The sequence below is a fragment of the Lactuca serriola genome, chromosome 1, assembly GCF_051521515.1.
Source record: "Lactuca serriola cultivar US96UC23 chromosome 1, Lser_US96UC23_V15, whole genome shotgun sequence".
Classification (NCBI taxonomy): Eukaryota; Viridiplantae; Streptophyta; class Magnoliopsida; order Asterales; family Asteraceae; genus Lactuca; species Lactuca serriola.
The window spans coordinates 44563663-44635751 of record NC_136408.1 but is presented as its reverse complement, the minus strand read 5'-3'; the positions used below and the strand labels follow the sequence as shown (position 1 = coordinate 44635751).

Here is a 72089-nt window from a genome sequence, read left to right as displayed (position 1 = left end):
GTTGCAAGGAAGGGAATAAGAAGGAGCTTATAGATTTGGCTTTTAGGACTCATTTTCAGCTTGATGAAGGTATAAAGCTTTGAACTTGATCATTAATCTCTTAGGTCTACCATTTTTTGGGTTTTGGTTTCTTTTTGGTCCCAAGGTTGAAGCTTTATGGTTCCAAATCCATTTTTAGGCTTGGGGTTGCCACCCTTGATGCTATTTGAGTCCCTAAGGCAGAAAGTTGCCATCTTGATGGTCTTAATGGGTTCATGCTTGAGTTAGGGTCACTTTTATGGAAGTAGAATGCCATTTTTTGGAGTTTGGGTTTGTTTGGGCCATGCAAAGTCACCAAGTCAATGACTTTATGGGTTTAGACGTTAAGTATAGCTTAGATTTGTGATTTGGACTTATTGGATCAAGTATTAAGCACTTAATGGATGTTGTGCATGAGCTGTTTGTACGTTGGGCGTACTATGTAGTACACAGCACGTACAGTCCATTTGCTTAGTACGCTAAGCGTAAAGAAGAGGTACGTTGGGCGTACGCTCTCAGGAGGACTTGGGCCTTTGTGGACTTTGGACCTTTAGGCCCTAATGGTTTTGGGCCTGGATTTGCTGATAGTTGGGTCTGAATGCATCTTTTTGCCAATAATGGAATAGTTGGGCTTATTGGGCCTTATGGCCCAATATAGAAATGAACTTTGCATAATGGGCCTCGGGTTGGACCAATTCTTGGACTAGGTTGTTGTGGGCCTTCGTGGGCCAAATGGGTCGGGATTAATAACTAAGGAGAATATTGGGCTTTAGTATAAGGTCCATTAGAAAGGTCTGGGCCCAATTTGGAAAATTGGGCCAATGATAGATTTATGGACATTATAGTGTTGGGCTTTTGGTTTGCGTTTGGGCCTTAGTTTTGAATCACACAGGGCCATGGGTAGAATGGTCATTTCACCCAACGCATGTATTAAGGATTATGTAATGGACCCAATTGCTAATTGGGTATATTGATTGGTAGTGACAGCTCAGGAAGCTGGCGAGGCAACAACTAATGAATTCATGCGGGAAGCTTCTGTAGTGCGAGGTGAGTCTCCTCACCATACCAATGGGTCTAAGGCACCAAGGCCGGCCCATTATGTGTTACGATATATGTGTTGGCCATTATGTGAATTTATATGCTTTTTGATTGTGCTTGCATGAAAGACCTCGGGGGGTTCCCGAGGCACTTAGCTGTAAGACCTTGGAGAGTTTCCTTGACATCCTATGTCAAAGACCTCAGGGGGGGGGGTGTTTCCCGAGGCACTTAGGTTTAAGACCTTAGAGGGTTTCCTTGGCATCCTTAGGTCGAAGACCTCGGGGGGTTCCCGAGGCATTGGGCTAAGACCATGTGGGGGTTCCCATGGCACCCGGAGTAAGACCCTGGAGGGTTTCCAGGGCTTCCCTATGTGTTGGCTTGCATGGTTTATGCGTTCTGTATAGCTGATCAGCTATTATGATATGTTATACATGATTGTGCGTGGGTATGCTCTGGGGAACACACTAAGCTTCGTGCTTACAGTTTTGTTTATTGTTTCAGGAATCATCGATTTGGAAAAGAAGGGATCAGATTGATCGCAGCGCACACACCCATGATTTCCGCAATGATAGATTTTGGGAGGAACTCTGATAAATGTTTTTAATTAACGATGTTTTGGAATGATTGAAATAAATGATATAAATGTTTGGCTATAATAAAAATGAAATTTTTACCTTTGATTTTTGGGTTGTTACACCTTAATGGGAAGTTGGCTGAATATGTTTACATGAGTCAACCTGAGGATTTTGTTGATGCAAAGTTTCCCAATAGAGTGTGTAAGCTTAAGAAATCCATTTATGGATTGAAACAGGTGTCTCGCATCTGGAATCTTTGCTTTCATGAAAGAGTCATAGGATTTGGTTTTTATAGAAGTAAGGATGAGTCATGTGTGTATGTCAAAGCTAGTTGGAATGTAATGAATTTTTTAGTATTGTATGTCGATGACATACTATTCATGGGAAACGACATTCCAACTTTGCAATAAGTGAAATCTTGTCTTGGAAAATGTTTCGCTATGAATGATCTAGGAAAGGCAACCTATATTCTCGGGATAAGAATATTGAGAGATAGAAAGTACAGACTATTTGGACTTAGTCAAAGTACATACTTGGACAAGGTACTAAAACGCTTTTAGTATGGAAAATTCCAAGAAATGAGAGCTACCTATTTAGAGCAATGTCAAATTGAGTAATACTTAAAGCCCCAGTAGAAATAAAGATATAGTTGATATGAATCAAGTACCTTATGCTTCGGCTATAGGATTGATCATGTACACTATGACGTGTATCTCGCCATGATGTGTCCTTTGCTTTAAGCATGGTCAGTCGCTATCAAGGAAATCCTGGCAGAGCTCATTGAACAACAGTTAAGAGCATTCTCAAGTATTTGCGGAGGATAAAAGATATGATGCTAGTCTTTGGAGGCAGTGGTACGTTGAGAGTAATTGGGTATAGTGACGCCAACTTTTAGCAAACAATGACAACTTTCGTTCACAGTCGGGGTTGGGTGTTTCTATTGAATGATGGAGCAATTACTTGGAAAAAGTTCCAAGCAAGACACAGTGGCTGATTCTACTTGTGAATCAGAGTACATAGAGGCAAGTGAAGCATCAAAGGAAGCAACTTGGTTAAAGAACTTCATCGGAGATCTTGGAGTAGTCCCAACCGTTCAGGAACCAATGGAACTTTTTTGCGATAATGGAGGTGCGGTCGCTTTTACTAAAGAACCGAGAGATCATGGCAAATCAAGACATATCGAAAAAAGTACCATTATATCAGACATAGAGTAGAATAAGGTCACCTCATTTTGAAGAGGGTATCATCAGAAGAGAATCATGCATATCCATTGACAAAGGCTCTGAGTAAAGTTAAGCACAATCAACATGCTAGGAGCATTAGATTAAGAGATGATATTAGTTTTAGTAGTAAGATGATTAGTTTGAAACTTGTATCAAAATAAATGTACTTGATTTTTGGTGATTAAATAATAGAGATTATTTAAGAGGTCTTTATTGCTTTTGTCGATTACTTATTCTTTTGTTTCGTTTTGCATGTTTTACTTCCTGAATAATTTTAATTATTCAAACTCCACAATCACTCACACTTTAGGAAGTAAGTAGTGAATTAAGACTGTCATAAATTGGATTGTAGATTGTTGAAGGGAGTTATATATAACAATTGTATTGCTACAACATTCATGAGTACTTAGAAATGGAGATTTACGTATTGGATAAGCCCACGCTCATAACATAACTTCATGGATTATATCACGAGTAATTTTTAGATGATAATATCCTATGATTATATTCTTAAAACAAATATATATATATATATATATATATATATATATACACATGAGTTGTAATTTACAAGTCGTTTGTGCATTGGTACTGTGAAAATGCATCAGTAACATGATGTTATAAAACACAGTGTCATGTATGATTTGGTGAGTAAATGATACAAGCATATAAGTCAAAGTTTTTTTGTTCCTTTTGCCCTAATAGGAAAAGCGATATCGTTGGTCCCCTCGATGATTTGGTGCTGACTTATAGTGTTGGGCCCAACCAGGACTCAATCGATGTGTTCAATTTGAAGGTCTTATGTCGTCATCACAAATCAAAAATCGAGAGAAAAAAAACTTGGACAATGAGATTGATTATAATCCAAGTCTCATGCGTGTATGATATCTAGCAGAACGGATGAATATTTGATCACTTATCTAAGGACCAAATTTTGTTTAGATTATAGTTCAGTGGTTGCTTCGGAAAGCACACTTTGCTGTTTAATTTGGAAGTTGTAGTTTAGTTAAGGGTATAAGCCAACAAACTTTGGATGGTTGGGTTGAGGTGTAACACTCCAAATCAGTTTTCCTTTGCGAGTGTGATTTTGGAGCATAGAAGGATGGTGCGACCTTGTTCCTGCTCTGAGTAGATTTCGGCAACAGTTCCTGAGTTGCTCCTACAAGATCACAGAGAAAAGAGGTCGTCAGTTGTTTCCCGGGAGAGTGCTCCCGGAAAGACACTCTGACGGTCAAGTCAACAGGTTTTAGAGAGTGTGTATGAGTATATCTCGGAGAAGGCTACTTACTTGTCGGGGCCATGAGCCTTTCCTTTTATACCCAGCGATCCTGCTTGTCTGTACGAGATAGGATCTCCTGAGCCGATAGGATTCGGGGCGCTAATTGGGGGATCGTGCTCCTCTATTTGTCAGAGCGCTGTCATTGGTCCTGTCGGTAATGCTCTAGAGCCTTGCTTTGTTGTCTAACCATATCTTTTGTCGTGGAGCTTTGGGGCGCCCTTGGCGGGCGCGAGCCTCTTGCGAGGGTGCCTTTGGTGGGTGCTTCCTTTTGCTAGAACGGCCTGCCCTCAAGGGCACTAGCGGGCGCTGAGCCCGCCGGGTCTGGTCTGCCGGGCGCACCAGCCTTCGAGCTGGGCGCGACCATTTCGTGTTGGCTAGGGCACGTTATCAAGTTCCCCAGTCCGGTAGACATAGCGTTGTTACGCTAGCTATGGCGTTATGGACTTAATCACTCTCATACGACCCTTTCATGCTGCCTGGGGCACGTTATCAAGTCATCCAGTCCGGTAGACATAGCGTTGTTGCTCTAGCTATGATGTTCTGGACTTAATCGCTCTCATACATGCCTATTTTCTATTCGCCCGCCATTCCGGTTTTTAATGACGACGTGACCGCTCATCATGGCTAGCAGCTACGTCACGTGTTAGGGATTTTGAATATCTCGCTTTTCCTTTTCTCATATAAGAATACTTATAGTCATGTGTCAGGGATTTTGAATATCCTACTTTTCCTTTTCTCATATAAGAATACTAATGGACTCTACTGTTAGCCTCCATTTCATGAACCAAGAGTTTGCCAAACTTGAGCAATCTGATGGTCAAAACTATACCCGTTGGCTGAAAAGGTCAAGTTCATGCTTTAAGTTTTGAAGCTCCCCTTTGTGTGTGGACCCAGATTTGGCACCAATTCCTGCTAATCCAATTCCTGAGGAAGGGAAAATTATGGATCCAACGGTCATCACAGAACTCTAAAAGCAAAGGAATCTGTGTAGAGAGTCTGAGGAACTGTGTGTGGGTCACATCAAGAACTTTTTATCTGATTAGCTCTATGATATTTGAGCGCCGGTCAAAGATCCAAAAGAGCTATGGCTTGCGTTGGAACTTAAGTACAAGGAGCACGTGGAAGGTACTAACAAATACCTTGTGTCTAAGTACTTATAGTTTCAAATGGCTAATGATAAATCAATCATGGAGCAAGTGCATGAACTCCAAGTCATGGTCAACAAGTTGAACGCACTCTCCATCTCTATTCCAGAACTCTTTCAGGTTGGTGCGATCATCGCAAAACTGCCACCCTTGTGGAAAGATCTTTCTAAGAGAATGATGCATAAATATGAGGACTACTCCTTGGATGATCTGATGAAACACCTCCACATTGAGGAGGAAACTCGCATCAGGGACAAGCATGGTAAAGTCGGATCGAGTGTGCATCACGTGTCAGTTGGGGGTTCTAGTCACAAACGTAAGTCTGGGAGACATAATAAGAACTTTGGAACCAATAAACAAATATTCAAAAAACCAAGTCATCATAATCCTAACTCAAAGCCAAAGAGGACCGGACCTTGCCACGCCTACGGAGAGATTGGTCATTATGCGAGAGAATGAAAAGATCGCAAATCAGGACCGGTTGCACATGCAGTCGAGAAGGTTACTGACATGGTGGCAAGTGTGAACCTTGGAGAGATTTTCATGATCTCCTCCCTTACCCGAGCAAACTATGCTCGAGGATGGTTCGTGGACACTGGTGCCACTGTGCATGTACGTGGCAATGAGAGAGCTTCCACACTTACCCCCCAATGCCACATGGGACGGTCGTCATCTATGCTGATGGCCACAGAACTAAAGTTCAAGGAAGAGGTGATGTTCATTTGAAGTTCACACGTGGTGAATGGTAACCATTCGAGATGTTCTTCATGTTCCTACTATCTCAAAGGGGTTAGTTTCTGCGGACAAGTTTGACAAGGGTGGCTTCAAGATGGTGCTTGAGAAAGGCAAGATTGTAATCACTAAAGGCAGAAGATATGTTGGGAGGGTCGACAATTGTTCGGGGATGTATAGTTTGTGCCTTAGTGATGAGGGTAGTGTGAGTGATCCTAGTGTTGAGAGTAATGGTGCTAATGTTGCAAGTGTGTCTAATGTTGCTAGTAATGATGTATTTGGTGGATTGGTTGCAAATGTGAATGAATTAAACTTTTCTGGTTATTTTGTTTGTTCAATTTCTTTATGGCATAAACGTTTAGCACACATTAATGTTAAAAATATTGAAAAAAATGCAAACTAAAGGAATGTTAAAATATGACACAAAAGATAATGAGGATAGATTATATGAATAATTTAATTGTTTTAAAATTTGATCTAGAAGTTTTAAATAGTTTCAAAACTTGCCCTCAAGTTTTGGAATTTAAAATTTGATTAAAAGTTTTAATGTTGAAATATTAAATTCTAAAACCCAAGTGTTTTAAAAAGTTTAAAATACAACCCTTATACTATTATAATATTAAAAGTTTAATATATATGTATAAGATAAGTCAGTCTTACTGTTAGTAGGCCTCATTCACGAAGCTGATCTCTAAGGGGGTATAAGGAAACTGCCTATAATGGCGATTGAATGGGTGTCCACTCTCGCCCACCGCTTCCTTAATTGGTGGAGGGTCGTTAGCCGAACAGGTAAGATAGGACATTAATTCCTCATTAATAAGTATAATGAATATTATAAAGTAACTAAATGTTTTATAAATTCTCAATCTTAGTTACTTTAGGAAAATGTGAAAATGATGATAGTCCATGAAATTACCCTTTGCACCTTGTCAAGTCATTAGTGGAGCGTGTGTGGTTAACCAACACACTAACTTGGACTAACAAGGGTGACGAAGGGTAGCTCGAGAGTTATCATATATCAATGGAGCGTGTGTGGTTAACCAACACATTTATTAGGTGGTAAATGACTCGAGAGTGCCAAGTTAATTTGCATGGCTATTCACACCATATTGTGATCCTCGGTATCCCAGTCACAAACTTGAAAGGCATAATCTAGATTCAACATGCCATTGAAAAGTTAAATGAATCTCAAAATAATCTAGGAATTTCATTTCATTTAAAACCTAATTGTTCGTTTCGTTTTTCGTGGTGGAATTGGTAAATCGCCATTTACCTACCTTCATATAATTTGCAATTGGATTACAACATCCTCTTCCGAATTGTGAATTATAGTGTGGGGTCCTAGCCTTAATATTTCATTTGGGTGTTATATTAAGGAATTCTTATCTAATCTAAACTTGGTTCCTTTTCTTTTTCAGATGTCTGGCTCAAACAACGCTTATAGCTCGAACTCCTCAAGCTCCTTTTCTCTTATGAACATTCGTGGGAGGGTCACCTTCGATGGGTCCAATTTCAATGATTAGATCCACAACATTCTCATGGCCCTTCGATACGAGGAGAAAGAATACGTCCTCGACGAAAAGCTCAAAGAGATAGATGAAACCAAAGCTTCTGCTGAAGAGATAGCTGAGTATAGGGCTCACGAAAAACACGCGACAAAGGTGTCGTGTATAATGGTAGCCACTATGACTCCTGATCTCCAGCGACTCTACGAGGTCTACTGGCATTACGAGATGTGCCAAGATTTGATGGAAAAGTACCATCAAAGTGCGCGTCAAGAAATGTACGAGATTGTCGCCTCATTGATAACGTCTACAATGAAAGATGGAGAGTCCATCACGATCCACTTGCAAATGATGCAAAGGTATGTGGATCGTCTGCTCAAGTTGAATGTCAACTTTGACGAAGAGTTGGCGATTGATATCATTATCCACTCTTTGCCTCCTTGTTATGATCAGTTCAAGACGACTTATCATATGAAAAAGGAGGAAGTCACATTGAGCAGACTTCAAGGTCTGTTAAGAACTGCTAAAAGTGGACTGAAAGGCAAAGTCGTCGAGTCTACCCCTACTGCTGCTGCCCCCGTCCTCATTATAGGACATGGAATAGGGAAGAAGAGGAAAGCTCCCTCTAAGAGTCACAAGGGAAATTCCCATGATGGGTCCTTCGGATCCAAAGGTAAAGTCGGTTCTGCTACTCCTTCATCCAATCCTAAAGAAGAAACATGCTTCTACTGTCATGAGAATGGGCATTGGAAACGAAGTTGCCCGAAATACTTGCAGGACATCAAGGATGGGAAGATAAAGCCCTCTTTCGCAAATATTTATACTATTCAATCTAATAACTCATCACATGCTAGTTCTTGGGTCCTTGATAATTGCCAAATAATCTTAAATAGTCCATATTTATCATATAAATAATCAATATTCAAAAGATTTGAAATTATCTATTGTTATGTCAAGGATAATCATTAAATTAGGTTAAAATTCGGATTTTAACATAATAAAACGATTTAGGTATCAATCCAAGACAAAACAGCAACAAAATCCCGAATTATCCTCTGTCTGACGCTCGGACTCGCCGAGTCAAGCTTTGGACTCGCCGAGTAGGGCCAACTCGCCGAGTCCAAACACTGACTCGCAGAGTTAGGTCGGACAGAGGTGAAGAAAAACGATTTTCAGCAAGCAAAACAGTTAAGCATCACATTCAATTGAAACCAATCAAGGCTCTAATACCACTGATGGGTTTGAGCAATAAGAACTTTCCTATGTGCACATGCAAACCCTATAGCTTGGATCTAGGTTTCTCTAATTGAACATGCAATATATCCAAGACTTTCATGGCTAGATCTAATGTAACCTAACAATCAAAACATATGAAAACAGATCTAGAATAATACCTTGAGTTACTTGCTTGAAAACCTTCTTCTTCTTGGAGCTTAGAACCACAAATGTCACTCCTCTAATGGCTTACAAACACCAACTAGCAAGAAGATGATTTGAGAGAAGGAGAGGGGTGAGAAATCGGCTCCAAGGTTTCTTCAAACATATAGTAGCCGATTTCTCCAACCCTATGGGTCTATTTATAATGTGAGCTCCTAGGGTTTCACCTTAAACCCTAATGGGATAACTTAGCCTCAAAGCAATCCAAAGATCATTCTAGATAAGCCTTTGGACGATTTCTAGGTGATCCATATCCCTAAAATTGTCCACCCCATATCCATAAGGATTCTTAGCTCAAAATACAACTATCACACATTTGACAGTTTATGCCTCTTTATTCAATTAATCTCTTTAAGTCACCAAATTAATTCTTAATTAATTTATGAATTATATTAATCAAATAATAATATTATTACTTTAACATGTTATTCTTATAATATATTAATAATATCTCTTCTCTCTCTATATATAAATCACCCTGTCAAGTTGCTATGATGAAGGCAACCCAAAAGGACCATGCACAATCGAGTCAAGTACTTACCAAATATAGTCACAGCCTTAGACACTAATCCAATAGTCTCCCACTTGGATAAGTCTAGTAACTATAAATGCAAACACAATCTGATTAGCAATCGTAGCTCTCAAAGACGCTATCAACTCTGATCTTATCAATATCCTGTCCTTTAGATAAGGGATCGTACAGTCCTCTGTTTTTGATATCGTGCAGACAATTTCATGAAACATTGTCATTCTTATTGTCCAGCAACTATTTTCTCGATCTCAGATTTATTTAACATAGAACTTAATTGAACACATCAATTTAATCTTGACCGACATAAGTCAAATCAAATCATCGAGCGGCCGTGATATCACTTTTACCCTCTTAGGATAAAATTAACAGATAAACTTCGACTTATATGCATTTACTTATCGATTAATCAATTATACACAACAATGCGTTTTATGACATCAATTTACTGATGCGGTTTCGCATTATCAATGTACAACTAATTAATAAATAATAAACCATATATCTAGGTTTTAAAACCATATGATATTATCGTCTTGCTATCACTTTAAAGTGATTCCAGCAAGCGCGGGTTTATTCCAATGCTCAAAACTTGTTCATAAGCACTCATGAACGTTGCAGCAAACCTTTGCTATGTCTAATACCATTTAGACAATCTACACACCAATTCATGACAATCTTCATTCATATCTACTTCCAACATATGAACGATTGTGGACTGTTTGAATAATTCGATTATTCTTAATAAACTCAATTATTCTGGAAGTCAAAACATGCAAAGTGAAACAATAGTTAAACAATTAACATAAGACAGTAACTTTACTTATAAATAATACTCCTTTATTTAATCATCAAATGTCAATTACATTTATCTATTACATGTTTCTAAAACCACTACTAGAAAAACAGCCTTTTACGACGCGCAAAACACGACGCTCTTTGATTTATGTTACGCATTAGAGAGTGACATTAAAAAAGTGTCATCTCTTCAAAAATTTTAAGGATTTATGTCGCGCATTACTGAGTGCCTTTAAATTAGTGTCTGATGTAAAAATATTAAAAACACGGAAGGCACTTGTGCGTCATCTGTGAATGTCGTTTTATATTTTTTTTAAGAAACGCGCGTGTCCGAGGGAAAATGAAATCCCCCAAAATTTTGAACACCCGCCATCCTCCCTGTGTACTCTCTACACCCGCCAAATCGATTTCATTCTCTCCCTTCCTTCTCTCTGCAACCCCTTCCTCTGCGATCGACTTTCACTTCCTTCTCTGTGTAAACCCTAATCAAACATAACGCATTTGCAATGGTAATGTCTTCTTTCACAAAATAGACGATTGAGCGAAGAACTAGGGCTTCTGATGAATCGAACATCACCAACAATGATAGCTACCCATCATAATTTGTTTTTTCTCTCGGACTCCACCTTTCCAACATCGCACCACAACAGCGCTTGCATCTGCTGCATCTTCTCCAACATTGGATTCTGGTTCTGGAAAGCGCTTGCATCCACCTTCTCGTCTCTCCCCCTCCACCGTGTTTTCTCTCATCTCTCTCCTCCATAGATGGAGATTGTCGGAGACATGAAGGGAGTAACCGAAGGAAACCCTAAAACTACTCTGATTGCATAAACACTTCTTCTCCTGCGACTTTAGCTAAGTCTCTCCTCCATAGAGTATAATTTCTGCTTTCATGTTTTTTCATCTTTAATCTTTCAAACCCCTTTCTTGTTCTTCTTTTAGTGTTAGAATTTATCTGGATTTAGCTCTTTGATTTTATAAGATCTTCATAAATTGTTCGGGTTTCTTGATTTTTGGAACCTGCATGTTTATTTTCCTTCCCAATCTGGGCATTTTTATCTGTGATTAGTAAACAAATTAGGGTTATGATTCTTAAACATCCAATCCTTTTGCCTTTGTTCTTGTTCTTAATGTTTTTCTTTTTTAGAAAATTCCATCGTCTTTAGTTCTTGATCTTGACTTTGAAGACACCCATGTGTTGTTTAGTTGAAATTCAGTTTCAAGATCATGATTCTTCATTAACTAAATCAACTTGTCAATCTTACCCTGAAGTTGCTAGTGCTGGAGAAAATTACCATTTAGCGTTTGAGAGTTGGAATTGAAGATATGGAATGGAATTGAAGCTCATTTAGTTGCAATAATGGTCACATCTGTGATCTGTTATTGCTAGGCAAAATGGGTCCCAATCATCAATTACAACAGCAAGGGTAGTGCCCTATGCTTCTTCAGTTCCAATTGAAGGTTTAGTAAATTAAAGCTTTAACCAAGGTAATCATCTGGGGTATCAAAGTTACTGGGATGCAACATATGCACATGAATTGACAAATTTTCGTGAACATGGGGATGCTGGTGAAGTTTGGTATGCATATCTAATTGACTATGACATATACCTTCTTTGACAAGATGCTTTTTTGTATGACTTTTTAAATTCTTTCTAAAGGTTTGGGGCAGATGTCATGGAAATGGTTGCTTCATGGAAAAAAGGACTATGTGCTGACATTTCACAAAGACATTTACAAATTCAACATAAAATTGATGACTCTGAGTCTGTTAGTCAAGAGGATAAAGATTTAGCAAGATGGAGTGTTCTTGATGTTGGAACAGGCAATGGGCTACTTCTTCAAGAGCTTGCTAAACAGGGGTATAGTATTATACATAATAACACTTATTCCTCCTTTTGGTACGATGATAATTGATAAATCATTCTTTATTACTTTTGATGTTAGTATAAATAGGTTCTCTGATCTCACTGGAATAGATTATAGTGAATGAGCAATTAGCCTTGCTAGAAGCCTTTCTAATCGTGATGAATTTATTGGTATCAAACTATTGGTTGATGATGTTCTTGATTTTTTATTTACTCATATTTAATGTCTATTGGTAAGTTACAATTTGCATTTACTCATATTTAATGTTTTTTATTTTTGATTTTACAGCTCCTGATATACATCGATCCAACAGCACAAAGTTCCAGGGATATGCTTGGTATTGACACTCGAGGTTGAAAACTTCAACGTCATGTCAGGGATAAATATAAATTTATTTCAAGTTTGGTCCATTATACCCTTGGTTGACATTTATAAAAAACTTCCTGGAAGTTACTAAAGAAACAGTCGTTGCCACCTTTGTGCTATTCATCAGGTGTTAAATGGCTTCTACCAACCTTGGACATGGCGGAGTTGGCAGTTCCAGAGTTGTTACCGGCTTGAATTATTTATCTAGTTCAGTTGACTGGCTCGGGAGAGAGATGCTTGAGATGCGACAAGGTAGAACATGATGATGAAAGAGTGAGTGCAAGTTCCTTTTCCCTTATCATAACTTTTCTTATATATCATTCATAAAATTCTTATATATCATCAGTTGTTATTGATAATCTGTTCATGTTGGATTTATATTGCAGGAAAGTGAACTAGAGATAGTACATGGTGTGGGTTCTGAAGCAAGGCATGTTATAAGAACAACAACACACCCGGTCTTCTTTCTGACTCTGTCATGTAGAAATCGATTGCATCACTTATTCCCTTATTCTCTTGTGAGTATAAAAAATTAGCTACATCATTAACCTAATTTGTGAATTATTGATTTTATTAATTGTTGGAACAGGGGAAACTTGGGGAAACTTGTGATTTCTTTCTTAGGTATCTAATTGCTAATTTTATAGCTACATCATTAACCTGCTACGGTTGCTATTTGAACTTTGAAGTGTTTTCTGCCTTTTTGACCATTTTACCCCTGCTCTGTGTTTTGCTTAGTTGTTGTGTTTGTTGGTCTCAAATTTTTTCCCATGCTTTTGGAGCTGTGTGGAGCTTGCTGCCACCTTTTGGAGCTGTGTGGAGCATTCTAGGTGGTTGTAATGATCAGTCTAAACAGGTTTGGAGTAATGAATTTTCAAGAATTAGCATTTTTCATGGGTTTCAACTACAATCTGTTATTTAATTTTTATATGATATAAAGGCTTAACATGGGTTTCAATGTTTCATGCAATTTAAAAAACAAATTAAAACAGAGCTTTGAGAATTTAATATATGTACATATGGTGGTCAAATGAAGTTGTGTAAAAAATGTTATATGAAATGGATGTGGGAGTATTATGTGGATGCTACAACAGGTAGGTAAGCTTCAATTTCTACCTTTTAATTTCTCTCATAAGTTGAAAATTTGATTTCTAGTTTCCATGGATCCAACCTTAATGTTTTTCATCCTCAAAGGTAATACATGTTTGCTGAAGTACCAGACGACTACGAATAGATATAGACTCTACAAATGTTCAGGTGGGTATTTTTTTCTGAAATTCACATAACTATATCTTTGATAGTCATGTTTGTTTGTTCGGTTGTGCAAGGACAATTAGATGGAGTTTGATAGCACATGCAGCTAGGGAAGTGGATTGGAGTGGGATAGAAAATAGAACAAATGTAGCTAGGGTAATTGTTTTTTGAATTTGGTGTAACTATATCTTTGATTTTGTTTTTCATCTTACCTTTTATGATTTGAGTATGAAATTTTATTTTATATTATGCAATGGATTGTATTTTTTGTATATGCTATTTTATTTCTATTATGAGAAATTAAATGCAAATTTAATTTGAAAATTAATAAATATATAAATTTATTTTTTTTAAACATTTAAATTTACGATACGCAAAAATGTGTGTCATCTTCATTTATGACATGGCCTTTCTTGACAGGGGCTTTCTTGATACGCATTGCGTGTCATTAACACGCGCGTCGTAAGGTTACGACACGCGAATGCGTGTCATCTTCCTTTATGACAGGGCCTTCCTTGATACGCATTGCGTGTCGTAAACGCGCGTCGTAATTGCGCGTCGTAAATGAGCGTCGTAAATGCGCGTCGTCTATAGACGACGCGCAAAAGCGCGTCGTCTCTCTTTATGACAGGGCCTTCCTTGACACGCATTTGCGCGTCGTCTGAGCCTTTTACGACGCGCAATGAGCGTCGTAAAAGGCTGTTTTTCTAGTAGTGAACTATCTAATCTAAACTAATATCATCCTTCAGCCCAATACTCCTAGCATGCTGCAAGTGCTTAACACTACTCAGTCCCTTCGTAAGCAGATCTACTAGGTTATCTTCAGATGATATCCTCTTAACCACGAGATGTCCTTCTTCTACTCGATGTCTAATAAAGTGATATTTTATGTTGATATTCTAAGATCTACCATGATCCCTCGTTTCCTTGGTCAAGGCAACCGCTCCTTCATTATCACAGAAAATTTCCATGGGCTCCTTTATGGTAGGCACAACTCCAAGGTCACCAATGAAGTTCTTCAACCATATTGCCTCCTTTGACGCTTCGCTCGCTGCAATGTACTCTGATTCGCACGTTGAATCAGCTACAGTTTCCTGCTTGGAACTTTTCCAAGTCACTACTCCTCCATTAAGGGTAAAGACTCATCCTAACTGCGAATGGTAGTTGTCCATGTCGGTCTGGAAACTGGCGTCACTATACCCTCGCACCTTTAAGTCATCACTCCCTCCGAGGACTAGAAACCATTCCTTGGTCCTCCGAAGGTACTTAAGGATGTTCTTGACCGCAATCCAATGCGCTTTTCCAGGGTTCCCTTGATATCTACTGACCATGCTCAAAGCAAAGGCCACATCAGGGCGAGTACAAGTCATAGCATACATGATCGAGCCAATTGCGGAAGCGTAAGGTACTCGGCTCATCTCAGCTATCTCGGCTTCGGTACTCGGACTTTGAGTCTTACTCAATTTGGTATTACTTTGTATCGGTAGTTCTCCCTTCTTTGAGTTTTCCAAACTAAAACGTTTTAGTACTTTATCTAAGTAAGTATTCTGACTAAGTCCTATTACTCTCTTACTTCTTTCTCTCACTATCCTTATTCCCAAAATATAGGAAGCCTCTCCGAGGTCCTTCATAGCGAAACACTTCCCGATCCAGGACTTAACTTCCTGCAGAGTCGGGACGTCGTTTCCCATGAGTATTATGTCATCGACATACAAAACGAGGAAGCTAACTATACTCCCATTGGCTTTGACATATACACATGATTCATCTTCGCTTCGTACACATCCAAACTCTTTGACTTTCTCATCAAAGCAAAGATTCCATCTGCGAGATGCTTTCTTAAGTCCATAAATGGACTTCTCAAGCTTGCACACTCTATTAGGATGCTTGGCATCGACAAAACCCTCTGACTGAGCCATGTAAACATCCTCAGCCAACTTCCCATTTAGGAAAGCGGTCTTGACATCCATTTGCCATATCTCATAATCATGAAATGCGGCAATAGCTAGCATCACCCTTATAGACTTTATTTTCGCAACTGGTGAGAAGGTCTCATCATAGTCAACTCCGGGAGTTTGAGTAAAGCCCTTCGCAACCAATCGTGCCTTATAAGTGTGTACATTCCCATCCACGTCGGTATTCTTCTTGAAGATCCATTCGTACCCAACCGTCTTACGTCCGGGCACATTGTCAACCAGATTCCAAACTTGGTTGTCATACATGGACTGAATCTCGCTGTCCATCGCCTCTTTCCATTTCACAGACTCTGGGCCTGCCATAGCTTCCTTATAGCTATTAGGTTCATCTAGATTTATTAGTGTACCATCACTAATATACGTGTCCCCTTCAGTAGTAATATGAAAACCATAAAACTGGGGTTGAACTCTAACTCTTTCGGATCGTCTAAGAGATAATGACTCATCAATTGGTTCAACCGGAGTTTCCTCCTCGGGTTGAGCGTCAGCGGTAGAGGTTCCTTCATCACTCGACTCTTGAATCTCTTCAAGATCGATTTGCCTCCCACTGTCTCCTTGGTTTATGAGTTCTCGCTCTCGGAAAACCCCTCTTCTCGCAACGAAGACAACATTGTCACTCGGTCTATAAAAGAGATATCCAAAGGATGTCTGCGGGTAGCCGATGAAAATACATCGCTCATTATGAGTTTCGAGCTTGTCGTGAGTCTCTCGTCTTACGAAAACTTCACAACCCCAAACCTTGATATGTGCCAACGAGGGAGCTTTCCCTGTCCACATCTCGTGAGATGTTTTGGCAACCTTCTTTGTTGGGACTCATTTAAGGATATGGGCGGCAGTCTCTAAGGCATACCCCCAAAATGAGATAGGTAGTGAAGCACGACTCATCATAGAACGAACCATGTCTAACAAGGTTCGATTGCGCCTTTCTGCCACACCATTTAACTGCGGTGTCCTAGGTGGCGTCAATTGCGAAACTATTCCGCATTCCTTGAGATAGTCGTGGAATTCAAGATTTAGGTACTCCTCCTCGATCGGATCGAAGCATCTTGATTATCCTGCCCAATTGATTCTCCACTTCATTCTTGAACTCTTTGAACTTTTCAAACGTTTCAGACTTGTGCTTGATTAAGTAAATATACCCATATCTACTATAATCATCGGTAAAAGTCACGTAGAAGCGGTTTCCATCCTTTGTGGTGGATCTAAAGGGCCCACATACATCGGTATGTATGAGATCCAATAAACCCTCACCCCTCTCACATGTACCAGTGAAGGGTGACTTGGTCATCTTTCCAAGTAAACAAGATTCACACGTGTCATCTTCCCTAAGGTCGAATGACTCCAACACTCCATCCTTTTGGAGTTGGGCTATGTGTTTCTTGTTGACATGTCCAAGACGACAATGCCACAAACATGCTTTATCCATACTATTGGAAGAATCTATACACAACACATCATTTCCTAGGTTATCTACAACCATAACAGTTTCATAAATTCCATCACAAGGCATTGCTTCAAAGTATAAAACACCATTTAGATAAGCATAAATAGAACCATTCATATTATTAAACGAATATCTAAATCCTTGTCTAAACAAACCATGAAATGAAATGATGTTTCTTGCCATATCTGGCGAGTAGCGACAATTGTTTAAATCTAAACCTAATCCATTACTAAGCACTAAAGAATAGACTCCATTCTTGGTGACATGCGACGATCTTCTGTTTCCCATGATTAGATTTATTCTTCCTTGCTCCACATCCCTATTTCTTCTTAGTCCCTGCAAATAAGAACAAATGTGGTAACCACATCCTGTATCAAGAACCCAAGAAATAACATGAGATGAATCATTAGATTTAATTGTGTATATACCTACAAAAGATGGCTTGATCTTTCCATCCTTGATGGCTTGTAGATATTCCGGGCAGCTTCTCTTCCAATGCCCTATCTTGTGGCAATGATGACACTCTGCCTCCTTCGGGTTAGGGTTGGGCTTAGCGGGATCAACCTTGGTCCCACTATAAGAGGAACCATCTTGGGACTTTCCTTTGCGGTGGCTCTTTGACGGAGCCTTCCTCTTCTTGCCCCTTCCCTGCCCTATAGCCAAAACAGTAACAACGGACGGATTGGGAGTTGGTGCAACAGACTTGTCCTTTAGGTTGCTCTCAGTAGTCCTTAGGAGTCCTTGGAGTTTGCTTAGGGTGACCTCTTCCTTGTTCATGTGGTAGGTCATCCTAAATTGGTTGTAGCATGAAGGCAAGGAGTGAAGAGCAATGTCGATGACCAAATCCTCCCCAAAGTTAACATTTAACTTGCGAAGACGATCAACATATCTTTGCATCTTTTGCAAGTGTACGGTTAACGATTCTCCATTTCCCATCTTAGCGGTGATCATGTTGGTGATGATCTCGTAGCGCTCTTGCCTCGTGCTTTGGTGGTACCTCTCCATCAAGTCTTGATGCATTTCATAGGGATACATGTCCTCATAGGACTTTTGGAATTCTTGGTTCATGGTGGCTATCATGATGCAATGGACTTTCGTTGCATCACGTTCGTGGGTCTTAAAGACAACCATCTCTTCGGGAGTAGTAATTTCCGGGTTGACCTTCTCGAGCTTTTCGTCGAGGACATACTCTTTGTCCTCGTAGCGTGCAATGGTGTGAATGTATCTTATCCATTCGCTAAAGTTCGTACCATCGAAGGTCACCTTTTGGCAAAGACTCATTAACGTGAATGAGTTAGCAGCAGCGTTGTTTGCGTTCGACATCTACAAATAGAAAGGACAAAGTTTGATTAGAATTGAATCCCTAATTAAACACCCAAAATGAAAAATTAGGGCTAAGATCCAACAACATTATTTACATATTAGAAAAGGGATGCCGTAATCCAATCATGCAAATAATTTGGAGGTAAGTGAATGACGATTCACTAATTCTTCACCTTGAAAACATAACTTTAAGTTTTAAACGCATTCAGAATTCCTAGATTTTCTTTGAGATTCATTGAACCTTTCAATGGCATGTTTAAATCTCGATATGCCCCTCTCGTTTGTGACTGGGATGCCGAGGATCACAAAGTGGGTGTGAATAACCATGCAAATCTACATGGTGCCTTCATTGTTACAATCACCCATTCGATGTGCCGGTAAACAACACACGCTCCATCGGACTATGATAAACAATGAATCACCCTTTGCCACCTTTGCTTAGAACCAATTAGTGTGCCGGTAAACCACACACACTCCACTAACTTCTTAGCAAGGGTGCAAAGTGCAATTTCATGGGATTGCATCAATTCACTTTTGCCTAAAGTAACTAGGATTGGGAATTTGTAAAAAGTTTAGTTACTTTATAAATTCATTATACTTATTAATGAGGAGAGGACTGCCTTATCCTACCCGTTCGGCTAACGACCCTCCACCAGTCAAGCAAGCGGTGGGTGTGAGTGTACACCCATTAAGCGCCATTTTATAGGCAGCAACCTTATACCCACCTTATAGACCGACTTCGTGAATGAGGCCTACTAACGGTAAGACTAGAAATTTAATTTTACTTATATATTTATTAAGCTTTTAATAATATAATAGTATAGGGTTGAATTTTAAACTTGTAAAACTCTACGGGTTGAAATTTAAATACTTCTAAATTAAACTATTAATCACAAAATTCAAATTTCAAAACTTCGGGATAAATTTGAACTTTTTCAAAACAATAGGGATCAAATAACAAATAATTCAAATTAAACAATTAATTTCATAATTATCTATATTTGACCTATTCCAATTTTAGTCACTAGATAATTACCAAATAATCTTAAATAGTCCATATTTATCATAAAAATAATCAATATTCAAAAGATTTGAAATTATCTATTGTTATGTCAAGGATAATTATTAAATTAGGTTAAAATTCGGATTTTTACATAATAAAACGATTTAGGTACCAATCCAAGACAAAACAACAACAAAATCCCGAATTATCCTCTGTCTGACGCTCGGACTCACCGAGTCAAGCTTTGGACTCGCCGAGTAGGGCCAACTCGCCGAGTCCAAACACTGACTTGCCGAGTTAGGTCGGACAGAGGTGAAGAAAAACGATTTTCAGCAAGCAAAACAGTTAAGCATCACATTCAATTGAAACCAATCAAGGATCTAATACCACTGATGGGTTTGAGCAATAAGAACTTTCCTATGTGCACATGAAAACCCTATAGCTTGGATCTAGGTTTCTCTAATTGAACATGCAATATATCCAAGACTTTCATGGCTAGATCTAATGTAACCTAACAATCAAAACATATGAAAACAGATCTAGAATAATACCTTGAGTTACTTGCTTGAAAACCTTCTTCTTCTTGGAGCTTAGAGTCACAAATGTCACTCCTCTAATGGCTTACAAACACCAACTAGCAAGAAGATGATTTGAGAGAAGGAGAGGGGTGAGAAATCGGCTCCAGGGTATCTTCAAACATACAGTAGCCGATTTCTCCAACCTTATGGGTCTATTTATAATGTGAGCTCCTAAGGTTTCACCTTAAACCCTAATTGGATAACTTAGCCTCAAAGCAATCCAAAGATCATTCTAGATAAGCCTTTGGACAATTTCTAGGTGATCTATATCCCTAAAATCGTCCACCCCATATCCATAAGGATTCTTAGCTCAAAATACAACTATCACACATTTGACAGTTTATGCCCCTTTATTCAATTAATCTCTTTAAGTCACCAAATTAATTTTTAATTAATTTATGACTTATATTAATCAAATAATATTATTATTCCTTTAACATATTATTCTTATAATATATTAATAATATCTCTTCTCTCTGTATAAATCACCCTGTCAAGTTGCTATGGTGAAGGCAACCCAAAAGGACCATGTACAATCGGGTCAAGTACTTACCAGATATAGTTACAACCTTAGACACTAATCCAACAGAAAGTGCATATGTTCAAGGCACGATTGGTTGCGAAGGGCTTTACTCAAACCCCGGGGGTTGACTATGATGAGACTTTCTCACCAGTGGCCAAGATCAAGTCTATTAGGGTTATGTTAGCTATCGATGCATTTCATGATTATGAAATTTGGCAAATGGATGTCAAAACTGCTTTCCTTAACGGGAAGTTGGCTGAAGATGTTTACATATGTCAGCCAGAAGGTTTTGTAAATGCTAAATACCCCAATAGAGCATGCAAGCTTGAGAAATCCATTTATGGATTAAAACAAGCGTCTCGTAGATGGAATCTTTGTTTCGATGAGAAAGTCAAAGAGTTTGGATTTTCTAGAAGCGAAGATGAGTATTGTGTGTATGTCAAGGCTAGTGAGAGTATAGTTAGCTTTCTAGTTTTGTATGTTGATGACATACTGATCATAGGAAACGACATTCCGACCTTGCAGGAGGTTAAGTCTTGGCCTGGGAAGTGTTTCGCCTTGAAGGATCTTGGGGAAGTTGCTTATATTTTGGGGATAAGGATATTAAGTAACAAAAGTAGGAGACTAATAGGACTTAGTCAAAGTACTTACTTGGACAAGGTGCTGAAACGTTTTAGCATGGAGAATTCCAAGAAAGGGGAACTTCCAATCCAAAGCAATACCAAGTTGAGTAAGACTTAGAGTCCGAGTACTGATGTCGAGATAGAGGAAATGAGTCGAGTACCATATGCTTCCGCCGTTGGCTCGATCATGTACGCTATTATGTGTACTCGCCCTGATGTGGCTTTTGCTTGAGCATGGTTAGCCGATATCAAGGGAACCCGGGTAGGGCACATTGGACAACAGTTAAGAACATTCTTAAGTACCTGCAAAGGACTAAGGACTGGGTCCTTACACTTGGCGTGAGTGATGAATTGAGAGTTACATGGTACAGTGACGCCAACTTTCAGACCGATAGAGATAGCTTCCGCTCTCAGTCGGGCTGGTTATTTACCATAAATGGAGGAGCGATTACTTGGAAAAGTTCCAAGCAGGACCCCGTGGCTGATTCAACATGCGAATCAGAGTACATAGCAACGAGCGAAGCATCGAAGGAGGCAATATGGTTGAAGAACTTCATTGGAGACCTTAGAGTTGTACCAACCATAAAGGAGCCTATGGAGATTTTATGTGATAACGAAGGAGTGGTTGTCTTAACCAAGGAACCACGGGATCATGGTAGATCCATACATATCGACAGAAAATACCACTTCATCAGACATCGGGTAGAAGAGGGACTCCTCGTAGTCATGAGGGTATCGTCAGAGGAGAACGCAACAGATCCCCTCACAAAGGGTCTGAGCAGGGTTAAGCACTTACAACATGCGAGGAGCATTGGTCTGAAGGACAATATTAGTTTTAGTGATTAGATTAGTGTTTAGAAACTTGCAATAGATAAATGTAATTGACATTTGATGATTAAGTAATGGAGATTTATTTATGAGTAAAGTTTACTATCTTGTGTCAATTGTTTACTATTGTTTCACTTTTGCATGTTTTACTTCCAGAAAAATTAGATTATTCAAATTATCTACAGTCAATTATACTTTGGGAGTAAGTTATGAGGTTAGACTGTCAAGAATTGGTTTGTACATTGTTTAAGTGTTTAGACATAGCAAAAGTTTGCTGCAACGTTCATGAGTGCTCTTGAAATAAGATTTGAGTATTGGATTAAACCCACGCTCATTTGAATCACATCATGGAATCTATCACGAGTGATTGTGAGACGATAATATCGTATAATCTTTAAACCGAGATATATGAGTTGTTTTGTACGAGTTGGTTGTGCATTGATAATGCGTAAACGCATCAGTAACTTGATGTTATAAAACATGTTGTTGTGTGCAATTTAACGAGTAAATAGTACAAACATAAGTCAAAGTTTATCTGTTCCTTTTATCCTAAGAGGGTAAAAGCGATATCTTGGGCCCATCGATGACTTTTTGTTGACTTATGTGTCGGGCCCGGTCAGGACTGAATTGATGTGTTCAATTAAGTTCTATGTCAAACAAATCAGAAGTCGGGAAACAAACTGTTGGACATTGAGAATGATTATGTTCCATGTCTTTTTCCACATGATATCTTGCAGAAAGGAGGATTATATGATCCCTTATCTAAACGATGTGTCATTGACTAGGTCAGAGTTCGACAACGGTTTTTGAGAGCTATGATTGTTAATCGGATTTTGAAGTCGTACTTGCAGTTATAGTTATTAGACTTATCCAAGTGGGAGACTGTTGAATTAGGTGTCTAAGCCCATAAATATAATTGATATATACTTGACTCGATAGTAGCATGGTCCTTTTGGGCTGCCTTCACCATAGCAACTTGATAGGATGAATTATGAGAAAGAGGTTGATAAATGATTTATTAATATATTAACTAGAAATCATATTATTTAATTAGTATTGATCAGAAATTAATTTGGAATTAATTTAGTGATCAAAAGAGTCTGATTAAAAGAACGGGGACTGACATTGCAAATCACTGATAGTTACAGTTGGGCCGATGGATCACCTTGGAATAAGGTTGGACGAATTCTATGGGAAGCCCATAGAGAATTCGTCCAAGGAGTATTCTAGAAGGTGTCCATGGGTTGCTTAAGGCTTAAGCAGTCAAATTAGGATTTCCACCAAAAACCCTAGCAGCCACAAGTATAAATAGACCCATGGCTTATAGAATTCGGCTCCCTATGCTTCTAAGAGATCCCTAGCCAATTTCAATAAGCCTTCATCCTCACTCTCGTGTTCATCCATTGCTTGTGGTGTTTGTGACTCCATTAGAGGTGCAACAATCGAGGCACTGAGCTCTTGAATGTCAAGATCAACCAATCAACAAAGAAAAGGTATTATTCTAACTTTGGTTTAGTTATTGATTTTGAAAATATGTATGCTAGATTAGGGTTTTGCTTTGGAAAATTATTATGCATGTATAACTTGAGAAAAACCTAGATCCAAATCAATTAGGGTTTTGCTCTTGAATGTCCGATCCTTGCAGTTATTTCAAGTTCAAGATCAGCCATCGACATGTCGGTTTTACTTTTCTGTCTTGCGTTTAATTTCATCCCACAACATGAGAGTCTTCTTCTACCTTTCTTATAATCAGATCTAATCGAGAAGGATAGATCTGGTTTATGGACGAAACTTGGTAAACATATTAATAATAATTGGGTCTATTATTCGCAACTAATTGACATATAATTCTCAATATTATTTGTCGGTTTCCTTACGCGTTTATTAATTTGATTTTCAACAGTTTGTCACTTGTAATTTGGTGATACTATATAATTTAATAATTGATTCATTCGCTTTTAGACTAGTACATAACAATTAGAGAGTGATTTCCATATATCTCATGGACTAGCTACATTATAAGTAGTAAATATCTTGTAGACTACCAATAGTTCTATAGACCTGAATGAATAACTAACAGAGAGAAATGACACCTCCTTACCACAACCCTTTTGTCTAAATCACATTATTTGGTTGGAGTACTTTGTAATGACTCCAAAAACTTCACGTTCACGATGCATGTTTCAATCCATCAAAACCGTTGTACAAATTAAGCCGATTCCTTGCAAAGTGGCCAACAAAAAGGGAAGAGATACGCCTCAAAGTCCAATTTGACAGTAATCAATTCATCACTCCCAATCCCATGTCCCATCATCCTTTTCAAAAAGAACCATAACTTGTTGACTAACATTTCAAGCCCATGACATCAGGATGAGGTGATTACTCTTTGTATGGTGCTACTTTGTATAATGCTTTTATAAAACACTTCATTTAATTAACTATATAAATAGTGTTTCCTCCTTTTTAATCATGTAATTATTATTTAAAAAAAAAAAAAAAACTAAACTCTCGGAAGGTTTTCTACTTCTACACCTCCTTGTTCTTGGAGCTTTCTACTGAAATTTGTAGACAAATTTCCATAAAGAATAACTAACCATAGCCCTTTTTGACTTTTGAAACCCAATCGGAACTACACTTTTAACAACAGAAAGAACAAAAATAAAGATTAAATCTTATCAAAGTAACTCTTTTGCCCATATCACATTACATTGTTTGGAGTACTCTTTACTGACACCAATTTACTTTAGATTCAATATGCATGCTTACGAAAGGTCCAGAACACGATACAAGGCCCATTCCTTCCAAAGTGGCCAACAAAAAGGGAAGAGACTTTTGTCCTTTTCAAAAACAACCATAACTTGTTCTGGTCGAGTGTTGACCAACTTTTCACAACCCATAAGCGGTGAATCTTTCATATTGTGTGCTAGTCATTTTGCTAAAACTTGTATAATGCTTTTATAAGGCTTGTAACTATTGCCATATGCATCCTTTTTTTCTCCTAAACTTTTGGGGCTTAATCAAAACAAAATCAAGTTTTCCGATCAAACAAAATACACGTGTTCATAAGAACATAAACATAAACATGTGTGCTTTGTGGTTTACTCAAATAATCTGGTTCTTTTTTAACCACACTTTGTCGCAAAAAGCCTAAAATTATTTTGTTTAGCATACACATACACATTTGTATATATGGTAAGTGAATCACATTGACTACAAAAACACTGCACTTGTAAAAGTCAACACATGTAGACATTGACCATTTTCCACTGTCTACAAAACAACCCATCTACATACAAATGCCACTATACTTTCTCCATATATCAAGAATGAATAAAAAAACCAGTAATTCCCCAAAAACAACAAATGATGAACAAAGAAACCCTACACATAATTATAAACATTTTCAAGAAACCTCACCCCAAAAACCCAAAAAAAAAAAAAAAAAAAAAGATTGATTACTCCCTTGTAGCTGCCAAAGCAACCCGAGGACTCAACACAGACGATTTCTTCTGCAACATTTGTCTCAAATGTCTAATCTTTGCATCCACTCTAGCCGAAAACCCGATCTTTGTTTCTTGTCTAGCTTTGGATCTTTCCCTAGTCCACATATGTCGATCTTCAACGTCTTTTTTATAATATTTAATCTCTTGAATCACATGATGATCCATCGGATTAAACGATCTTTGAAACGAAATGTGAGCCAAATACGGAAGATTACACGCAACTGTCACCAACAATGTACTCAACCAAAATATCGGGGCGGGTGCAAGCGCTTCCACAAAGATCTTATACGCGTTTCCAGAAAGTTCCGGAGACATCATCCCGTATAGAATCAAGAACACATACCACGCGATGATACTGAAACCGATTAGGAAATGTTGTATCCAAGTGAAGTGTGACATTGTGAGGGCGATCTGGCAGTTGACCGCGTAGATCACGCACGTGAACATGGCGGTCCCCACCACGGTCATGTCGGCTGTCTGCCCGCCTGCCCGGAAAGCTTGGTCATAGAAGATGATGATGTTGAGGAAGAAGACGATTAAGGAACAGTAAAGCCCATTTCCCATCCACCCGAAGATTCTGTACCAGTCGAAAAACAGGTTTCGTGGTCCTTGTTGATACAATGCTGGAAACTGCAATGCCAATGAGTTGTGTGTAAATGTAAATAAAAACGAAAAAGGGTATTTTAGTCATTTTGATGCGTTACCTGTAAGCAGATTTCGGAAGAAACGTCTTGTTCGAAAACACCGAGGGCGATTACGGGAAGTGATGTGAGGACGACATTGAAGAGTAGCATGTACCAATCATCATAAACCGATTGCCCTGAGAAACCGGTGAATGCCTCGAAGTAGAAAAGCGTGAGTCCAAACGCGATGTTTTTGTAGAAAAAATAGCAAATCTGTTTTTTAAAAAGAATTTTGTTAAAAATATGTCGTATTTTTAGTCGTATTTATACGGGATTAAAAAAGTAGGTAACCATTTGTGCGATTCTTTTATAGCACCAGTGACCGTGTACTACTAGAAGCCTTTCAAGAAACCGAAACTGTGCAATGGAAAAGTCGCTAGCCATCACAGCCTGCATATACAAACAAAAAAAAGGTTTATAAAACTGTGATTCTCTTTCATAAGATTCATATTTAATTAAAAAGAAGCTTGTTTGTGTATTCCGGACCTGCATTCCCTCGACCCCACTGATTCCGACTCCGATGTCCGCTTCTTGAATCATTCCGACGTCATTTGCACCGTCTCCAATTGCTAACGTCGTTTTCCCGGTCCCTTCTTTGACCAATCTTGTAACCTGGTCAACATAAATGCAGTACAACCTGTTCTGTCATGTCATGTCTTTCTAGTACTATTTTTGATAATAAGGACAAAAAGGGAATTTTCGTCTTTTTGCATAGACAAAAGCAAGTACCTACCACACCTTATATCACCTTTTTGGGTTTGTCAAAATGTAAAACTTTTTTGTCCCATTACAAGTCAGATGCAGTACAACCTGTTCTGTCATGTCATGTCTTGTACTGTGTAACAAAGAGAGCGAAAAAAATTTACCATTGCTTTTTGCTTAGGGGAGACGCGACAACATATAACAGAAGCACAATCAACGGCTAAATTCAAAAACTGATGCTTTATATCATCCTCCAAAGCATAAGTTAGTGTCTTTCCATCGATAATCAACGCAAATGCAGCGTGTGGATCTATTTCAAGCTTGATCATTTGAGAAGCTTTTGTGATTTGTGTTGCAATGTTATCCTTCACAGCCTATGTAATTTTAAGTAAAAATGTTTCATTATTTGTCAAAATCAAAATGTCTAAAATACCCTTCAATATTATAACACGTACCTTCTTGGAATCTTGGCTAAACATGTCGACATTCATCGATATGCATATCTGCCTCATCCCCTGCCGAAGCAAACTGCATGCAAACCTGCAAGCATTTGAGAGATGTTAATATTTAACCAGTTGTTTGAAGTCAGGGACAGGTAAGTAATTTTACAAATTCTTATAACAAATTCTTACCCTATGTTGATTGCAGTTTCCATTTTATCGCCTGTTAGAACCCACAGCTTAAGTCCTGCTTGTGCCAATTTATCGATACATTGAGGCACCTACACAATAGAAAAGACAAAGTAAACTAAAAGAACAATAGAAAGATAGCGATAATAGAAGAAAGTAGTTTTCATGAAAAGACAATAATACCCCTGGCTGCAGTTTATCCTCCACAGCAGTTGCACCAACAAGAATTAAATCTTTTTCCATCATGTCAGACACAAGTTCAAGCATCGCATCCCTATCACCTCCAATTGAAGTTTTTGCTTTCATAAATTCATCATTCCATGCTAAATATTCAGATTTTTCAATTGTTTTGTAGGCAAGTGCTAGTGTTCTTAATCCCGCTTCTCCATAATCATTTAAATGCTTTGTGGTTGCCTCCTCAAATGTTCTTCCATTTTTCGATAATCGATCAAATATAATACTGCAAAAATCAACCTATAAGACACCACACACACATACATACATACATATACATATACATATACATATACATATACATATACATATACATATACATATACATAACGTACTGATTACTGACCTATCAGCGCCTTTACATAGTAAAAAAATCTCTCCAGTCTCATCCTGAACAATAACCGACATCCGTTTTCTTTTGCTTGTAAAATCCAAAAGATTCAAAAGTTTGAACTCTCTGTAAAAAATTACAATCAGGAAAGATGGTTAAACTAAATTACAAATACTATACTGTTAAAATAGTAATAATCTAATTCATATTTCATACCTTTCAATAGGTTCTTGAGAAGATTGATACCTCTCACGAACAAATATACTAGACTGAGTTCTTTTACAAAATTCAAATCCAAACTCTCTTGCAGCAACAAGAAAAGCCCCTTCATCCGGTGATTCCGCTTCATAGCTATAACTCCCAGTTTCCTCATTCAACTCCGGAATCGCAGTGTGACAAAGAGCAAGAATCCGGAAAAACAACAAAAGAACTTCGGAATTGGGTTCTCTCAACCAATTCCCATTCATGAGACGACTATCCTCAAAGCTAAACCCTTTTATACACATTTGAGAGCTTTGTTCTTTAGGTGTAGTAGTAGTTTCCATCTCGATTTCCGACCCGTTTTGACCTCCGGTTTGACCGTTTCCTTCAAGATCCATCGCCATCTGGCTAGCAGCCGCCAGCTCAACTTCACTAGACCTCATCCCATAACCGGTCCCACCAATCGAACACTTCAAAAAATCCATTTGATTACACGTCAGCGTCCCGGTTTTATCCGATAAAATCGTGTCCACCATTCCCAACTCCTCATTCAAATTCGATGTTCTTGCTTGAGCAGGGGTCCCGGTTTCTTCATCATACATGTGTATATCTTGATTGATAAACAAAGCTTGCAAAACCTTCACAAGCTCTATGGAAACATAAAGTGAAATTGGAATCAAATACCCGTATAGAATCAATGCTGTGACAAGATGATAGAAACCCGAAGCAGCTGCATGATTCGGATCGAATAACCCTTCTTCATCGGGTGCTTGTAAGTACCACCAGCTTGGCATTTGTGTTTTTGTTTTGATAGCAAAACCCGTTGAACTTATTAAAGAAATCAAAACAAGAAGGGTAAAAAGGACATATATAATCTTGTCCATTTGTTTTTCGATTGTGCTTCTTTTCGAGGGCGATTTCGTCGCGTTTTGCATAACTTTGCTATCGTGTCCTGAAAATATCACAACCCCGTATACATGACCCGTGTTACGAAGCTTTGAGTCACGGAGTAAAATCTGACTAGGATCGAGAGGGTAAATTTGTCTTTCGTATTCAAGATTCCCAACAAAAGTGTAAAGATTTGGATTTGGGTCTTCACATTTGATTGTCCCCCTGAAATCTTTGAAACTTGCATCATCATCTAGACTTAATGTCACTTCTAAAGATCTTTTAACTTTCAAATTCGTCTCCCCATCTAAATTCATAGTTTCAACGTAACAAATCCCATCCTCATAACTAGAAGATAGTAAAAGTAAATCCGAAGGAAAAAACTGATCTTTTTCAACTTTTACAACATCTCCAACACGAATGTTCATCCATGGTTTTAAAGCAAAGACACCCTCACCACTATGAACGTTGACTTTCCTCATATTGACCTTCATGTCCTGCATGAACCTATGCCAATTTTCAACAGCTTCTTTAGCCATACTTAGCCCGATTACAAATGCTAATGGTGCAATCATGCTGTAGGGTGAGAATGGTGACACGGGTGTGAGTGATAGAGCTGCAGCTAGAAGAAAGTATACGTTGGCTACACGACGAAATTGTTCAAATAGGGCTTTTGGTAAGAAGGTGATGACATTGTATTTTGTGGTTGAGATGTAATTTGAGCAGTATTTGAGGGGTTTCTTTTGGTGTATTTGAGGCTGGTTACAACATACTTGTCTAGAAAAACCGGGCCCACGAAACTGGTGAGGCTCATCTGGTGCTTCTTGAGGGGGGCGTAGGCATCCGAATGTGTATAGACTGCTTCTTTTTATCTTTGCGCGTATTCTACCATGAGCCATTTTGTAAGGTTTTTTACAACAGTTGGAGAAAGTACATCCAGAAAGAGCCTTGGGGTTTTAGATATGTGAACCAGAAGTATAATTCAAAGGACAGAGTTGTGAGTAAGTGTGTGTTAGAGTTAGAAGAACGCCAAGATCAAGAGACAAATCCTGCAAAAATAAGGTTCCATTGATCAAACTGAAAACGAACGATTGGTGATTTGAGTAATGGTAGTCGGAATAATAGAATATGAATTATACAAGAAGGGTTTTCTGGTTTTGGGTCTACATATGGATAAACAGGAAGCATTGATCGGAAACAAAGTTCTTTTGCATTACTACAGTTTGAATTTAACAAAAACATAGTAATTCAGTAGTGATAGAGAAATATGATAACATGAATTTGGGGGAAAGGATCGGGTTCAAAACCTCATCACATAACTGAATTAATAGTAACAATTAATGTAACTAAAAGCAAATTTCGAACTGGAAGATCATAGTCGGTAACATATAAAAAAATTGAAGAGAAAAAAAAAAGTTTCAGCTAAAGAAAAGAAAGAATCAGGAAAGGAATATGCATTATTCATGTAATAATTAAACAAAACCCACTCATTAATTGAACATAATTTCCAATACCCATTTGCGTGAAAACGAATTAAAGAAGCCCCAAATCGTTAATCACAGGAACACGAGGTGGAAACCAAAAGCGTACCTTAAAATCACGAGATTTCTACACGAAATCAAAAATGGAAGCAAACCCAGATGCGAAATCGACGAGATCAAAGAATGCCAGCTAGTAATTCGAGTGAGATCTTAGCGATTATAACAAGGGTTCAAGCGAAGGAGAAAACAAACCCCTTTCCTTTTTTCTGTGTTGTTCTGAAATCAAATCAATCAAGAACACGCTTTAGACAGTATATTACGGAGCGACCCTTTTCTCTACTCTTCCCCTAAATTCTTGTTTCATAAAACTAATTAAACAAATAGGTCTTCCGAATTAACGCCAAATGGAGCACAATTTTAAATTTGAGAATTTTTGTATTGAAATTTATTATTTAATTTTATATTTAAATAGACATAATCTTTTTCTTTTACGTAAGTTTTGGGTAGGAATTGGGTCAGTCAAACTCACCTCCACCTTCATCTCCACATCCACCAGGCGCGAGGTGGGTTTAACAAGTCAACGTGGCAGTTTCAAATTCATTTCCATGTGCGTCTTGTTGGGTTTCAATTATATGAAGATTCATGTTAATCTTTGAATAAAAATAACGTTTTAAATTATATACTTTCTATAATAACCTACAAAATTAAAATTAGGTTTACGTTCATTTATTCTAAAATTGATCGAGACTTGACTTAATCATATCTTATTTTTATCATAAAGTTAAATGAAAAAATTAGGTAAAAAATTCAATTTTCTAAATATTTTTATATAAAGTTTTGATAAACCAATGTCTATAGTATTCAGAAGATTGGAATATGTCAATTTTGTCTCAACAAACGAAAAAAATATATAGTAATATAAATTTTATTTTGATTTTCCTTTATAAGTGTATCTCTTTACCAAGTATCCATTATCTTTTTTCTTTAGAGAGATATGATTTACTTCAAAGCAATGCATAAAAAGAACTTATTTTATACAATGATTCATATACAAGTACAGCAAATACAGTAATTTTTTTAATCTAATTTTAACCATATTTTTTCTTTTAAAACACTTTCTTCTCCGCATTAACTTTGTGAAGTCCAATATTTTTGTCCTAAATGGAAGGAATAATTCTATTTCCTTGCAAAAACTGAAAACGACAATCTATGGCATCGAATAGAAATAGAACCCACAATATTTAATTGGTGTAGTGTAGTAATTACTTTTCTGAAAACCAACTATTTTTTTTCACTTTAATTGAATCTTGGTGAAAGGGGAGAGGGTATGGGTCCCACAACGAGGCCTCCACTCTTCTTCAATAAGTAAATGAAGGTTCTTTGTAATATGATATTTGCCAACTGGTGATTGTTATTGGGTCACAAATACAATACATGGTCATGTTGTCCACATCCAACATTTGTTCCTTTTTTCCAAGTCAATGGAATACCGAATACCATTACTTGCTTGGAAATTAAGAGTTGCACAATATCATGTATCCAATCGAAAAAAATTGACTTAGTATACACAATAATAATACTGTATTTTTATCTATATTTTATTTTAATCAATATTGTTATTATGTAAAGTAGCATTGTTCTTTAAATTTTGCAAATTTAAATTATGTATTTTATTTCAAGCCAAAATATTCATTTCAATCTACGCGTGAGATAATACGTATTTGTTTATTACTATTAGATTAGATGCATTAGTCTCAATTTTTTCAATAATATTATTTCAAAAGATTATATTATAAAATGAGTTCTATATTTTTTTCAAGATTATTATTATAATTTTTATTCTAAATTGTATGCTGATTGGAGAATGTCATTTAATATTCTTTCAAAAATACTATTACAAGAATAGTATATACATGAATATCATGTCAAAAACATAAGAATGATTCCATAAATTAACTAGAAAAGGTGTCCCACGTTCAGAGGCGGACTCACGGTGGTGGAAATGGGGGCGGCTGGCCGGCTGCCCCCACAAAAAAATAATATTTTTTTATTAAAAACTAGTTTATAACCCGTGGAAACCACGGTTATAAAATTAATCAAACTTTTATATTAAAAACTCAAAATTATTAATAAGTTATTTTAAATAAATTATTAATTTAAGAGATATTTTTATTAGTTATGTGAAATTATAATCATTGATTCAAATAAATATATAAAATTAATTTTTAATATATATTAGATATTTTTATTTGTGAATTAATAAAAACAATAATTTAAAATTTAAAATAAAATTACATTAATGAGGAGGTCTAATAAATTTAAAATGGAAAACTAATAAATTGACAAGTGGGAACACATTAATTAAAATGTCTAATATGATGACACATGGTAAAATAGCTACTCTTTTATTAGTATAGGGATATATCTTTGAAATTAAAAAAAAAAAAAAAAAAGAAAGAAAACATTGGAAATTAAGGAGGGTTAAATGTTTTAGTATTGGCGGCTTTATTCACACAGTCAAAAGATAAGAAAGGTAAATAAAAACAAGAAAGCAGGCCTCCTTTAGTCTTCACGACAACAAATTGATTATGCTTCCTCCTTTCATTTACAGTTTTGAGTTTTGTGTTTGATTTGATTTTCCAATTTCCATTGATTCATCCTTCATGGCACGGACACATGACACATATTCATATACTTTCTTTTTTATTATTTTTCAAATAATCCTCCTTAATAAATGAAAGTTTTTTTGCTACATGTCAATCTCTCATTAGTTTTTATATTTGTCTTTTTGTGGTATTTTTGAATAAATATTTTTTCCATTTGTCATTTTGTCATTTTTTTTATCTTTCTTAATTAACAGATCATATTTACACCTTAATAATAATTGTCTTAATTGAAAATAACCAATAAATTATAATATTACAACTCATATAGTATTTAATATATTTCCTTTTAAATTCAAATTTTAAATTTCAAATTTAAACAAATTTTTATTTAAACCTTCATATTTAATTTTTTTATTATTTTATTCAACCTGTATAACATACGGGTCTCACAATTAGTTGGGTATTATGTCCTAGAATCTTATTATGTTGAATTGTTAATTGATTTCACTTTCTATACCCAATACACACATCCACCTCCATAGTTTTTAAATAATTTACCTTTGATTGATCTTCTTTTTATATATATATATATATATATATATATATATATATATATATATATATATATATATATATATATATATATATATATATATATATTCTGAATTTCTGATACAATTGTTATTCACTTATTTGGGTGTTATTTTTAATTAGGGTTTATACTTTGTAATTATAAATACAGGGGAAATGGATAAGTTTATTATTAGAACTTCCACAAACATTGGACAGAGCTCAAAAATAAGGCCAATTTCGGAACGAACTACAAAAATGGGGAAAAGTTCAAAAAGAAAGCCAAATTTGGAATAAACTACGAACATGGGACAAAGTTCAAAAAGAAATTGTGAAGAAATTAATTTGAATGAACTTCTTACCGACCCTGGGACTCGAAGAAGAGTGTCTAAATATAATCCTAACGATCGTGAGAAAATCCGAAGAGCCTACTTACAAATAGGTCCTCATCAGCCACGTGGTCATAAGTTCCGTCAAACAGCTTTTGGTAAGATGAAAAGGAGATTTATTCGTGGTTGGTTCGATTTGGATTTATACAAACCTTGGTTAGAGTACAATGTGACGGAAGATGCTGCATTCTGCTTATATTGCTATTTATGTGATGATGATGTCAAAGCAAGTGATGTCAAAACTTTCATAACCAAAGGATTCAATAATTGGAAAAAGTCAGAAAGATTTAAAATTCATATGGGTGGTCCAGGGAATGCTCACAATCAAGCCCAACAAAAATGTGAAGACTTGATGAATCAAAATCAACACATTGCACATTCGTTTGTTAAGCAATCTGATTAAATCAAAATTGAGTATAAGACTCGATTACTCTCTTCTGTTGATTGTGTTCGATACCTTCTACATCAAGGTTTAGCATTTCGGGGTCATGACGAGTCGGAACTTTCAAGTAATCAGGGGAACTTTAGAGAGTTGTTAAAGTTTTTGGCAGACCACAATGAAGAAACAAGAAAATTCATCTTGCAAAATGCTCCAAAAAACAACAAGTTGTACTCTCATAAAATCCAAATAGATATAGCATCGTCTTGTGCAATTGAAAATAGTAAGCTTATAACTGAAGATATTGGGTATGACTACTTTTCTATTTTGGTTGATGAATGTCGTGATGTCTCTACAAAAGAACAAATGGCACTTGCACTTCGATATGGAAACAAAAAAGGTTACGTAATTGAACGATTTCTTGGGATTGTATATGTACCAAATACTAACTCTTTGTCCTTGAAAGCAGCCATTGATTCATTACTTGCAACATACAAGCTTATTGTGTCGCGAATTCGTGGGCAAGGCTACGATGGAGCTAGCAATATGCGAGGTGAGTTTAATGGTCTCAAGAGTCTGATTTTGAGGGATAACAGTTCTGCATTTTATGTACATTGTTTCACACATCAACTCCAACTGGTCCTTGTTGCTATAGTTAAGAATCATGTTGATATTGCTTTGCTTTTCACTATGATTAGTAAGTTAGTGAATGTTGTTGGAGCCTCTTGTAAGCGTAAATATATGCTTCATGAGAAACAAGTCGAGAAGATCCTGGAAGCAATATATGTTGGAGAAATTGAAACTGATAAAGGGTTAAATCAAGAATATACTCTTCAAAGGGCAACTGATACACGATGGGGATCTCATTACGTAACATTGTTGAACATCGGTATCTTATTTTCTTCTATAATTGAGGTACTTGAGTATGTTGTTGAGGATTGTGGGAGCTCTGAGCAAAAGGCAGAAGTGGTCATATTATTGGATTGGACACAATCTTTTGATTTTGTTTTTGCGTTGATCTTGATGAAAAGTATACTTGGAATTACAAATGAGTTATCATCGACATTACAGAGGAAATATCAAGATATAGTGAATGCTATGGAACTAGTTGGTATTTCAAAACAAAGGTTAATGACACTCGGAAACGAAGGGTGGGAATCATTGGTCAAAGAAGTTTATTTATTTTGTGAAAAGGTTAATGACACTCGGAAACAAAGGTTAATGACACTCGGAAACAAAGGTTAATGACACTCGAGGTAGGGCTCGTCGTGTAGCTCAGCAAGTGACGAACCTTCATCATTATGAAAATGATTTATTTAAAAATGTGATAGATTGGGTGCTTCAAGAACTTAGAAGTAGATTTAATGAAACCACTACTGAATTGCTACTTTGTATGGCTTGCTTGAACCTCGATGATTCTTTCTCATCTTTCAAGAAGGAGAAATTGGTTACCTCAGACTTTTCTGAAACAGACATACTTGTTCTTGAGAACCAGCTTGACATGTTTTTGACATGAAATCTAGTGTTCATTTTTCTGGATTAAAGGGAGCTGGGTACCTTGCAATGAAGTTAGTCGAGACAAAGAAAATTTTCATTTACCACTTGGTTTATCAACTGATCAAACTAGTTTTGGTTTTACCCATCTCAACGGCTTCAGTTGAAAGATCATTTTCAACAATGAAGATTGTGAAAACTCGATTACGCAACAAAATTGGGACCAGTGGTTGAATGATTGTTTGGTTACATACATCAAGAAATAGATTTTTCAAACGATTCCAAATGACAGCATTTTGAAAAGATTTCAAACTATGAGATCCTGTCGTTCAATTACCGAGTACATGATAGGTTATTGTTTATTAGATGGTCATTGTTTAATGGAACTACTTTATTTGTATTTCCCTAGTTTATGTTTCTTTTGATCTCTTGGAAAAGACAAGTGGTTGTCCATTATCTAATTATAATATTAAAAAAATGCCTATGTTTTGTTTACTATAATAAATGTGGTTTAATTGTTGCTATAAGATACTTGTTTGCAAGATAATTTGATTTGTCTTATTTCAATCAATAAGTTGCAACCATAAATTCCATCAATTATCAAATTCTCATTTTTTTTTGTGTACATCTTCAAACCGCTTCAAGTTGAATTTTTTGCCCCCTATTTAAAAAATATTTGGGTTCGCCTCTACCCGCGTTGCGGGGTTGGATGATATTCGTTTGTAATACGGAATCGAATACAGTCAGTGTAACGCCCTAATTTTCAGGTATTGATTTTATTATAAGATTTTTCTTGATTTCAAGGTCTACTCGACGAGTTGGTTGCCCTACTCGTCGAGTAGTACCGGGTTGGTCCACGTGTTTTAGTGACCTACTCGACGAGTAGGAGCTGGCAGATGAAACCCTAAATTCTGGGGTTTTACACCCTATTTAAAGGATCATTGGTCTCCCCCAGCCTCCCCTTTACAACCCATTGACACTCTAAAACCCTAATTTGTGTGTGTGTGCCTTATTGGTGTGTTTAAGCTTGGAAGAAGGATTTGGTGAGGAAAAACTTGGGGAAACAAGTAAATTGAAGCAAGGAACTCATGGGAATCAAAGATCTACTTCAGTTGATACCCTCTTGAAGGTAGTAGGCTGTCACTTTGGCTCATTTCATCGTAAATCTCTTTTGGTTGGGTTTTAGTAAAGTTTTCTTGTGTTTGAGCCAAGATCTGAAGTAGCAACTTCAGATCTGAGCTCTCTTTGGCCTCTAAATCCATAAAGTTGCTAGCTTTGACAAGCATGAACCTTCCCTCAAGTGTGAGATTTCTTTACAAGCTTAGTTTTGTCATTTTAAGACTTTAGGGCCTTGCATGCACGTAAAGTTTGCAACTATACATGATAAACATGCCTTGGGGAGTTGGATCTACAATTTGGAGCCTTAACATGGCTTAAAAAGGCTCTGTATGGATGAAGGACTGAAGGGACTCGGCGAGTCGCATGGTCGACTCGGCGAGTCCGATGAAGATTGTCGTGGGATCGGCGAGTCAGATGAGTGACTCGGCGAGTTGGCTAGGGTTTTCCTAACCTTTGGACACGTATGAACTCGACGAGTTGTAAGGGAAACTCGACGAACTGGCCAAGGAGTTTACGACCACTGACACTAGGAACTCGATGATTCACTCAAGTGACTCGGCGAGTTATGCAAGGAACTCGAAGAGTGGCTGGTTGTATTCGTCGAATTGAGGTCGACATGGACTGTTGACTTTGACAGTTGACTGTGACTTTGACTAAGGTTTTACTATTGGACTTCTGGGACATTTTGGGAAATTGGGAATTTACAAGCATGGTTCTATGGTGCATTAGGTGGTGGAGTTTGTACCAACAATCCGAGAGCTTGAGTTTATCTTCGAGTCGACAGTGTGAGGTGAGTTATCCTCACTATACTCAAGGGTCTACAGTACCAAGGTCGGCCCTTTGGATTGTTATCTGGTTATGTTATGCTAGTATGATCTGTTAGATCGGTATCCTAGAGGGTATGATGATATTATGTGATATGTGGTATGGCCTGTTAATTCGGTATCCTAGAGGGTAGGATAATATTATGCAGTATGTGGTATGATCTGTTAGTTTAATTGTTGTCTATAGACTGTTATGTGATTACTTGTTATATGTGCACATGTTTGTTGGGCGGTTGAGGCTTATCTGCTTTGTGCGAAAGCCAATAGACCTGGGCACCTGTTGGTTGGGGACCGTGAGTATTCCATCCCGAGGGGGGAGGATGACTGGACTCATAGTATGTGGGCATTCCAACCTGTTGATTGTGGGCATGGGGTATTCCATCCCGATGATGATTGGACTCATAGTATATTGGCATTCCAACCAGATGGTTGAGGGTCTGGGGTATTCCAACCCGATGGTTGACTGGACCCATAGTATGTTGTTTATGATTCTCTATGTATTGTTGTGGGAATGAGTATTTTGGGGGAACTCATTAAGCTTTCGGGCTTACAATTCAATTTATGTTTCAGGTACATCGGGGGATCGTGACAAGGCGAAGGCATGATCGTGCAACTCCTCATGTTTTGTTTATGTTTCTGGGAAAACTCTGATATTATACATTTTGAAAACAAAGTTGTAATGATTTTTAATGGTTTGAAATATTTTTAAAAGTTTAAATTTGGCATGATTTTTATGGGTGTTATAGTAAGTTGTAGAAAGTATATTAGTATGGGTAAAAGAGTAAAGTACATTGTTATTTTGTGCAATCTAGCCTATATTTAACCAAGTCCTTGGGGCTTTATCTGGACAATCCTAGAAAAAAAATAGTCCTTCGATGATGGGCTATAGAGGCATAATGATTTAGAAGTTTTTCCTAGGTTGATTTGATTTAAAACTTTAAACCCATAATATCAATGAACATAACATGGCATATAGAAAATGGCTACTCAAAATGCAACGCCTCAAATACAATTAAGAAAAAAAAAACTTTTTGTGTGTTTTTACTTAATTGAAATTTGTTGATAACTCCACAAATATTATATCTTGGGCACCTACTTATTTTGTAGCTATCTGAATTCTCAGGTCAGGGTAAAACATATGTGCGAATAAGCTTTTGATGCTCTCATACACGACTCATCCATCAATAGCAAGCACCTGCAACAAACCAACATATAATCCATCAACTCAATCATATGGTTACTTTTTAAGATATAGTATAAAACTGTACATTAAAGAAATGGAAGTATGTTGCTGTTATGGGTTAAAAATAAAGTATATTGCCCATTTTAGTAACAACTGGATGAAACTTTTTAAGAAAATATAGAATAAATAAATTGACCTTATAATGCTTTCCTAACAACCTAACAGGAGAAATAAGGAAATGTTGAGTAGTGTCATGTCTTGAAGGGAAGTAGTTGATCTGGAAGAGTAAAAGATCGTAAAATCAATAATTTTTAGGGGTTTACTGTTTTGATATGTTTCCAAGCTTATTTAATTTCTACTACAAGAGTCTATCAGACAGTAAATTGCTATTAGTAGTAAAAAATAGATTGTTTATATTGATTAAAAGAGTAAAATTCACAATTTCACCAAAATATTTATTATTTTTGCCCCTGCTTTGGATGGAGTGTAGCAGAAACTTACCCGACAGGCACTGAGGGATATGAAATCATCTTTAACTTGAATTTAAAAGTAACTTATATGATAGTAAAAGCCTACACATAATCATGTTATAACATAAATCTAAGATCATCAATATGATAAAGTTAATAATTGTGTTAATCTAATAAAAGGCTTGTAAAATTTGTTTGCATTTAACACCAAATCGACAGTTAATCGTAGAAAACACAAAATAATTTGTAATTCTGCAAATTAAAAACAAAATGGTCATTTATGTAATATTTACATTTTGCCAACTTAAGGACCATTTATGTGATATTAGGATTACACAAACCATTTCTGTAATTTTTTTTCTTTACAATATTACACAAGGGCTTTTTTGTATATTTATTTACTATTAAATAGAGAATATCTACTTAATTTTTACTTCCTACTATTACTTAGGGACTTTTTTAGTAATTCGGTATTACAGACGGACCATTTTTTTAAATAAAAAATGCAGTATTTTTGTTGAGGGGGTCTCAATTAAAACCAATTTAGCATTAGGAAAATGAAATTTTAAGTTGAGAGTGATTTTAAGAAAAAAATGATGTGACAATGACGATATCTAATATTGTTTAAAGAAAGCCTGAAATTATTTGAATACAGGGATATTTCCGTCATATCTAAAAATAACGGGTGATAAGCCTGGTCCATAACCTCAATTTTAAACTCTTCTAAACCTTGTCTAGAATGGTTTGACAACGTCTTTACTGAAATTTCTTAACCTTTGGGAAGGTTACACTGCTAAGATTCTCAAGTTACATCACCTATAGGTGAATTAACTCAACTTTGACTGAACTTAACATTAGCACCAAAAAGACAAAAACATCACATAAGCCAACTTTCCACATGAAAGGAAGTTTATAATGTTAAGTCAACACCAAATAAAAATTATAGCTTCATCTATAAAGAAAATTGAAATTTTACCATATATATTTCTTTCTTAAAAAAATAAACACAAAGTTGAAGGAAAATATGTATTTTGGAAGGTGTATTGCTATATTTATAAGAATGCTTTTGGGAGGCTGACAGTCTTGTGTTGGATTCACTGGAATGTAGATCTAACCATTTGACTGCATAGGAATTAGGATGATTATATTTAACAAATTACTTTGATAGCCTTTCCCAATTGTGACACAACCATGTGGTATAATCATTTACAAACAACCTGGAAAGAATAGAAAAACAAAAAACAAACTATAACCACAAAACACATGAGGCCACTTCTGAGATGTTGCAAGTGTCTTGTCTAATCTAATCTAAGAAACAAAAAGGGAAGGCCTTTCAAAACCATTTTCATAGATTCCCGAAAGAAGTTTTTTTTAGAAATTTAGTAATATTGTACCCGAGATACTTCTTGGCCAACATTTGGAGGGAGAGCATGTAAGTGCAAGTGATGTCCCTAACTAAACTGCCACTGTATTATGTAATATTGTAACATTACACTAAAATTTGGTCAAATTACTAAAATGCCCACAACCGTATTATGTAACATTAGACTAAAACATTACCTGATTAGTAAAATTGAACTGAAAATTTTCCAATTTACTAAATATCTGTAATCATATTTTGTGAATGTAGAATGCATTTTGAAGAAATAACAGTAATGCCCCTGACCGTTAAAATGATGAAGTTTGATTATTTCACCATATGCAGTGATGTACAAAACAATAGAAATGTTTAAAAAAAATGAGTAAGTTTGTTGCATTCAAAAAAATCAGTTCATATTTTAATATAAGGTAACCATTATAGACCTTGAAACAATTAAAAAACCACATAACTAATACACTGTAGATAGAAATTAGATCCATACATAAAAGTTGGAATCTCAAATGAAATGGAAATTGGATGTGTTATTTCAATGCTTCACATCTCTAATATATAATATGATTGCTGAACAAAAGAACATGTTATGTAAATGTGAAATTCGAATCACCAGACAAAATTTTACATGAATGTAAAAAATGTAATTTCGGAGCAAAGCCAAATTTATTGGATATCAAACATTTCATAAAAACGAATTCAAATAAATTAAGAGATGGACCTAGATATGGAATCTAATTGTGTTTGTTGTTTAAGTTGAGCTTCACCAACCTTGTAGGAACATATGTAATGCATACAAAATGATTTTTTTAGAACTAAAATAATCGACATGACACAAAACAATATTGGTCATTTTTGTGATAATTCCAATTTTTAAATTGAAAATATGTAAAGGAAGTAGAACCCACTTACCAAAACAATCTGCAAAAACAAAATCGGACAGAAGTGTAACTCCCATGTTGTTAAAGAACAAAAAACCAATGACACTTTGTGGCCATTCCAAAAGCTATGAGGGAGGAGAAAAGGCGTTGGTTTCTTGGGTGAACAGATGTGTTAATCATAATAACCCTTCAATAAAGCCCCAAAATTTGTAGAGCCCGCCTATAATCCATCAGGAATAACGTGATTAAGTGATAATCAACCACTAAAACCGAAAAGAACCCATTAAAATCACTAAAACAAACCTATATTTTCATAAAACGTTTGTAAGTTTGTAGTGCTTGCCTCCTGTTTCTGCAATAGAGATAGATGGTTGGAGACCCGTTACCACCAAAACATCAGATAAATATGTGCATAGGGCTTAAAAAACTAAGAGATCACATTATATGTTCTATAATGTAAAGATGAAGAAAAAAAAGTTGATAACGTCACAATTATATTGCGGTCTTCGTAGCTGACTGGTTCACCTGGTCAAAATAAAATATAAAGGCGCAACATCCAGCTTGGTAAGTAACAACCAAAGTGCAAATAAGCAATTAAAATTGAAGACACAATCGATGAATGCATTTTCCTGTGTATGATAAGGAAAGGTAATAAAGAACCAAGTTCAAACCTTAAAATTTAATAAGAATCTATGGAGATTAAAAGGAAAGAGCATCTGACTAAATAAGAACACAAATCTTCTAACCATTACAGAAGAAACTAAGTACAAGAAAAACTAAAGATAAATTTTTTATCAGAAACATAATCGGAAAAATTCAAGAAAACATGTAACACCCATAAAATCATGCCAATTTAAAACTTTTTAAGTCATTCAAAAACCAATAATTATTACAAATTTATTTTAAAAATGGCTTTATGTTAGAGTATCCCATAATCAAATCATAAAATATAAGGAGGTGCACGATCACGCATTCGCCTTCCTACGATCATCAGAAGTACCTAAAACATAATCAACAACTGTAAGCCCGAAGCTTAATGAATTTCCCTAAAATACCAACGTCATACAAACCATATCAATATCATATAAACAAACAACATGCATAATGAGCCATCAGTCTGACTGGACCGCCTCGCAGGGCCATTAGTCTATCTGGATCGCTCTCCGAGCCATCGACACGTCTGGACCGCCTCTTAGGGCCTTTAGCATATCTGGACCGCTCGTCGAGCCTTCGACCTGACTAGTATGCCCTCCCGGGCCTGCAGTCTATTCGGTCCACCCTGGGTATGTTGGCCTTCAGCACAAAGCAGGTCTGCCTCAACCCAGTCTCCAAATCAAAAAATCATGTGCACATAAATATCATACGCTAGCATGTATAACAGTCAAACCGATCTAACAGATCACTAATCATAGTATCATCCTATATACCAGAATACCGACCTAACCGGTCACTAACATAACATTATCCTATATACCAGGATACCGACCTACCAGGTCACTAAACATATCACCATCCTAACTACCATGATGCAAATCAATAAGCATATCATGCAATAAACCCGAATACAAATCCGAAAAGGGGCTGCATTGGTGCCTTCGACCCTGTTAGTATAGTGAGGACAACTCACCTCACACTTCTGAAGTTCTGCGGATAAACTCTAGCTGCTGGATGACAGATTCCCGAACTGTCAAGATCAAAACGACACTGAATTAATAATTGGGTTCCAACACACAACCATAAGTCCATGCTTGGGGTAAAAGACTACTTTACCCCCAACCTAGCTTGATTCAAGCCCAAGGCCCAAGTTAACACTCCAAAGGCCCAAAAGTCAAACAATGGACAAAAGCCCAACATATGGCCTAATTTTCCAAATTGGGCCCAAACCCCTCACATGGTCTTACCTTAAGGCACAACCATTTATTATAGTCCAAACACTTGGCATTCCAATGGTCCAATATCTCATAATCATCAAGACCCAATTATGGCCTACCTATGGCCCAATTTTCCAAATTGGGCCCCAAACCTTCCTAATGGGCCTTATCCTAAAGTCCAATCCAAACATTCTAGTCCATATACTTGTTCTTGGATGGACCATCAATGGCCCAATCACCAAAGCCCAACCAAAAGGCCCAACTTAAGGCCCAAGCAAAATTAGGGTTTTCACATAAAATGACGATTAGGGTTAAGTGTTCTTACTTAACCCATTAAGGAATTAATCCATTAAGTCCATCATCTTACTAGGTAAATCATACGGTGTGATCGGATGTAATTCATAATTCAATTCCAATGGCCCAAAATGCGGGTCCCAATAAGTCCAAACCAAGAAATCCAAAATTAGGGTTTTCTAAACCCTAATTAGGGGTTCCAACCCAACCGCGTGCCCACTAGTCAAATGGTTAGTGTAACGCCCGGGTTTCAGGGCTAAGCATTTTTAACAATGTAATAGTCTAGGTCAACTATTGTAACTCTTTTTGAAGTAATATTTGAGTATTTTGTGAATTATGTGAATTTATATGCTTATTATTTAATTATAAAGATATAATTAATAAAGAATAAAAATAAGCGTCAAAATTAAATTGTGATATAAGTCTGATATATTTACATAAAGTTGTAGACTACGTTCCCGCCTACGCGTGGATATAAAGAACGTCGAAAACGGAGTTCGTATGCAAAAGATACGACAGTTTTAAGAAAATCACACAGTAAAACACTACTTTTCTTTAATCGCGTAAAACCGAAACGATCCTTTGAGGTACTTATACTTTGCCGACGGGATTTACGAGAGCGTTTTTGGACTAAGGATATGGTCTAGTATTTGATTTCATACTCGAAATATTTTTAACGAAAATATTTTGAAAAGTTGCGAAAACGGACACCGCGTGCCGTTTAGACGCAAAACTTTAAGTGCGATTTCCCGGAGTTCCGTAACTCCAAAAATTAATCCGTTCGGGTTTCTGGAATCGTTGAATTACCCTCTTTCATAAGAAATTTTTGAAAATGCAATCCAACGTCGGGATCTCGATTCATCAATTTATAAGTGTTTTAGACAAGTTAAAGGATTAAACTACCTTGTGGGACCCACTAATTATGAGCACCTATTTCCAGCTCATTCTTTGCCCACGTGACAGCAACCCTCTCCATTCCTTTCTTTTTTTATCTTGAGTGCAAGCTTCCCCAATCAAGTACAAGCATGGTGATTGAAGCATGGGGTTTCTCTTCCATTAGTGTATCCCCTTACATTATAAATAGAGCTTCATATCATCTCCAAAAAAAAAATCACACCTCAATCTTTAGCTTCTCTCTCTCAATCTTGATCTCTATCTCCCTCTATATTACCTTGAAGATCATCACCATAAACTACCATTCCACCACCCCCTATTGTCGCTGCTTTGTGAGTACTCCACCATCACAATTTATTTATTTTTGTATGTTACATTCGTTAGCAAATGGCCAAGAATAGTTTATTTATTTATTTTGCTTTGTTGTGCTTAATCGAAGAAGAAATAGGAGGAAGTGATTACCTTTCATTCAAATATCTGTAACTCACGATGTATCAATGAAAGAGATGCACTGTGCAAACTTTGATTTGTTTTATTTAAATAAAACCCATGACCTTTTTTGAATTTACGAGATTGACCCCTCTTTTTTTAAATGGATTACAAATCATGCCTCCACTATTCAAACTTCATTACGAAATTAATTTTAAACCCCCTGTCATGGAAATTATTTACAAATTTAGTCCTAAACACCTAAACTAGGATGTATATGTTCCATATTGGTCCCTCATTTGGAAATTATATTTATAATTTAGTCCAACTAAATTATTTAATTAACATAACGGACACTATACCTTGGTTAATTACCAAACTACCCTCCAAATATTAATTATATTAATATTTCCTTAGGAAACTAAATTTTCTCGGAGATTCGTATTCACAGAAAACTACTCGACCTTCTCGCATCCATTCCAGAACGTTATTCGTCTATCGAACGTTAAAGTGAGTGCATAGTTACTTTCAGCTTATACATAGATATGAAGTATCTTTTATAAATTACGTGCTATGTGTGCATATTATCTGAATACTTGCTATCTATGCTGGATGAACGTTTTATACATGTTTTCAATGATTTAAACTGTATATGTATTTTATATCTACAAAATGTGTTGGGTAAAACATGGGTAGATGTAATAGTTGTCGTGTGACAAAATAAAATAATGAGAGGCCTCGTTATAGATGTTATTGATGATCCAGTCATTTAGCGGAGTATAGATGACGACCACGGACTATTCTAGACAGTCCAGTGGAACACTAGCAGGCTCGCAACTTGTAGGTGTTTATTCGAACTGTGTGTTTATTTGAACTGTGTGCTTACCAGATGTACTCCATCCCCCACATGGTTGCCTTAAGGACATTTGTTGCTGAGGAATCCCCTTAGCAGTAGTGTCCGTCCCGATGATAATCCTTAGGATAGGTCCCCTATGATAGATGCTTAGGGACGTAATGTGAGGATAACGAGAACGGGTAATCGGGTTTGTTTAATTTAATGAAGTTAATAAACTTATTTATTGTGGGTTGAAAACCTATGTGCTCACCAGACTCCCAAGCCTGACCCACTCAGTTTCTTGTATTACAGGTAGTGGCGCATGAGCATAGATGTGATGTTTTGGACGAGGGATTACGGATATAGGCCTGTAGATATGAAATAATGTAGTAAGGCTTATATTGTACTGTTTATGCTTTTGATCTGTACGAACATGACATCCCGAGTCTTTTAATGAAATACATTTCTATGGAAATGCTTTTGATAAATCTTTATCATATTTTGTTTTGGGACAAATTCCGCAATGCTTTTATTTAAAATGTTACTCTGATTTTTAAACAAAGCATAAACAAACCGGTCTTTTCTGGCCGTGATTTGGGGATGTCACAGTTGGTATCAGAGCATTAGTTTAAGCGAACTAGGAATTTGTAGAATTTCTAGACTTAAACTTAGAATGCTAAGTGATGATTGTGAGGTGTAAGCACTAGCTTATTTTAGGAATTATGCCTAAAATGCTTTTATGTGCTAAATGCTATTATTTGTTCGGATCTATGGTCTGTTGCCGATCGGATCTGGAAACCTTATGTGTTTAGGATTCTAAACGTACGACTACGATATTAGAACTAGCATGTAAACGTTTCAGAGTGATAAGGATGATTTAACTGTCTATCCTAAATAAAGATCTAAATTCACCTTATTCGGTGTATAGATCAAGATGGCAAGGACCCGTAGCGGAAACATGAATGCAAATGGAAACAGAAACCAACTCCCAGTGATTGAAAAAATACCGGTTGTGGAAGCCGCTGCTGAGCCAATAATGATGGCCGGAGTGCAAGCAATGATCCAGACGATGTTAGATCGTCAAATGGAGGAAACCAGACGTTTGATCCAACAAAATCGAGAGGAAGCGACTATTCAGATCGAACAGCCTGAGTTGAACGAAGGGCAAACTGAGGAAGGAGACTACAGTGGAACTGTTGGTCAAGTCAACCCACCAATAGTTCAACAAAACAACCAAGATGACGGAGTCGAGAGAAATGGATGCAAGTACAAGGACTTTCTGACTTGCAAGCCATCGACTTTCACGGGAAAGGACGATCCGATCGGAGTCATGGATTGGATCTCGGAGATGGAGTTAGCTTTCATGACGTGCGGTTGCAGAGGAAAGCTACAGACCACGTTTGCAGTGCGTCAGTTTCGAGGAGGCGCTGTACGTTGGTGGAATACCTTGGGAAAGACTTTAAGCCCCAACAAGCCCCTGCAACTGACATGGGCAGAATTTCTGGTGCAATTCAAACGAAAGTACTGCTCAGCTCAAAACCTGCTCGAGTTAGAGAACTAGTTTCTAACCCTGAATAAGGGAAACATGTCAATCGATGAATACACGAACAACTTTACAGAAAAGATGGAGTTTGCATTGCGTCTTGTTCCGGATGAGCTGACGAAAATTGACAAGTACGCTAAGGGACTCCCATGGGAGTACGCGGTGCCAGTGCGTCAGGCACCTACTCTGGAGGCAACTATCTGGGCTACCAAGTCTGTGGAGGACATGATTAAGGGAAGAGCTGCCAGAAAGTCGAGGTTGGCGAGAAGAGGAAATTTGAAGGGTCTGCTAAAGCTAACAAAAAGAAGAGCAAGTTCGGTTCAAAGAAGTTCGGGGGAGGAAATGAATTTAAATGGTGCGAGAAGTGCAAGAAGAAGCACTCGGGAAAATGTGGCGAGGAAGTAACCTGCTACAAGTGTGGAAAAACGGGGCACTATGCCAATGAGTGCACCACCAACAAGAGGGTGTGCTACGAGTGCCATGAAGAAAGGCATATTGCTAAGGATTGCCCAAAGAAGAAAGATGCTTGAAGGCCCAACATTCCACCGAAGCCGAAGGCAAGAGCCTTCCAGATGACGCTCGAGGCTGCAAGGGAGGCAGCAGACGTCGCTTCAGGTACCTTTCTTGTAAATGATTTTCCTGCAAATATACTATTTGATTCCGGAGCCAACTACTCTTTTGTGTCGCATAAATTTAGTGGGAAATTAGCATTGCCTGTAGAAAAACTTGATAATGCCCTGATTGTAGAAGTTGCCAGTGGCAAGTTCATACCTGTTAGTAACCGTATTAAGAACGTAGTCATCGACCTAAACGGAAACGAATTCCATGAGGAGCTATTACCCATAGAGTTAAACGGTTTCGACATCGTTTTGGATATGGATTGGCTTAGCGCCAACGATGCCGAGATATTATGCCGAAAGAAGATAGTTAGAATAAACCCACCCGGAAAGGAATCATTTATGGTGTATGGGGACAAACGCAGAGTGAATTCTGGAATCATCTCCCTGATGAAAGCCAGGAAATGTTTGTCCAAAGGATGTGCATCATACTTGGCATTCGTAATCAATGCTAAGAAGGAGAAGAAAGAGGTGCAAAATATACCGGTTGTGTGTGATTATCCGGAAGTCTTTCCCGAAGATCTTCCCGGATTACCACGTGATAGACAAGTGGAGTTTCGTATAGACTTGTTACCAGGAACAACACCGATAGCAAAGGCACCTTACCGATTAGCATCGACGGAGATGAAGGAGCTCATGACGCAACTTCAGGAGCTGTTGGACAGCGGTTTCATTCGACCTAGTTCATCACCCTGGGGAGCTCCGGTGTTATTCGTGAAGAAGAAGGACGGAAGCATGAGAATGTGTATAGACTACCGAGAGCTGAACAAGGCAACGGTGAAGAACAAGTATCCATTGCCGAGGATTGATGACCTATTCGATCAGCTGCAAGGTGCGAGCTACTTCTTAAAGATCAATCTTAGGTCGGGATATCATCAGCTGAAAGTGAGAGATCAAGATATCGAGAAGACTGCATTCAGAACGAGATATGGACACTATGAGTTCTTGGTTATGTCGTTTGGACTAACCAATGCTCCAGCAGCATTCATGGATTTGATGAATAGGGTTTGTAAACCATTCCTCAATAAATCTGTGATAGTGTTCATCGACGACATTCTGATCTACTCGAAAAGCCAAGAGGAGCATGGCAAGCATCTACGGGAAGTGTTGGAAGTGTTAAAGAAAGAGAAGCTTTATGCCAAGTTCTCTAAGTGTGATTTTTGGATCCGAGAAGTCCAATTCTTGGGTCATGTGGTTAACCAAGAAGGGATAATGGTTGACCCAGCAAAAATCGAAGCTGTAATGAAGTGGGAACGTCCGAAAAGTCCCACGGAGATTCGGAGCTTTCTAAGATTAGCTGGATATTACCGACGATTTATCCAAGGCTTTTCTTCGATAGCTGCTCCGTTAACAGCTTTAACCCATAAATGAGCTACATATACGTGGAGTGAGAAGCACGATGAGGCATTCGAGAAGCTAAAGAAGAAGTTATGTGAAGCACCGATACTTTCTCTACCCGATGGAGTCGAAGATTTCGCGGTTTATAGTGACGCTTCTGGAGTCGGGTTGGGTTGTGTTCTGACCCAAAGAGAAAAGGTGATAGCATATGCATCTCGACAATTGAAAGAGCACGAAAAGAACTACCCCACTCACGACTAGGAGTTGGCAGCGGTAGTTTTCGCTCTAAAGATATGGAGGCATTATCTCTACGGCACGAAGTGCAAGTTGTTCACTGATCATAAGAGTCTCCAGTATCTCTTTAATCAAAAGGAGTTAAACATGAGGCAACGACGCTGGCTAGAACTACTCAAGGACTACGACTGTGAGATACTTTACCACCCAGGTAAAGCAAATGTTGTTGTTGATGCTCTCAGTCGGAAAGTCAACCTTGAAAGGAAAAGGCCAAGAGCGTTGAGAATCGAAGTCGTCTCGACAATTGTGGAAAGTATCAGGAAAGCCCAAGAAAAAGCTTTAGAGAAGAATGACCGAAAGGAAGAACGTTTGGGCAAAACGTTAGTGTTCGGTGCAAACAGTCGAGGACTGAAGGTATTCCAAGATCGGATTTGGGTACATAAGACGGGAGGAATAGAAGATCTTCTGATGGAAGAAGCACACAAGACCATGTACTCGAGTCATCCCGATAGCACTAAAATGTATAGGGACCTAAAACCCTACTACTGGTGGCCGACAATGAAGCTCGATGTTGTGAAGTATGTGGCCGAGTGCGCGACATGTGCGAGAGTTAAGGCACAACATTTGAAACCGTATGGGAGTTTAGAACCTTTACATAAAGTTGTAGACTACGTTTCCGCCTACGCGTGGATATAAAGAACGTCGAAAACGGAGTTCGTATGCAAAAGATACGACAGTTTTAAGAAAATCACACAGTAAAACACTACTTTTCTTTAATCGCGTAAAACCGAAACGATCCTTTGAGGTACTTATACTTTGCCGACGGGATTTACGAGAGCGTTTTTGGACTAAGGATATGGTCTAGTATTTGATTTCATACTCGAAATATTTTTAACGAAAATATTTTGAAAAGTTGCGAAAACGGACACCGCGTGCCGTTTAGACGCAAAACTTTAAGTGCGATTTCCCGGAGTTCCGTAACTCCAAAAATTAATCCGTTCGGGTTTCTGGAATCGTTGAATTACCCTCTTTCATAAGAAATTTTTGAAAATGCAATCCAACGTCGGGATCTCGATTCATCAATTTATAAGTGTTTTAGACAAGTTAAAGGATTAAACTACCTTGTGGGACCCACTAATTATGAGCACCTATTTCCAGCTCATTCTTTGCCCACGTGACAGCAACCCTCTCCATTCCTTTCTTTTTTTATCTTGAGTGCAAGCTTCCCCAATCAAGTACAAGCATGGTGATTGAAGCATGGGGTTTCTCTTCCATTAGTGTATCCCCTTACATTATAAATAGAGCTTCATATCATCTCCAAAAAAAAAATCACACCTCAATCTTTAGCTTCTCTCTCTCAATCTTGATCTCTATCTCCCTCTATATTACCTTGAAGATCATCACCATAAACTACCATTCCACCACCCCCTATTGTCGCTGCTTTGTGAGTACTCCACCATCACAATTTATTTATTTTTGTATGTTACATTCGTTAGCAAATGGCCAAGAATAGTTTATTTATTTATTTTGCTTTGTTGTGCTTAATCGAAGAAGAAATAGGAGGAAGTGATTACCTTTCATTCAAATATCTGTAACTCACGATGTATCAATGAAAGAGATGCACTGTGCAAACTTTGATTTGTTTTATTTAAATAAAACCCATGACCTTTTTTGAATTTACGAGATTGACCCCTCTTTTTTTAAATGGATTACAAATCATGCCTCCATTATTCAAACTTCATTACGAAATTAATTTTAAACCCCCTGCCATGGAAATTATTTACAAATTTAGTCCTAAACACCTAAACTAGGATGTATATGTTCCATATTGGTCCCTCATTTGGAAATTATATTTATAATTTAGTCCAACTAAATTATCTAATTAACATAACGGACACTATACCTTGGTTAATTACCAAACTACCCTCCAAATATTAATTATATTAATATTTCCTTAGGAAACTAAATTTTCTCGGAGATTCGTATTCACAGAAAACTACTCGACCTTCTCGCATCCATTCCAGAACGTTATTCGTCTATCGAACGTTAAAGTGAGTGCATAGTTACTTTCAGCTTATACATAGATATGAAGTATCTTTTATAAATTACGTGCTATGTGTGCATATTATCTGAATACTTGCTATCTATGCTGGATGAACGTTTTATACATGTTTTCAATGATTTAAACTGTATATGTATTTTATATCTACAAAATGTGTTGGGTAAAACATGGGTAGATGTAATAGTTGTTGTGTGACAAAATAAAATAATGAGAGCCATCGTTATAGATGTTATTGATGATCCAGTCATTTAGCGGAGTATAGATGACGACCACAGACTATTCTAGACAGTCCAGTGGAACACTAGCAGACTCGCAACTTGTAGGTGTTTATTCGAACTGTGTGTTTATTTGAACTGTGTGCTCACCAGATGTACTCCATCCCCCACATGGTTGCCTTAAGGACATTTGTTGCTGAGGAATCCCCTTAGCAGTAGTGTCCGTCCCGATGATAATCCTTAGGATAGGTCCCCTATGATAGATGCTTAGGGACGTAATGTGAGGATAACGAGAACGGGTAATCGGGTTTGTTTAATTTAATGAAGTTAATAAACTTATTTATTGTGGGTTGAAAACCCTATGTGCTCACCAGACTCCCAAGCCTGACCCACTCAGTTTCTTGTATTACAGGTAGTGGCGCATGAGCATAGATGTGATGTTTTGGACGAGGGATTACGGATATAGGCCTGTAGATATGAAATAATGTAGTAAGGCTTATATTGTACTGTTTATGCTTTTGATCTGTACGAACATGACATCCCGAGTCTTTTAATGAAATACATTTCTATGGAAATGCTTTTGATAAATCTTTATCATATTTTGTTTTGGGACAAATTCCGCAATGCTTTTATTTAAAATGTTACTCTGATTTTTAAACAAAGCATAAACAAACCGGTCTTTTCTGGCCGTGATTTTGGGGATGTCACAGTTAGGTTTCTAGGCCAATTAGGGATTCATTAGGTCAATTAGGGTTAAATAAGTCGGGCACCACCCACTACCACCTCGAGTAGTGCTGGTCAATGGCGGCACATGGCGGCGGCCACCACCTCGTGGTGGTGCTTATGATTTTTGGCTAAAAATATCCAAGCATCCCAAAATAACAATCACACACACAAAAGCATACAACCACCCAAAGTGGCGGCTAGTAGCGGCAAAATGGCAGCGTGAGGAGGCAACCACCACCTCACGGCGGCGACGGGTTGTTTTCCTTGAATAATTCGGCCATAAAATGTACATACAACAAAATGTCCAAAATAAATCACACACAATAAAACATACACACACTAAGCCACCATCGTGGCGGCAGGCGGTGGTAGAGGGTGACAGCCACCACCTCACGGTGGTGGTGGTGGCTTCATTTTTTACATTTCCGGTCAAACAAAACACACCCACACGCCTTTTTGCTCGTAAAATGAACCCAACCACCCAACTGGTGGCGTACGGAAACGACAACGACACGGAAAGCGGGCAGCAGCGGTGTTGATGGCAGCAGCCACCATGGTTGGCCGCCATGGTGGTTCTTCAAGGGATTTTTCTGGCCAAACAAGCATCCATAACCGTACAACAACCACAACACGCACACACGCATGATCAGAACACAAACCGAGCTACTACAATTGATTCGTGGAGGTAGGCGACGGCGGAGTAACGTCAAATGGCGGGCTGTAGCGGCGGCTATCGACGGCAGAAGGCATTGGGACACAGCAACAGGAGAGACGGGGGAAGTGAACGAGCGGAAACCATGGCGAACAACAACGTCATTTGCAACCTTGAACCTCCGATCTTCTCGGCTGACTCACGTCGGTGGTACAACAACGTCAACAACCTTCGTCGGCAACAATGGTTCATCGTGGTTTGGTTGACCGGAACAGCAAGGGGGGGGGGGTCGGGTGGACGCTAGCTGGTCGGAAGACGAACTAAGCGAATGGTGGTGGCGGCCGGTGGTTAGGAGTTATAAGGTGGCAACTGGAGGTAGAGATTAGGTTTAGGGTTAGGGCGCATGGTGACGGGTTATATACATCCGTCCCTTCTCAACATTTGGCCATATTGACACAATCGGTCCCTCCTTTCCATATATTTTTCAAACTAAGCCCCAAAATTTACCATTTAGCCCCTACCTCTAAAAATCCTTTCATAACAAGCCCAATATTTTACCAAATAGCCCCTCCTCTACAAATTATTTTCAATTGAAGTCCATATATTACCATTCAGCCCCTTAGCCTCCAAAATCTTTTAGTTTTGGTCCAATATATACCAAACACTCCCTGACCTCTGAAAATCTTTGCAAAATAAATCCAGGAATTGCACTTATAACCCCAACATCCAAATCAAATCATTTAACCCCCGAATAATCCAAATTATAACATTTGGCTCCCCAAAACCAACACCCTACTAAATATTATGGATTTTTGGGCTACTATATCTATTTATTTAATAAACGGGATGTTACAAAACAGTTGTAGACTGATTATAGTAATAGTAATACAGTTTGTGCATTATAAACCCCACAAACCTTAATGTACGAAACAAAGAAACCCAATTGAGCAATGATCCCTCTATCTCTTCCTTTCAACAATCACCTGCCAAAAATCAACACCCAAACCATCTGATTTCACAAAAACCCAATAAATCTAAAGCAAATCCACAACATGAAAAAAAAAAGATATTATACATACTTTAGAAGTGAGGAAGCTTCCTAGAATCAGAAACTTTTCTGAGTTTCTACAACAACTGTAAGTTGTCATTCTCAATTTGTTTGATGAGCTTCTTATAATCATAAAGGAGACGTGAGGGATGAGTAACCAAAAAAAATTAGGAAGTACCTCATTACATGAGTTGAAATCACTTACCCTACCAAGAAACGTAATGAACAATTAGAGGTTTGTTGGACAAAAACGAAATTCCTAGAAGTATAAGTAATAAAAGAAAATCAATAATCGAGTTGAGAAGCGTCTATTTGAAAAAAAAATCAAATATCGAATTGCTTGCTACTTGAAGGAGGAACCTCCATTCTTGTTGTTTCTCTTTTCCGTCTGTCGGACGGAAGCAAAGACGTCGGTCGAGAGGGATAGAAAAAGCAGAATATCGACAGGTAAAACAAAGTCAAATCGAAGCTACTGAAATCGAGTATTCATAGGGTTTTCCAGAACACAGATTCCTTGATACCCACCTATACTTTCTAGGGTTCCAAAGTGAAGAATGGTTTGATCCGATGGAACTTCAATCGGTAGCCAACGGTGGCCGATTAAACCGACGGTAGAAGAAGGAGGTGGTAGAAGGAGAACAAAGAAAACGATGAGCTTCTCCGGTAGGAATCCTAATCTCATTCGCGGTGGAATCCAAGAATAAGCAGTTCGACTACTTTGATAGTAAGGCGGTGGACTTAACGTGACTATCCCAAAAGGAACAATCAAGATAATATGAGAGGGTGAAGAAGAATCGAGAATCTGGTCAAAGCGGTGGAGTTAGAAACCCCTGTGGTAACCTGAGGAACAGTACCCTGGTCAGCTAATGTTCCTAAGAGTAGTCTTTTTTCAATATATATATATATATATATATATATATATATATATATATATATATATATATATATATGATTGTGGTTTTGCCCAAAATAAAAAAGGATTAATCTGGATATTGACTTGAATTGCCTAATTCGCCTAAATTAACAGAATCTTTAATATATATTAAAACAGAAACCTCATAATATCATCTTAAACAATTTGGACCATTGATTGTATTTCATTCCTATCTTTTCCATCCTTTGATCAAATTGCTGACATCATCTTCCCCAAATGGAATTTATTTAATTCCAATGAAAGCTTTTCAATTGTGAAACAAAATTAAGTTACATCCGTTGAAATGAAATGTATTTAATTACAATAAAAGTTTCTCATGTTTTAAATCTTGAATTTCCGGTTATAAAGGTTTTAATATGGTCAACTTTAAAAAAATATTATTAAAAATCATTTCAATTCCCAACGGTATCTGGTATTGCCCTCCCTCCTTGAGGTTGAGGGTTCAAGTCCCGTTGTGGACATAGGTGGATTTAAGGAGTAGTTTAGGAGTAGGTTAGATTTGTCGTTTCAAAAAAAACTTAAGGCATTAAATATCAACCATTAATATAAATCTGCTGATATTAATAAATCATTAATATAGAATCCATTTTTATTAAGAAACCATTAATACCAAAACATAAGATTCAAATTATCACATACATATACAATTCATCCTTTGAATCCGCGGCTCACACTTATTTTCAATCGTTTCTTTTCTTCAAACCTTCTACAATAGCATTCTTATTGCTTATAACTTCCATCACCATGCTCTGCTTCAAACATGGACTTATGGTTATGTATTGGAACCCAATTATTAATTTGGTGTTGTTCTGATGTTGAAAGTTCGAGAATCTGACATCCAACAGCTAGAGTTTTATCCGCGGGACTTCAGCAGTGCGAGGTGAGTTACCTTCCTATATGAGTGGGTCGAAGGCACCAATGTCGGCCTACTACTAGTTGTGTATAGTAGAGATGATTGTCTTTGTGATAATTGTCTGGTATGCCACTATCTGTAGAGATTTATGTGCTTGTATGCTATGTTATTATATGGTAGTGGTAGGAGGGGTGAAGTAACCGGTTGAAATAAACCGGAGGGTAGGTCGAGGACCCAGATACGATTGACAGTATGTTTAAGATATGATATTATGTGGTAGTGGTAGGGGTGAAATAGACCCCGTAAACGGTTGAAATAAACCGAAGGGTAGGTCGGGCACCCAGATATGCCTGATATAGGTAGGTCGGGCACCCCGATATGCCTAACATGGGTAGGTTGAGCACCCAGGTATGCTCAGCAAGGTAGGTCGGACACCCAAATATGCTTTACAGTATGTTTACTGTATGGTATGTGGTATGATGAGGGAACTTACTAAGCTTCGTGCTTACGGTTTGTAGTTTTGTTTTCAGGTACTTCTTCTTCAAAAGGAAAGGAGCCGACATGAGCGCAACGCATCACACTATGATTTCCGCATTATGAGATCTTTGGGAGTTGTACTCTAATATTACTTTTCTATGACATGTTTTGGGTTATTTGAAATACCAGTTTTTGATTATGGAATGAGTTGACACTATTAATGTTTCATATTACTAGTTTTTACAATTACTTATTTAAAAATGAATTTTTTGGCTCTAAATTTTGGGATGTTACAAGTTGGTATCAGAGCCCTGGTTTGAGGGATTCAGACAAACTCTCGGGTATGTCTGGACTCAAATCGAGGGTTTGAGAGATTTTTACAAGAAAAATAATTTTTTTTTCTAAAATTAAAATTAAGGGTTTTTAATAAAGAACAAGGAGTGTGATGCGTGCAATCGGCCGAGCTCAAGTAAGTTTTCCCCAAGATACTCATACATATTATAGTATTATATGAATTGTGAATATGTAAACTGCATGCTAGATTAGGGCTAAGGATCTAGGAAGGATGCCTTGTATGCCAACTATATGAGCTTGTAGAACTGTAGCACTTGGTTCCTGGTATGTAAATCTTATTGAGTATTTTTCCTTCTTTTTAGCCTTGGACTTGGCGAGTCATAGGTCCGACTCGCCGAGTAAGGACGGGACCCGGGACATGTTTAAGTTGGCGACTCGGCGAGTCCATATTCCGGACTCGACGAGTCACCGTTGTTGGATGAAACCCTAAGTTTTAGGGGTTGCACCCTATTTAAACGACGTTTTGTGCCTCATATCAGCCCCCATTGCGTCCAGAACACTCCCTCTCGAAGCTCTAACTCCTCTTTTGGTAATTTGGGTGATTTTGGTGCATTTCTTTGAAGTTTTGGAGAGAAGAAGAAGGTAGATCAAGAGGAGAGGAAGAAGATCCAGAATCTTTGTGCCATTTCAGAACTTCTAGAGGTATTGGACTCGAAACCCTCTCTGTCCCTTCATTATTATCTCGTTGAGAGCTTGTGATAGCCATTTCAAGGCTTCTTCTATTCTTGACCTTTGTGTAAGTAGCTTATAGTGTTGAGGGACTTCAGATCTAGGCATGTTTGGGCTCTAAGGGCTCGGATCTGTAGCCTTTATGGACCCTCATTGCTTGAAGACCTTGGATCTACCATTTTAAGTACATTTTGAACCCTAAAATCCGTATTGGTGAATATCTACACGTAAAGTTGGAAACTTTACGTGTGATTCGTGTTCTAGGAATCCAGATCTGTGAATGGCATGGACTGGAATCGAGCAAATCTGTGTATTTAGTGGGTGCATGGCAACGACTCGACGAGTCGTTCATGTGACTCGGCGAGTCTGTTCGCGAGTCTCCGAGTTTGTCCCCTTTTCGTAGTGTCGAGTGAGCAGTGAGTCACGAGGTGTGACTCAGTGATTCGGAAGCTGAACTCATCTATGGAAGAACTCGGCGAGTCAATGCCCTGACTCGGCGAGTTCAAGGCAATCTCCTTAGATCAAGAACAGACTCGGCGAGTTGTTCATACAACTCGGCGAGTCGCAGCATAAGTGTTCTTCGGATGAAGATGAACTCGGCGAGTTGTTCATACAACTCAGCGAGTCTTAGCATAAGTGTTCATCGGATGAAGATGAACTCGACGAGTTGTTCATATAACTCGGCGAGTAGGATGAAGGACTTGAATATCAGTTTAGAAGGAGAACTCGTCGAGTTGTCGCCTAACTCGACGAGTAGAAACGGGATTCAGGAAAATCGTTTGGGTAGGGAATCGGCGAGTTGGAAAGCCAACTCGGCGAGTCAGGTCAACTGAAAGTTGACTCTGACTTTGACTTAGGGCATGATCAGGGGTAAAATGGTCATTTTACCCAAAGGACAGTTAGCAGTGTTTGATTGAGTATGTTGTGGGAATTGCAGCCGGAGGATTCCCGGAGCAGCAGCAGCAGCAGTAGACAGTCAATTCCCAATCAGATCGGCAACTACTTCGAGGTGAGTTACCTTCCAGTAGCGGTGGGCCTACGGCCACAATGCCGGCCCACCAGTAGGAGTTGTATGTAGATGATTGTCTCCGTGATATTCATCTAGGGATTACTACTACCTGTGTTATGTTTATGTGCTAATATGATATGATGCTATGTGCTAGTGACAGTAGGGGGAGATAGTCCCCGAGGTATCCGGTCGGTAAGGCCGAAGGGGTAGTTATACCCAGCCATGTTAGATAGATCTGATATTGTGATACATGTTATGTGGTAGTAGTGGAGGGGAGGAATAGTTCCCCAGTATCCGGTCGAGAGGACCGAAGGGGAGGCTAGCACCCAGATATGCTAGGCAGTATCCGGTCGAGAGGACCGAAGGGGAGGCCAGCACCCAGATATGCTAGGCAATACCCGGTCGAGAGGGCCGAAGGGGTAGGTCGGGCACCCAGATATGCCTGACAATATATGTATGCTATGAGATTATATGGTATGTGGTACAGTGGGGGAACTCACTAAGCTTCGTGCTTACGGTTTTCATTTTTGGTTTCAAGTACCTCCTCAGCTAGGGGAAAGGAGCTGGCGTGGTAGCAGCATGTCACACACACACACACTCTCTTGTTTCCGCAATTACGAGTTTATTCTGGGATTGATACTCTGACATTTGATTGATCGAATGTTGTGGTTTTCAATTTGGTTTTCGATGTGAAATGGTTTAATCAAACAATGTTTTAACTATTAATGCTTTCATGTAATGTTTTATAACGAAATTTTTGGACGTGAAAATTGGGTCGTTACAAGAACTGCATGCTATTATGGTTTTCAGATCAGTGGATAGAATGACTTGATTAGTGTATGCTTTAAAATTGTACACGGTTAGGATCTTATAGCCCTAGAATGATTGATTTGGCCTTATTTCCTGTTCCTAGTTTGGTTGTGGTCCTAGGGTAGCGTCTTTTATTCGACAGTTTATTCGATCATGTATTGTGTATAATTTGCATGCATAAGGTAATCGGAAGTAAAAGTGGAAGTTCTAGCATGAGTTGTGGTATACGAGTTGAATATTCTTTGATTACACTATGAATGGGAGTGATACTACATGAATGCTACTTGCTTTGGGCTTTGTGGAACTCCTAGGTGATAGGAGTCAGCTACCAAGTGAATATGTCAAGTCACATGTGATGAAGGTTGGATAATCTCAAAGTGACGGATTTGACTCTATTGCACAACTTTTATTTGAGTCTAACTGTTGTAGGGATGACTCTGTTACTCAAAGGATTATCTAAGCTTTGTTGCATGTGATTATATTCATAAGGTGGGTGATTGGAATTATAAGGAGTTCTTCAGCAGCTGATGGCAGGGTGAGGTCGGGAACCTAGGAAAGCCTAGGAAATGCTTTAGTGGATCTGGTTGTGCTGTTAGCGAGCATTTAGAGTATCAGGTTGAGAGGGTGACTTGGAGGATTCACGATGATTTTCAAGAAAAGTATGGATAAGTGTGGAAGGTAGTATTGGGCCCGTACTATTGAAAGAATAAGATCCATAATCGAATCGGGGAGAGTCTTGGCAAATTTAAAAAGCCTGTAGAATGAGGATTCTTGGGTAAATTGGGATCCATTGATTGTCATTGCGGTATGGTGTTGAACACTCATGAATGGGATTCTAATTCTGGTTCCGGCTCAGGAGCAGGACCTGGGCCAATCGATATGTAATCGTCGGAGTTCATATCATCGAAGATTACTTGCAGAGTTTTGGAATGGACCTCGGTGGTCTTTCGTTTAGCCAAGGAAGGGATTTTGCAGCTCTCGATAGTTGTTACGAGGCCTTTCGGGCCGATATTGTAGAAGGGCAGTTGGGGGCTCATTTGGAGCCCAAAGCTTGTGGATCCCTATAATCCTTTAGGAAGGAGGATCCTATTGTTAGTTCCTGTCATCGGAATCAGAAAGGAGTTTTGCACCATGTCCTCAGGATGGTCGAGGTATCCCAGGAGGAGGTGATCAGGATTCCTTCAGATATTTGTGGGTATGTTATTTTCTATCACTTTAAGGTGGATATTAATTGTATCACTTAGGAATTTTGATTGAGTTTGAACAAGTTAGATCTCGGGTCGGTTCTCTGCTATTGTTTGGGTTATAAAAGATTGTTATATGCCATTATGCATGCCAATAAGTCATTTGATGAACCTATACAATATAGATGTATGTATCTTACAGAGTGGGTTCTGCATGTACCATTATCGTTACGGGTCTTTGTCGGGATCCGTTCAGGACTATTGCTTGGAGGATCTTTGGTCTGGAATTTGCGGGGTAGTTCTCCAGTGAAGCTAGTGTTCAGTGGTTCTATCATCTGTTCGGGTACGAACGACATTTTCCTATGGAAGAAATTTGGAGTTCCAGGCACTACCGTTGCTAGGAAAGGAATGACAGCATGAAGATGGTGGTGTTAGTTGCGTGGGTTTTTGATCATTGGATGGGTCAAGGGAATTGTATCTCCGCATGGGCTAAAGTCGGTTAGAGTACAATGATTCCTTGAGGATATGAATTAGAGTAGAGGTTCGTCAGTGCATGGTAAGGGTTATGGTTCTTAGCCGCAATCATAAGAACTCAAGGAATTGGTATGGTATAATGGGAGGTGATATGGGTCATCAGACTAGTTAAGGCCTCAAGAGTATTCTTCCGGATTCAAGGAGTTGGGAAATTGTTGAGATTGGCTAGTAATGAAACACTAGTTTTGGTAAGCGTAGGGCATAGACAGTTCACGATATATGGGGTTTGATGGTTTGGGAATCCATCAGACTTATGGAATGAGAGAGAGAGTTTGTCAAATCCAAGTGGGGGAGAATCAATCAAAATTTCAGAGAGTTGTATCGGGTGTGGAATTAGGGCAAGTTTCACATCTTGGTCAGGAATAAAGGCAACCCAAATGGCCGTTTAGGTTGAGGTGGTGTAAGTGGGAGTTTAGGGAACTCCCAACAGCTGGTCGACATCTTCTTGTTCTGCATAGCATGTTTGTGGATGCATCCAGAACGACGAGCATGATAGAGCCTCACTTTCTCTTCTTGTTTGATGAGGGTTTCAGAGTTTGGAGTATGACTCGAACACCTATTGGATGTGGGTTTCGAATAAGGTGCGTGGGATTGTGATGGTTAAGGTGTGGTAAGGACATGAATGGTAGCTATGGTCGATTTGAAGTATTGTAACGCTGTGATGGGATTGTAGCATTCACCAGACTAAAATAGTCGAACGTAACGATGGATATAAGGGTATAAAGAAATCAGTTGTGCCTTTGGCACACCGTCTAGGTCTGCTAAGGAGTATTCCTCTGTTTAGGATTGAGGACCATTGGGGTTCGAGGTGAAGTCGGGCTTATGTAGCCCTAGTTGGGTGGGACCCATGGGCGAGGCCCGTGTGATTTTGTCAGATATAAGTGAGACCTAGTCGAGACCGTTGGGTCAAGGGTTTGGATCTTAAATTGCTGAATATGGTGGGTGGTTAGTGTGTGTTGCAGATAAGTTTATATGATGCACAGCCTTGTTATTTGGACTATTGAGGACCTGGTGGTTGGGCCGGGTGCAAGACTAGTAGTCTCAGCATCGGTTTGGAAACCGTTATATCTCGGTCTAGCAAGGACTGTCATTTATCAGAAGGTATTGGGTGAGATGCAAGTGCAGATATGTGAATCTCGGTTCATGAGTTGAGTATTAGTATGGTTTATGGGTAAGATCTCGAGTCGGGTATCGTGAGAGTTTAGTGCAGAATTTTCATTTTTGTGGGTTGAGGATTGGGGTATTTATATGCCAAAGGGCATCAATCGAAGGGTTCAATGGTAATGAATGAGTTCAGTTTTTATGATAGATCAAGCTCTTGTGATTGTGACTTGGATTGGTTCTATTTGTGGAAGGCATCAAGATAAGTCACGAAAATACTTTTGATTTGGAACTTAACTGTGGGATAGCTTGTTATTCGGAGTAGACAGCAGGTCTCTTGCAATTGGGTTTGGATAATATTAAGAACAGACGATTGGATCCTGTTGCGCAACTCTCTTCTGAGCCTAACCATTACAGGGACGAGACTCCTACTTGAATGATTATCTGAACCTTGGCCAAGTATAAGTGTTCTACAGGGATATTTGGCTTGTGATTCTGTTTCTAGTAGGAACTACATGTATTAGAAGTTGAGTAATTAGTTGGGAAATAAGTGGGTGGGATTCAACAACAATAATTTAGTATGGACTGTATGACAGGGAGTCAGACCATCTCAAGACTTCAGGGTTCAGACTGAATAAATGTGATTGTTGCAAGGAATTTGTTTATCTGCGGATTGTAGGGCCCTGCGAAGGTTGGTTTCGGTTGCCCTGGGAAGGCTGGGGTATGCTCGGGATTGTGGCCATGTCACTTGAGTGGTTTAGCGTGACAGGAATGGTAAGGAATGATTTCGAGGACGAAATCTAAATTAAGTGGGGGAGAATTGTAACACCCCGTTTATTAAATAAATAAATAGATAAAATTAATAAACGAATAGTAGCCTTAAAACCCCGAGATGTATTTTATATTTACTTTATTTTTTAGTCATGAATCCAAATTAATTGATCAATGTTAGCCAAGGGAGTTAAATGATAGAATTCTAGAAATTTTGGGTCTACATTGTAACATTAGGGTCTAGAATGTGAAACATTTTTTAAATGAGGGGTTGTTGGGTAATTATTGGATTTAATTTGAAAGGAAAAGAGAGGGAGGGGATGAAAGTGTTAATATGGCCAAACGTTTGAAATTGGACGAAACTTATAAACCGTCAACTTATCCTTCATAACTTTAACCCTACTTCTAATACATCAGCCACCACCCACATTTCTACGATTTCCAACACCGCCAACCCTTTTGTTGCTGTCACCGTCGGGCATCACATCTGCTACCTCCTCCAACGAGAGCAGGTTGACGTCGTGGGTGTTGGGTGTGCCTGCTTCCACCATTCTGCCACCTTTGTTTCCCTAACCTTCAACCGTCGCTGCCAGTCTGCTTGTCATTTCCTTGCACCATCGAACAACCACCGCTGCATTATGTGGGGGTATCTGTAGGGCCTTACACTCACAGGCTCACTACCAGGTTTTAAGGGAATGTGGTGGTCGTGATTCCTCTTAGGAGGAAAAGGTCAGGCTAGTCGCTAAAGGCTTTGGCTTTACTCAAAGAAAAGACTTGATCCAAGGAACTATACAAGTATGGTGGGAGGCCTAAAGTCTTTCACGTTGACCCGGCCCGACATGACGTTTGCTGTGAATCAAGTCTTTCAGTTTATGCATGCTCCTCGACAAGCACATCTACAAGCTGTCAAAAGAAGACTCCGATACTAAGAGAACTATTTGCGATGGGTTCTTCTACCCAAATAACTCTTCCGTTGAAGACGAAGGTTGCCTTGGACGTTGGGGAAATGGATGATTAGAAGAATCAGAGTAGTGATCTGTCGCTTTTGTTGTTTTTAAGTCGGAGTCGCGACCTCCTCTTCTTCTACATTCTTCGGTGCTACGTCTCAGCTACCACCGTCGCCGCCGCAACTTCGAGTGGCTGCCTTTGGTGCTCTGGTTGCCGTCTGCCACCCAAAGTGGCTGAGGTGGGTGTGTGATTCTCGATGAAATCGTATTTGTGTGGGTTTCCGCTTCACCGTGAAGTGTATGTGGGTGCTCGTTTGGCTAGAAAACCCGAGAAAATCCACCATGGTGCTGCCGCCACTTTTCTTTTCTGCCACCATCAGCCACCATGTGTGGATGGCTGTGTGTGTGTGTTTCTAGTGTAACTTGTGTGAGATTTGTGGTGTTATGTTGCATGTACATTGTATGGCTGGAAAATCCAAAGAAACCCACCACCACCACCGTGAGGTGGTGGCTGCCACCTTCTGCCGACACCAGCCGCCGTGTTGGGTGGCGGTGTGAATTTTTGTGTGATTTCTATTTGAGATGCTTGGACATGTTTTGGTCTAGAATCATAACCACCACCACGAGGTGGTGGTGCTGCCTCCGTGAGCCACCGTTGACCACCACTACCCAAGGTAGTAATGGGTGGTGCCCGACGTATTTAACATTAATTAACCTAAAAACTTAACTAATGGACTAATTGGCACGCGATTGGGTTGGAAACCCTAACGAATACGGTGAGATACGATTTAGAATCTCTTGTAGTTAGGCAAGTGGAGGACAGTGATCTTCCAAATGATCACTGGCCGAAACGATCTATGATAGCTATTAACTAGTCCCATGGAGTCAGTTAGTCTAAACTCTATAGCTCAACAGTCTAGTGCAACTAATGTACAAAGGAAGCAAGAAGTCAGGTAAAAGTATGAGAATATCCATTGTTCAATCAACAACAAGGAGGGATGCCCCCGAGGGCATCCCGATCGATTCAATCAACAAAGCAAGTGTTGTGAGCCCACCGACGAGTGAGGGCTAAACGGTATTTATAGATTGAAACTAGAAAACCTTATGTTAGTTTGGAATTGTCGGGACTCGCATTTTGGACCATTGGATTGGAATTATGAATTTAGCCCGACCACATTGTGTGATTGACCTAGTAGAAGGATGGACTTAATGGATTAAGTCCTTAATGGGTGAAGTATTTTTTAATTAACCCTAATCGTCATTTTATGTGAAAACCCTAATTGTGTTGGGTTTTGAGTTGGGACTTTCTGTTGGCATTAGATGTTTGGATTCTTGTTGGGCCATCTAATAACACGTATATGGACTAGGAAATTTGGATGGGCTTTAGGGTAAGGCCCATGTGAGGGGTTTGGGCATATTTTGGAAGATTGGGCCATATGTTGGGCCATGGTTCATTGTTTGGCTTTTGGGCATTCGGAGTGTGAGTTTGGGCCTTGGTCTTGAATCAAGTTAGGTTGGGGGTAAAGTAGTCTTCTACCCCAAGCATGGACTTATGGTTATGTATTGGAACCCAATTATTATTTGGGTGTTGTTTTGATGTTGGTAGTTCGAGAATCTGTCATCCAACAACTAGAGTTTTATCTGCGGGACTTCACCAGTGCGATGTGAGACACCTTCCTTGTATGAGTGGGTCAAAGGCACTAATGTCGACCCACTACTAGTTGTTTATAGTAGAGATGATTGTCTTTGTGATAATTGTTTGGTATGCCACTATCTGTAGAGATTTATGTGCTTGTATGCTATGTTATTATGTGGTAGTGGTAGGAGGGGTAAAGTAGGCCCCGTAACCGGTTAAAATAAACCGGAGGGTAGGTCGGGCACCCAGATATGCCTGACAGTATGTTTATGATATGATATCATGTGGTAGTGGTAGGGGTGAAATAGACCTCGTAACCATTTGAAATAAACCAGAGGGTAGATCGGACACCTAGATATACCTGACATGGGTAGGTCGGGTACCCAGGTATGCCTGACAGGGGTAGGTCGGGCACCCTGGTATGATTGACATGGGTAGGTTGAGCACCCAGGTATGCTTAACAGGGTAGGTCGGGCACCCATATATGCCTGACAGTATGTTTATTGTATCGTATGTGATATGATGAGGGAACTCATTAAGTTTCGTGCTTACGGTTTGCAATTTTGGTTTCAAGTACTTCTTCTTCAAAAGGAAAAGAGTCAACATGATCACAACACATCACACTATGATTTCCGCATTATGAGATCTTTAGGAGTTGTACTATAATATTACTTTTTTATGACATGTTTTGGTTTTTGATTATGAAATGAGTTGACACTATTGATGTTTCATACTATTGGTTTTTATAATTACTTATTTAAAAATGAAATATTTGGCTTTAAATTTTGGGATGTTACATATTGTTTTTGATTGTATATAATATCTTAAATTGATGGATGATTTACAATGATTACAATCTTGATATAGAGCTTAAATAATCAAATAAGATAAATATATGGTAATTGATATAGAACTCAAATAATCGGTTAAGATAAATATATGGTAATAGTAAAATGGAGGATAAAGGTATAATAGGATTAAAAATATATTTTTTTAGTGTTTGAATGTAAATTAGTATCCTAATATGATGGTTGAATTACAAGAGTTATAACTTTAAATTCAATTCATAACTAAAGGGTATTGATATTATTTAATAGATTTTTTTAAATGTTAAGTATGATTTTAAGGTTTAGAGGCAAAAATGTAAACATTGGTTATTGTTTCATACTACTGCTACCATTTATGTTTGTTTGATTATCTCAACTTGGTTACTGTTTCTGGCCTTATTGTTGATTATAATAACTTCATATTTATAACACCCACAGATTCAGAGTGGTCAATTTAGAGATAATAAACGTTAAAAATGACTTTTTGATAGATAACTATTTAGGATAAATAATTTTAACCAAAGTTATACTATATGTCACAAGGATTCCGTACATATAAAGAACACTAAAATCCGACTTATAACTAAGAAGTTATGACCAGTCGAAGTTTCAAAATTAAACCGGTACGGCTCCGCGGATTGTAAAAAATAAAATTTTGATAAATTACTTTTTAGCCTTAGTGGTGTAAACGAAATTTGTATTATTCGTTAAACCAAGAGCGTGCATATAGAAAATGTCAAAATTTGACTTCATTAGAGAAAGTTATGATTTTTCTAAGATTCAACGTAATAGTGTGCAACTCGGAAATCGAATTTTAGATCGGTCAATTTTTAGCCGAAACAATCTTAATGACAATTGAATATCTCGTTAATAGGAGCTCAACGATATAAATACAATCGAAAATGAACGTCGGACGACAAAGTTATGAATTTTTAACAGACTTTAACTGTGGAAGAATGTTAAAATATAACTTTAAAAATAAATTCAAAATTAGGCAAAGGAGTCTAAAAGAAATTTGTAGATCTTGTCTATAGCTACGCATGATTATAAAGAACGTCAAAAACAGAATTCGTATGCGAAAGTTATGAATTTTACAAGATAATTAATTTTTGGATTAACAAGAGGGTGACACGTGTCGCGATCTGGCACCCACCTTTCTCCCTACGACTTGCCACCAGATGCTGACACGTGGCCCCTAGTACGCCCATTGTAATTTGCATACGCCCATCGTAAATTTGTGAACACCCAACGCTCGGGGCACTTGGCAGCTTATAAATAGAGGCCGAATTTTACTCTTTTCTTCACACATTTCCATTCTATTCTCTCCCAAACCCTCCCAAGGTCCCAAGTTTTCTCTAGAACTTCCTAAGTGTTAGTAGCGAAACTCCGGAGCACCAGAAACCCCGAGAAATAAAGCTTCCAGTTTAGAAGTTATGCACGCGTAGAGTCCGATTTCTCGCTAAACCAACTGTAAGTTGAATTATGTTTACCGTGCTTTAAGTATAACTTATGTTTAAGTTCAATATCGTTATTATTAACCTATAAAAAAGATTTATCAGTGATTCCAAGTCGTTATACTGATTGATCTACTTACGGAGATGACGTTTACGTTTTGACGTAATTTTTTTTCTTTTTTTAAACATTTTTGTGGGTAGTTTTATGTACATTCATGCATATCATTTGAATCATATATAAAAACTTTTATTAGTTGACTTAAAAAATTGTATTACAATTGAGATTGTCTACGTTTCACGAAACGTATTTTTTAATGTTTTCGTGTTTAATTTTATGTACGTTTCATATGTATGACTCGGGTCATATATAATACATTTTTGATTATTTAAGCTTTCATTCGTTAACTTAAAAAAAATCTTAATTATTTATTTTTATGCACATGTCGATATAAATTTGAGGGTTTTTTTTTTTAAATGTTTTCGTGTAATTTTTTTTTTTGTACGTTTTGGTGCTTATTTTATGTATGTTCCTACGTATGGATTTGTTCACATATAATAGATAAAAACGTAATTATAGCCATTGAATTTTGTAAGTTAAATTTTGACGATTGTATTAATAAAAGTTACATTTTGACGTAAAAAAAACATGTACATAAAAATAAGCACAAAACATAAAAAAATTACATTGAAATGTAGACAAACTTGAATCTCTACTGATACGTAAAATAACGTAAAAAAAAATCTACGTCGAAATGTTGACAAACTAAACTACAATACATTTTTTTTTAAATAACGAACGAAAGTTATTATATGTGATCTGAATGATACATAGAATTGTACATAAAATTAAGCACTAAAATGTAAAAAGAAAACGTCGAAATGTAGATAAACTCAAATATAATATGTTTTTTAAAATTAACAAATGAAAGTTATTATATGTGACCCGCCTCATACGTAGGAAATGTACATAAAATTAAACACAAAAACGAAAATCTACGTTGAAATGTAGACAAACTCGAATTTAAATCAATAAGTTTATAAAAAAACCATATAACTTTTTTTAAAAAAAATTGACGAAAGAATGTTCTAAATTAAAGTCGAAACATTGATCACTTTGAATTATACAGACAAATATATAAAAATAAACAAGTAAAAATAGTTTTTTTTCAGGTTAACGAACAGTAGTTATTAAAAAAAATCAAATTATATATAATACGTTAAACACAAAAATTTAAAAAGTAAAAGGGTGAAAGTAACATCTTTCAAAGTCAAAGTGATATTAAGGGGCGGAAAACAAACTCATAAACATAAAATATAGAAAAATTACATAAATGTTCTGTATGGTTTATCTATGGTTACAAATTCAGTCGCTGCTAGTTGAAAAGACCAAAATACCGTCACACTAACGACATGAGCAGAAAGAGACATTCATGCAAGTTTTGGAAACCATAAAGACCGTGTCCGTCAAAAAGAATTAACAGAAACTGAGTTTGTGACATTTGTTAAAGCACGGAAACTATATTATTTTGTCTATAATTAATATTATCGATGAAAATCAGATGTTTTTCTTAAATTAAATATTTATTATTTTTCAATTGGGGATAGGGATCGCATGATTTTAATCTGGTATATGAACAATAAAAACATGCAAGATCTAATTCTGATTCTTGAGATGATTCCGGCATAAACGCGTTGGCTGAGACGATGTCGTGATGCCAACAATGTATCGTCTATTTCCCAACAAACAAATTATCTTCTTTGTCCAACAACATTTCCCCTTTATTCATTTTTTAAAGGTATACCAACATAACCATATATATTTTGAAAGATTGACGTGTTCAGCAGCTAAGTATTTAAGAATTTTTTAAGAGCTTTTTATTTTTCACTTTTTTTAAACACAAATAAAAGAAAAGGCTTCGCTCATTGGCATGAGATTAAAGTTTTTATTTTAAACAAAATTTTTTAATTCAAAAATTATTTCAAGTAACCTTTAACAAAAATTGCATATCTATTATAACAAAATTACTATATCGCCCTTAAATAATATAACCTACGTCAGGTCAATTTCTTCTCACCCTAGTCACGTCATATATCTCTTTGTTTAAAACTCATGAATCATGTCTCTTTGCTATTCATTTTCTTTATTCTAATTAACTTTGTTCTTCTGTATTCCACAAGTATAAAGAACTACAAAGTCAATTGTCCTCAAATGTGTTTTGCATTGGTTTACTATACATACATGCTATTGGTGCATGACAATTCGATCCACATATATGGTCAATGTTTTTTTTTTCTACCTTAATGAATGGCTACTACTCATTCCTCATCATTTATTTTCCACGCTTATATATGGATTCCAACAACACAACATAAATGCAATGTACACTCCATACTACCCTTAATTGTAAACAAATATTAATTATTGGGGTCTATACCTCTGTCAACAAAGATTTGATATGCTTAAAATTTTACATCAATTTGCTGCTCTTTATGGTAAAACACTAAAACATGCATAGAGGAATGAGTTGTTTCGTCACATCTTGATGTCATGCTTCTAGTATAATACCATGTACGTTGGACACACAAAGTGCAACCTGCAACGTATTCCTCAAATTAGTTTTTCAATAAACTTTGTAATTCTAGACCTTTTATGTTGCCATTTTTGTATGGTATTTATCTTCAAATTCCATATTTTGTTCCAAACATGACTTGAACCTTAGACCTTTGATCCATTTGATTTTTTTTTTTTTTTTTTTTTTTTTTTTTTTTTTTTTTAAAAGAAACATAGTATCTAATTTGGAAAGTATAGTTTAGACAATGAATTTTTCATCATTATGTTCCAATTTTAGTTTTTACATAGATGCCTTTTATATAATTTTGAAAAATTCAAAAGTTTTCAACTATCTTTGTCAAAAACTCGAATAAAAACAAAAATTATAACTTCTAACTTCCACCTAAAAATGACCAACCACCAATTTCCAAGTATTTTTGTCAAACATGTCAGATACTTTTTGGTAGTTTCTTAAAACCAAATTGTTCAAACGATAATTTGGATTGGACAATATGTCAAGTATTTAAAATTTTGTATTATTTTTTTACAAAAATAAATAAAAATTATTGATCAAATTGATGTTGTTGTTGTTGATGATGATTCTGTTATTGTTGTTGTTGTTGTTGCAATTGTTGATGATGATACAAAGTTGTTGTTGTTCTATTATTATTACTTCATTTATAGAAAAATTCAAAAGAAACAAAAACTAGTATATTTTTAGAAAACACCAACTCTACTCTATTCCTGTTTCCTTCCAAAGTCCAAACCATAAAAATATATAGAAGTCGTTACTTGTTATTGTTAATTTTTCTTTTTTGGTTATTGTTAACTAACTTCATTGGACCATTCATTTTTCCTCATCTAATATCATTTTTTAATTCAACAGATTTTTCTAATTCTTAATTTATCAACCGTAAGTTTTTATCTTTTATAACTTAAAAGTTGAGGATCAATATCATAAAATTATAACCAAGTTCACCTAAATAGCTCAAAATTTTTAAAAAGGTTTAGCACCTAGATTTCATTTCGTTTTAATTAAAGTAGCTCAATCTTAAATATTGCTTTGCTTTTATGTAATAAAATTATATTTAACCCGACTTAGGCTAAATTTTGTAAAAACAATTGTTTTTTTTCTTTATGATGATCTTCATCTTCTTTTTCCCAACCCGCACATACATGCAATGATGCTATATTACTTTCTAGAAAATTACTTTAA

General features: G+C 37.5%; 3 protein-coding genes and 1 pseudogene across 3 annotated transcripts in view; 2 read left to right on the top strand and 2 right to left on the bottom strand.

Annotated features, from left to right (window-relative positions):
- The first annotated feature begins 7548 nt into the window (after positions 1-7548).
- Positions 7549-12646, top strand: LOC145054326 (uncharacterized; annotated as a pseudogene).
- A 12646-nt stretch (positions 12647-25292) lies between these two features.
- LOC145086535 (putative phospholipid-transporting ATPase 4) lies at positions 25293-31140 on the bottom strand. The gene is made up of 11 exons (XM_079024339.1): positions 30827-31140; positions 28364-30285; positions 28163-28273; positions 27766-28042; positions 27586-27674; positions 27409-27493; positions 27118-27327; positions 26738-26863; positions 26543-26641; positions 26273-26464; positions 25293-26198 (listed from the first exon to the last, which is right to left on the bottom strand). Exons 2-11 carry the CDS (start codon positions 30133-30135, stop codon positions 25521-25523), a joined length of 3639 nt encoding a protein of 1212 aa, XP_078880465.1. The 5' UTR covers positions 30136-30285; positions 30827-31140; the 3' UTR covers positions 25293-25520.
- A 3059-nt stretch (positions 31141-34199) lies between these two features.
- LOC145054313 (uncharacterized) lies at positions 34200-36389 on the top strand. The gene is made up of 4 exons (XM_079002477.1): positions 34200-34623; positions 34753-35901; positions 35993-36108; positions 36207-36389. Exons 1-4 carry the CDS (start codon positions 34200-34202, stop codon positions 36387-36389), a joined length of 1872 nt encoding a protein of 623 aa, XP_078858603.1.
- Positions 36390-70715: 34326 nt separating this feature from the next.
- The window catches only part of LOC145068282 (coatomer subunit zeta-2-like), a 10119-nt gene continuing 8745 nt past the window's right edge, over positions 70716-72089 (bottom strand). The window contains exon 7 of the mRNA XM_079015240.1: positions 70716-70916. The gene's annotated coding sequence lies outside the window, so the exon portion shown is untranslated. The remainder of the gene's footprint in view (positions 70917-72089) is intronic.

What these genes read in the sequence shown, in the direction of transcription:
- LOC145054313 (XM_079002477.1), top strand. Translation starts at nt 34,200, where the DNA reads ATGGGACAAAGTTCAAAAAGAAATTGTGAAGAAATTAATTTGAATGAA. An exon ending in AATGACACTCGGAAACAAAG is followed by an intron (nt 35,902 to 35,992) that starts GTTAATGACACT and finishes AAAATGTGATAG; the next exon opens with ATTGGGTGCTTCAAGAACTT. An exon ending in CTTTCAAGAAGGAGAAATTG is followed by an intron (nt 36,109 to 36,206) that starts GTTACCTCAGAC and finishes TCTGGATTAAAG; the next exon opens with GGAGCTGGGTACCTTGCAAT.
- LOC145086535 (XM_079024339.1), bottom strand. Translation starts at nt 30,135, where the DNA reads ATGGCTCATGGTAGAATACGCGCAAAGATAAAAAGAAGCAGTCTATAC. An exon ending in AGGATAAACTGCAGCCAGGG is followed by an intron (nt 27,675 to 27,765) that starts GTATTATTGTCT and finishes TCTATTGTGTAG; the next exon opens with GTGCCTCAATGTATCGATAA. An exon ending in TTAGCCAAGATTCCAAGAAG is followed by an intron (nt 27,328 to 27,408) that starts GTACGTGTTATA and finishes AAAATTACATAG; the next exon opens with GCTGTGAAGGATAACATTGC.